Source organism: Podarcis muralis, chromosome 6 (genome assembly GCF_964188315.1).
Source record: "Podarcis muralis chromosome 6, rPodMur119.hap1.1, whole genome shotgun sequence".
In the NCBI taxonomy this organism is placed as follows: Eukaryota; Metazoa; Chordata; class Lepidosauria; order Squamata; family Lacertidae; genus Podarcis; species Podarcis muralis.
The window spans coordinates 60,410,235-60,476,105 of record NC_135660.1 but is presented as its reverse complement, the minus strand read 5'-3'; the positions used below and the strand labels follow the sequence as shown (position 1 = coordinate 60,476,105).

Sequence of the window (65,871 nt, the reverse complement as noted above, 5' to 3'; positions counted from 1 at the left end):
AAAGAAGGGTTACGATCACAGTTCAAAAGCCAGAGCTATGTATTACCACTTGGATAAGGGTGTTGAGGAGAACCAGACAGGGAAGTTTGGCCTGGGGGTGGGGAGCTAGGACAAGTCCCAAGGGCTGAATAAGGAGACCTGGAGGGCCTGAGGCTCCTCACTTCTGCTCCACCATATTAGGCAATCATGTGAATGCAATGACAGAGAACTTGCCTTCCATTAGGCGATATGTGGCACCAGTTGCTTTGCTACTGGACTACTGCAATGCGCTGTATGTGGTGCTACCTTTGAAGGTGGCCCAGAAACTACAACTAATCCAGAATGTGGCAGCTAGACTGGTGACTGGGAGCGGCCGCCGAGACTACATAACACCGGTCTTGAAAGACCTACATTGGCTCCCAATACATTTCCAAGCACAATTCAAAGTGTTGATGCTGACCTTTAAAGTCCTAAATGGCCTTGGTCCAGTATATCTGAAGAAGCATCTCCACCCCCATCATTCAGCCCGAACACTGAGGTCCAGCTCTGAGGGCCTTCTGGTGGTAATGGAATGCCCTCCCATCAGATGTCAAGGAAATACAGTGGTACCTCGGGTTAAGTACTTAATTCGTTCTGGAGGTCCGTTCTTAACCTGAAACTGTTCTTAACCTGAAGCACCACTTTAGCTAATGGGGCCTCCTGCTGCTGCTGCTGCGCTGCCAGAGCACAATTTCTGTTTTCATCCTGAAGCAAAGTTCTTATCCTGAAGCACTATTTCTGGGTTAGTGGAGTCTGTAACCGGAAGATGTATGTAACCTGAAGCGTATGTAACGAGAGGTACCACTGTAAACAACTATCTGACTTTTAGAAGACATCTGAAAGCAGCCCCATTTAGGGAAGTTTTTAATGTTTTATGTTTTGTTGTGTTTTGATGTTCTGTTGCGAGCCACCCAGAGTGGCTGGGGAGGCCCGGCCAGATGGGTGGGGTATAAATAATAAATTGCAGAACAGAATGAAGGAACCAAAGAGAGGCTTCCAAGTTGGTCTTAGCATTTGTGCTATATAAGTCAACTCGGGAGCAGCCAGTAGGAGGTGCACTGTCCCCCCAGCTTCCCAGCACTGTGGGCTGCTGCTGCTTACTGTGGAGGAGAGTGGGGTGGAGCGGGGAGCTCAGTGCAGTGTGGCACATGGTGGCAAGTGCGTCTGATTGGCTCCCTGCACCTTGCCACTCCCCCTCTCTGTAGTGACGGTGGCCAACAGCGTCGGGAGGCTGCGAGAACCATGGATCCACACTTGCCTCGCCCCACTGGCCCCTCCTGAGTAAATGTCATTCAGAAATTTTGACAGAAAGTGCATGTTAACTGTTTTCTTTTCTTTTATCAGGAAAACGACTACCTCCAGGATTGCCTGGAAGCAATTCAGCAAGATTTTGTCATTTTTAACAGAGAAAAGTAAGTTTAGGAAGATGCTTTAAGGGAATGGGGAGAGGGGCTTGTTTTCATAGGCACCTAAGTTAACTTAGGGGACGCGGGTGGCACTGTGGGTAAAAGCCTCAGCGCCTAGGGCTTGCCAATCGAAAGGTCGGCAGTTCGAATCCCCGTGGCGGGGTGCGCTCCCGTTGCTCGGTCCCAGCGCCTGCCAACCTAGCAGTTCGAAAGCACTCTCGGGTGCAAGTAGATAAATAGGGACCGCTTTATAGTGGGAAGGTAAACGGCGTTACCGTGCGCTGCGCTGGTGCTGGCTCACCAGAGCAACTTCGTCACGCTGGCCACGTGACCCGGAAGTGTCTCCGGACAGCGCTGGCCCCCGGCCCCTTAAGTGAGATGGGCGCACAACCCTAGAGTCTGTCAAGACTGGCCCGTACGGGCAGGGGTACCTTTACCTTTTAAGTTAACTTAAGGAAGCTCATGGGAGAAAAGCTTCCCGTCTCTTCCTTCCAGCAGCAGAGCCCTATCACCCTCCAAAAGGGTGCCCCTCCAAGTCATGACCTCCCCCCAGGAGGCTTTTCTCGGGACACTGGGAAGTATTGAGAGGGCGCAAAGGGGAGAAGACTTTCCTTCAATGAATTTCCTTAGGCTAGCTTACCATAGCACCCAAGCCGCTAAGCAGGATTTGAATTGGGTGCAGAGTTAACCTCCTTATGCCAGCCAACTGATGTCCTCTAGATGTTTTGTACTACAACTCCCATCATCCCTGACCATTGGTCATGCTGGCTCGAGCTGATGGGAATTGTAGTCTAAAACATGTACTGTAGTGAGAATCTGGCTAGGGAAGGCTGCTTTGTGCTATAGATGCCCCCTGGTGGTGAAGAGGGAGAAGGGGATACTGTTATTACTAGCAGACCTACTCCATATTTTGAATCAGTTAGCTATCATGGCACTAATGACTGTTCACATACAAAAATTGCACGTTCATCGCGCAAGTATCATTTTTAACCAAAGTGACAGTGCAATGTGAATTGTGGTGTTTTATTTTTTAAAGTATTCCACAAGGATGTTCTAATTAGGAGGAGGTGGCATACGGCACAAACAGCCTGAGGTCAGCTAGTTTACAATTCCCTACAACTTTGAAGCAATCAAAATGTCAGAAACTTGAACAAAGAATGTATCATACATAATTCAAAAAAGAGATTTGTGCAAAATGACAGAAATGCAGGAAGAATACCGGACAGCTTGGCCTGAGATGAAGTTCCTTTAAAAAAAAAAAAAAAGTGTGTTAGACCCAAGTTGTGCTGGCATGATTTAAATCATTCAAACAGGGAAGGGAGTCATTTCACAGAAATAACCTGCTGTGTCGATTCTCTGCCCTCTCCATGGTTGCATTTCAAGAAGCAACACGATGGGAGGTGATGTGAAAGGAGTTTCTAAGCTGATTAAATTAATTAAAAGTGATCAGCATTCTCTGAGTAAACCCTCAAAATGTCCTCAGGAATGCCCTTTTTACAAGCCCTGGCCCCAGAGGCCACAATCAGCTAAAAGGGAGGGCTTGAAACTCATACCAAATCTCCCTAAAGTGCACATTTTAAATCCCCATTTTAAAAACCACATGCTTCATCTCAAAGCACCACTTTCGTAACCTCGTTTTCACACTGGCATGATAGCCTTCCTTCTCTCTCGCTCTCTCTTGTGCAGGTTGAAGAGGAGCCAAGATCAAATGAACGAGTCCATTTCTCCTCCTGAAACCACCGACGAAGCGGAGACTGAAACAGAATCTGAAAACTCCAACCTGAATATGTGTAGCTCAGTATGTTCTTCCACCGGCAGCAGCTAGGACTACGGAGAGGAGGCAAAGGGGCCGGGAGCTTGCGCACCTCTTGAATAAATCATTCTCAGGTTGCACTGACAAGCCGATGACAGGACACTGAGTACCTTGGTTGAAGAAAAGAAGAGGAGTCACACAAAACAACACTGTAGAGCCGCAGCAGAGGCACATAGTTCTTACAGAACTCATGGATTTTTTTTCCCCCTTCAGAAAGGGATCGCCTCTTTTACCCAATACTTTGCTATGCAACACTTTGGTGAAAACCTTTCCATTTCTTCCTTTGCTCTTTTCTTTTCGCAGGGACAGACAGTGGGGTCTGCAGGATATTGGCAAGGCGATAAGGGTTCCGGACCCAGTTCCAGAGTAGGTCCAAGAGAATGCAGATTGAAAGCATGCATAGTGGTCCCAGAGGACTAGGAAAGGGGGCAAAAGCCACTGGAAGCTCACTTTTATGGGACCGTCCTTAATATGCCAGCTAAGGCTCATGCATGCAAGATTGTCTCTTGGTATTTTCAGAGCATTAGAGAGTTCTTACGGACCGTGGCAGTTGCAAAAGACTTGTATGTTCAGCTGGGACAATACAATGACAACTTGGCCATACATGATTTTCAGAGGGCCCAATCTCAGCATTAATGGATCCTTTCCAGTGGTCCTGTCCAGGGCCAAATATGCTGGGTTTTTGCAGCATGGAATTTTAAAATGGTTTTGCTGCAAGGTAGAGCGTTTTCCTAAACATGCCGAATTGTTTCACAAAGCTATCCTTACTTAACAAGGAGCTGTTTAAGCTACAAGCATATTAATAGAGGTTAGTGTTTTCTTCACTCATCATGAAGGAGCAGGGCACTAGTTTGGCTGGATGTAGGTGAGATAGCTATAAAGCAATGCCCTAGTTATGCAGGAAGTGATGCGTTGATGCGCGCTTTTTTTTTGTCTGCGTCATTCTAAGTGTATTTTAATGTATTGCATAGGATGTCTGTCTCAACTTTCTTGCGAGGACAGGAGAGGTCCGATGATTTCCTCCAGCTGTGGATATTGCCTTTTTAAATGTTTCAGAAGCCCTTTTCTTCCCTATCCTACAATCCTGTTCACACTTACCTGGGAATCAGCTTCATTGAACTCAATGGGACATAGTTCTGAGTAGACTTGCATAGGATTGCACTGCCAGTGGGCTTTAGGTTACTCTGATAAAAGCGCTTAGAACCCCTGGTTCTAGGACAGTAAATATATGTGTTGTACATAAATATCGTAAGTGTTTTAATGCAAAGCTGTTTGTTACCAGCTGTCTATGAGATTGCCATGTTTGCATTCCAGTTGTGTTTTCCTGTAGGAACGTGAACTTAGCATGCTTTTACTTTCAAGACATTTCTCCCCCGCCCTGCTGTTTTATTGAGGTGCCTGCTACAGGCCAATATGCCAGGGTTGGAACCAAGGTCCTACGAACACAGGAACCAATTTACAGCCTTACTTACGAAGCTACAACTACCTCTGTAGCAGTGCTGTAACAAGTTCCTTTATATTCCATCACTGCTAAGGAACAGGGATTTGCATGGAATTCACACCGACTCCCTTAGCGTGGGGTTTCCACGAATATTTTTGGTCTCGATGGTTTGCTTTCCATTTTAATTTCCACAAACGCAGCACACGGCATAACCGGTGCGGAGCAATTTTGTACAGACAACAACCAAAACGTAGTTGCCTTTTCCACAGTTTTATGTGGAGTTTGGTTAGGAAATGAGCATTGTGCACAACCAAAATTTCACGAAGAACAAAATTCAAGTTTGCTGGTGGAGTACAATGTAGGGGTATTCAAAGAAGCCAAAGCTTTTCCTATCAGTTCCTCTCCCTAGCCCAAACCAAGGGAATGGCAGTGCCCCCCCCCCACTCTACAATGAAACTGCACTCACTTTTGGAAGGGGTAGCACAGTCTCACAATACCTGGTGCTACGCTGGTATTGCAGGAATATCACACTGCAGGCGTTGCCATCTATGCCAGCAGAAGTGTTTAGAGTCAAAGCGCCAACTCGGTTAGTCAACTGATTCGGCTGCATTAGCACAAGAGACTTCGCGGCACACATACTCCAGCTTGAATCCCACACTTAAGTGTGGGTTGGCAATTGCATGCTCTGTTACTCTGCTGTGATGAATTCATCAATCGCAGATTTAACGTTTGAATTATTCATCCTTTCCTCCAAGTGGACTCTTGGAAGGAGTGTGTGCTGTGCACCTACCATTGTGTCAAAGATTCTGCCATTATTTTCTTAAAACAACAACAACAATCCTGATACCATCTAAAAACATTATCTTCATTCAATAGATATAATAGATATTCTTCTCCTTCTCCTTATTGGCTACTTGATTCATGGAAAAGCGGCATCTGCTCTGTCCTTTTAAATTGGTGCCGTGCTGCTTTAAGCAAAGAATCCTGGGAGGTGTAGTTTGTTAAGGGTGCTGAGAGTTGTTAGGAGATCCCCCTTGTGGAGTTGCAATCTCCAGGGTGATTTAGCAGGGCGATTTCCTTCTTCCCAGGAAAGCTGCACTTCCTCCCTGTCCTTGAGTCATTTATTCTGCCAGTACTGTACTGCATTCCTGATACACAATATAGCACACTGACTTTGAGGAATCGAGGGTTTGATTGAGGCACAATCTTTTAGACGAGGAATTTATGTATTTTTAAAGCCTGTTCCTATGTACTTTACTAAAGCGATGTACTTTTCCTTTTCACTATAATACCTGATACGTGTGGGGTGCAATCACAGGGACCTGTGGTTTCTAAGAAATAACTCTAAAATAAATGCTTATATTGAGCACAATGGTTATTGGTATCAATCGTCAGTCAGCAAGCGAAGAACTGGCTTGTTTCAGCAGTTAGAATTTGTTATGTATTTACAAGCAGGTAATCGAATCCGCTTTGGTGTGGACCGTGGCTATTGTAAAACATTCCAATGGGGATGGGCACTAAGGTCCAAAAACCAGCCCGTGCCCTGATCATTTGTCTGTAAATTTTGCATACCAGTAAATATGTGAGTTAATGCCTCTCACTCTTGTTGATGGTGAATCACTATAAATGCTGAAAGGGACCAAGACTTGGACAGAAGCATTCTTGTTGATGGAAGCAGGAATGATGCCATACAATAAAAACATGAGACAAGCCCTGCTGCATCAGGCTGACGTTCCATCTAGTCCAGCGTCCTCTTCCCAAAGTGGCCAGGTGCCTGTGAGAAGCCCACAATCAGAACCTTGGTCAAATGTATACCACTTGGTCAACCACATGGAAAGGCCTATTGCAAAGAAAGCCCACACAGTACAATCTAGATGTCATTTGATTACAACTTCCCATCAGTTCTAGCCAGACTGGCAAATGGGAGCTGAAATCCCACAATATCTTGAAGACACCAGACTGGCTGCTCTGGTACAGTGGACCAAGTGTTGACTGGTAGGGTCCAATGCCAACTTGGCTGTGGGGCTAATCAGCCAGTCCCTATGTCTCAGCCCAACTGACCTCACAGGCTTTCTGTGAGAATAAAATGGGACCGGTTGCATGTATGCCGCCCTCAGTTTCTTTGGTGGAAGGCTGCAAGCCAACCACAGTTTTTTTAAAAATAATAATAATAATACGGTGGAGTGTTAGCCTGGGAGGTAAAATAGTAGCAGAGCTTCTAGTGTTGCAGGTGAGCTGGCAACTTCACATTCAGGTTATCTTGATGTGATTTTGGCCCTCACATCTGAACATTTCACCGTTATGGTAAGATATAAACACACACACACAGAGAGAGAGAGAGAGAGAGAGAGAGAGAGAGAGAAAGAGAGAGATAACCATATATCATATGGTGTTTAATGAACACAATAGATGGGGCTTGCAGATCTCTGAATTAGGAGCTCACTTGGTACAACCTGAGCTACAGTAAGCCGCTTCTCGAGTTTATCAGCAGGAGCCCTCATTGTACATGCAAACAATTCATGGGGATAAACCTCAGAGAAGTACTATTTAAAAACAAATGCAAAACACCTGTGTTGGCAATAGAAAGCTAAGGTGCCGATGGGATCTTGATGGATCGAGGGTGACTATTCTTTTGTCGGTTTATTACAGTGCAATTTTACTTTGTAAAATATCTTTGTAAACAAGGTTCGTTCATTTCTGTAAGTTTTACTGCATGAAAAGGAACAGTCTGTTCTATGAGGACATTTCAGTTACAGCAATATGTTTGTGGGATTGTTTTTATTTTGGCAGGTATCTGCAGAAAAGTCATTGCATTTGTGGAGTAATAAATGTGTTTTGGTTTTTTTAAAAAAACAGAACTGAACGTTAACATTTATTTATAGGATTTTAAAAACAACAACACAGCAGCAACCTGCAATGGTGTGGCAAGTAGAAAGTGGTCACTGAAAAGTCCTTTTTGGCAAAGGTTGCAGGGCAGAAGCAGAGTAACATCTGGATGAGATGCATGCCTACTGAACGGTAATCCTACTGGACAAGTCAGACCAATATCAGTAGCCTCCACCCATGCTGAGTGTGCCTGACAAGTCAGAAATCATGCAGCTCCATGCTGCTGACCAGAATGCTCCTCTGCCTCTGATCCCAAGGACACATGAATCTGCTGTATCCTGAGTAAGACCATCTAGCTCAGACAGGTCCCTCCCAGTCCTTCCTGGAGATGCTGGGGATTGAACCTCCATTCAACACATGTTCTCTGCCTGCATTTCCCACCAGTAATGGTATGGAGCTTCTCTCCTCTAGAACAGTGTTTTGCTGTGAGCTTCCACAGCTGTTCATTAGATGGTAATGAGCTTTTGTTAGATTATTCATAGAGATTTCTTCTCTGATCCAGCCAGAGGTACTTTGTGCACAGGTGCAGACCAAATTCCTAGCCAGATAGACAATGATGCATGAGAACAGATGCTGTGAGCAGGATTCATCAACCCAATCCAACAGCCAGGGCATGTAGACCCATCAAATAATGTACAATAGCACCAATCAGCTGTTTGGGGGAGGAGAGGGAGCCGTACTTTTTCTGCCCATCATTGATTATGTGACAGGGCTATGGATATACAGCCAATCTGCTTTGTGTGCACGCTGTGTTAAAGGCCAAGTGTGTGTGAATGGTGTTATAGGCCAAGCATGGGGAGCGGGTGGTGCTGTGGTCTAAACCACTGAGCCTCTTGGGCTTGCCGATCGGAAGGTTGGCAGTTCGAATCCACATGACAGGGTGAGCTCTCATTGCTCTGTCCCACCTCCTGCCAACCTAGCAGTTTGAAAGCACACCAGTGCAAGTAGATAAATAGGTACTGCTGCAGTGAGCCAGTGTGGTGTAGTGGTTAAGAGCGGTAGTCACGTAATCTGGGTAACCGGGTTCGCGTCTCCGCTCCTCCACATGCAGCTGCTGGGTGACCTTGGGCCAGTCACACTTCTTTGAAGTCTCTCAGCCCCACTCACCTCACAGAGTGTTTGTTGTGGGGGAGGAAGGGAAAGGAGATTGTTAGCCGCTTTGAGACTCCTGAAGGGGAGTGAAAGGCGGGATATCAAATCCAAACTCTTCTTCTTCTTCTTCTAAATGCCGTTCCCGTGCACTCTGGCTTCTGTCACGGTGTCCTGTTGCATCAGAAGTGGTTTAGTCATGGTGGCCACATGACCCAGAAAGCTGTCTGTGGAGAAATGTTGGCTCCCTTGGCCTGAAAGCAAGATGAGCGCCGCAATCCCATAATGGCCTTTTGACTATACTTAACCGTCAAGGGGTCCTTTACCTTTTATCTTTTATAGATCAAGCAGAAATATTATATGTTCGAGAGGAGTAAACAAATGATTCCCCCCCCCCTACACAAACTCCAACTGATCTCCCAAATTGCTTCTTGGTGCATCACAGTATATTGAAGTACAGTGGTACCTCTGGTTATGTACTTAATTCGTTCTAGAGGTCTGTTCTTAACCTGAAACTGTTCTTAACCTGAAGCACCACTTTAGCTAATGGGGCCTCCTGCTGCTGCTGTGTTGCCGGAGCACGATTTCTGTTCTCATCCTGAAGCAAAGTTCTTTTTTTTTTTTTTTTGGGTTTTAGAGCTTTAATTTTTTTTTTTATAATATTTTTTTTATTGCTTTGTTTTCCAAGGTCAAAGTAAATCATCAATACATCGTCAATAACACAACAAAAGCTGTTCTACAAAAGGAAAGAAGAAATTAAACAACAGAAAATTCATTTTTCCAAATCTTTTTTTTCATCGTCAATTGGACTTCCCCACATCCTCCATCCCTGCATTCCTTACAATAAAAGTAAACAGCAAATTAATACCTTGTTTCATGTGTTTTTGTATTTTCATCTAATTATTTACTCTAAAAATTGAACTTTTCTCGGTCATAACTTAGTTTCAATCATTTCCGAATCTCAATACTGAAGCATGTTTTTCTCAAAACTTAGCAAATTCTCAACATTCATATAGCTTATAATGTTTTTGTAAATAGTCCTTGAATTTTTTCCAGTCCTCTTCCACTGCCTCTTCTCCCAGGTCTCGGATTCTGCCTGTCATTTCAGCCAGTTCCATGTAGTCCATCAGTTGCGTGTGCCACTCTTCCAGTGTGGGTAGCTTCTGTGCCTTCCAGTATTTGGCTATAAGGATTCTTGCTGCTGTAGTTGCATATAGAAAGAAAGTTCTATCTTTCTTTGGCACTCTCTGGCCTACAATGCCTAGGAGGAAGGCCTCTGGTTTCTTATGAAAGGTATACTTAAATACCTTTTTCAACTCGTTATAAATCATTTCCCAAAAAGCCTTCACCCTCGGGCATGTCCACCAAAGGTGAAAGAATGTTCCTTCAGCCTCCTTACATTTCCAACATTTATTGTCAGACAAATGATATATCTTTGCAAGTTTGACTGGGGTCATGTACCACCTGTACATCATTTTCATAATGTTTTCTTTTAAGGCACTACATGCCGTAAATTTCATACCGGTGGTCCATAACCTTTCCCAGTCTTCAAACATAATGTTGTACCCAATATCTTGTGCCCATTTTATCATGGCTGATTTAACTGTCTCGTCTTGAGTATTCCATTTAAGCAACAAGTTATACATTCTTGAAAGCACTTTCGTCTTAGGTTCAAGTAGTTCTGACTCTAATTTTGATTTTTCCACCCTGAAGCAAAGTTCTTAACCCGAGGTACTATTTCTGGGTTAGCAGAGTCTGTAACCTGAAGCATATGTAACCTGGAGCGTATGTAACCTGAAGCATATGTAACCCGAGGTACCACTGTATTGGGGGGGGGGGGAAGCACACCACAAGACCTGTACAAATTTATCTCTTTGAACACAAGAAGAGCCTGCTGGATCAGGCCAATGGCCCATCTAGTCCAGCATCCTGTTCTCACAGTGGCCAACCGTATACCTGTGGGAAACCTGCAAGGAGGACCTGAGCACAAGCACACTCTCCCCTCCTGTGGCTTCCAGCAACTGGTACTCAGAAGGTTAACTGCGTCCAACCATGAAGGCAGAGCATCATGGCTAGTAGCCTTTGATAGCCTTATCCTCCACAAATATGTCCCATCCTCATTTAAGGTAATCCAGGTTGGTGGCCATCACTGTCTCTCATGGGAGTGAATTTTTCCATAGTTCAACTGGGTGAAGAAGTGCCCTTTTTAATCTGTCCTGAATCTACCAATGTTCAGCTTCAGTGCATGTCCCTCTCTTTAGATGACCATTATTGCATGAGTTGGGTTATTTCCTTACATTTATATGCCACCTTTCTTCCATCATGGAGCACCAGGTGGTCTCCCATCCAGGCATTGGCCAGAGCAAGACCTGCTTAGCTTCAGCAAGGTATTGGTGTCATATGCTGGGACGAAGGAGCTGCACTTGCCCGTTCTCATGTTATACTGGAGCAATGTAAATAAGAAAGTCCCTGTGGATGCTCTTTGGTCTAGTCAGAACAAGTTCATTCCTGTAGCATCTCCACTTGTTAATAAAAGTGTTGTATTCTAACTCTATTTAAATTCAAATAGTGGGCAAGTTGCTGCAGAATGAATGGCAAAAGTTTGGTTCATTCACAAGGGATACATTGGTCTCTCTCCCCACTAGAGGGTGTTTAGAGGCCACATTTAGGATGAGTGCCCCACCCCCACCCCTTATTTAAAAAAGAAATGTCCAAACTAATTGCTTCACCAGTTATGTAGAGCCAATTTTCCTTTTTGTAGAGAACTGGACTTCCAGAAAGATAAATGACGAAAATATGGGGGCATCAAAATAAAAAGAGACCACCTGGACTGTAAGTCTTGGAAGACCTGCTCCCTGCCTTGCAGGCCTTTTCCCACCTGGCCTGGGAGGGTGGGGCCCTGAATGATTCCAGTTGCAAAAGCTGAGGCTGCTGAAGAGGCCAGAGATCATCTTGCCTGTCTCTTAGTCCAGACTCTGGTCATTGAGCCGGAGCTTCCACAGCCGCTGCCCACCATGAACCACCATTGGCGAGACAGCAACAACAGCAGATAAGTTCTAGTATACATCTCTATTCGTCAATGATTTCCAGATAGTTTACAAAGATTAAAACAAGTAAACAAACAGTAAATGCATATAGGAAAGTCTTCTAGAAGTGTTTCTGTTTTTTAATTGACATTTAATGACCTCTCTCACAAAGACCTTAGGATCAGTCACACTGTGATTCCTAGGAATATCACAGTGTCTGTTGATGAAGCCTTTCCTTTTCTGAAAGCTTTATGAAACCTGACGGCATTTTCTCTTGCAGTTCAGACTGCCCATACTAATTTGGCACTCTTGAGCTGATGGGTGGTGGAGCAAGCTTAGATTCATCTTTAGGTGTCTCTGTGTAATACAGAGGCCTGTTTTGCATGCAATATGCTAAGCCAAATCATGGCGAAGAGGCAAACAGGCTGGCAAATAGTGAGAAAACTGCTACTGCTGTGCTCCTTTCCTGATGTTGACATGGCACCGGGAGCTTAGCCACGGGTGCGAACCTGGTCTTGTGGTCTGTTTCATTCCAAACTAACCATGTGCACAAACCAAGGTTTGCTCCTGGCTTACAGTTTGTGGGAGATAAACCATGAGCCTGAACTCACATGTAATGCTAAGCTGAACCAAAAACAGTACATGAATGAAGCAATTCAAAGTAGTGCAAACTGGAAAGGAGATGCAAAATGGTGCATATAAGACAGAGAGCTTCCCGCTTCCCCGTCACTTCCCACTCTGTGGAGTCAAAACATACCACATCATGTAAAAGACAAAAATCCCATGACTGCAATCACAGATCAGGAATTCTAATACAATTAAGTGGTTTCCCCAGCTATGCAGGCACTGTTCAGTAAACAGTAAGAGGTGGGAAGAAGGTAAATTGAGATCTACCACTAGATCTCTTGAGTGATTACTAAAAAATGGCAGCAACAAAGAGACTCTCCTTCAAAATTATATGGCTGAAATGAAGAAACCCTGGGGGTAACCAACAATAGATTTTTGTGCAGAAGGACTGTGGACTCTGTTCGGTTCTGATGCTCTAAAGTAATTCTCAGGCTTGGAAATCTTTAATTCTAAATGTCTGTGATTTGTACTCAGCTCTGGGAGATAGATCTCAAGGTTTTAGTTAAAACCAAAGTGGATTCTACACTCTTTCAAGTCTGCCCACCCCTTTTCTGTGAGCTTGGGGAATATCAAAAGGGAACCTGGCAGTAGCCCTAAGGGAAAAGTCTGGGATTTCTTACCCCCTGAATAAGCTTTTTAGAATGAGAAAATGCTCCTCATTTTTATAATTGTCTTGGCAGATTCCCTGACAGCTAGTTAAATTTCTAAAAAAATCAAACCAAGTGCAACAAACAGTACTCTAACAGTGCAACCTTGTATATGTCTACTCAGAAGTAAACCCCACTGAGTTCAATGGGACTTGCTTCCAGGTGTACATGCATAAGATTGCAGTATGACTCTCTCATTCTAGGTGGCGTTTAGGAATTTAGCGAAAAGAGGGAGAAACAAACAGAGAAAGAAGATTGCAGGCCCCGCCCGCCCCTAACCACACCAGCAATTCATGGAATTTTTCTGGAGTTAATTCAAGGATGGGTCCCTCTCAGTTCCTTGGTCCTCTTCTGCCGGGATTTTCATGGATCGTTGCTCTTTCCACTTGACCTTTATGACAAGCATAAAATATAACCACCTCGTGGCTTCTAGGCAGGGGAAGCTATCATTTCTCATTACCGTTTTCAACAAGATAGGTAGGTGGGCTGTGAGTTTCAGTGCAGTGGGATATACTGTATGCTTGGAGACCTAGTGTTTTAATGGGGAACACAGACTGCAAGTAAGATAAGTGGAGAAGGCAGTAGCTTTTCTGGGGCTTGTGGCTTACTGTTATTATTTTTGGAAGAGTATAGAGTTGGAAGGGATCCCAAGGGTCATCTAGTCCAACCCCCTGCAATGCAGGAATCACAGCTAAAGCACCCAGGACAGATGGCCATCCAGCCTCTGCTTAAAAACCTCCAAGAAGGGAGTACACTGGGGTAACTGCTCAGCCTCTGGAATTAAAAAAAATAAAGAAATAAGAATTCCTTTTAACAATAAGAAAGAAACATGGAGTGCCTTAATGAATAATTTTATTATGGCATAAACTTTCATGGACTAAAGTATACTTCACCAGATGCAGGAAATGAAATCTTCCATTGACATAAAAATGTCTGCCTATTACCTACGTTCTTGAACAAATACTTGTTCCCCAATGTTATTGCCCACAGTGAGATCTAACACAACACTGGTCAATGGCATTTTGGGCCAATGTTGGTGGCTTTTCAAGCAGTTATGGGAAACTTTTTAATGTGAAATATTTTATGTTTTTATATATGTTGGAAGCTGCCCAGAGTGGCTGGGGCAACCCAGTGAGGTGGGCAGGGTACAAATAATAAAATTATTATTATTAACTATTATATACGTTTAATAATTTTTTAGGTCAGTGGGATGGTGCAAGGGAGGTAAGTAGGAAACATTAAATAGGACACCAAAAGAGAAAGCAGCAGAGAGGGAAGAAGCAATTTCCCCCTGGCTTGGAGAAGAATCTGAGCTAGAGAAGAACTCACAGGCCATTCCATATTTTTAGGGCCTCTCTCACCAAGCTTTACCATGCCTTCTCCCCACCCTCGAGACTGTGAATAGGTTTGACATGTGGGAGAGGCCCCCCCACCTGTCACTCATCTGACATCACAGTGATGTTACCTGACCCATTTTAGCATAGCAGTGTATCCGCAGCATCGCAAGCCCTGATGATTAGCTGGTTAATCTAGTCAGAAAGAGCATAGAAGGATTAAGCATGAAGCTGAGAAAACAGTACGCTGGAAAACTATTTTATTTCCCTGGGATGTATGGGGTGTTAGGAGAAGAGTACCTCTAATGTGGGACACATTATACTTCTTCTATAATGTCTTGTCCACCTTTGGTCCTCACCCTGTCCTCATCTCTCACCTGTGGCTCCTAGAAGCTGTCAGCATGTGACAACAGCCACATCCCGGGAACAGCTTTGACTGGCAAGCAAAACCAGGTGAAGGCAGGTGATGGCTTTCCCCTGCATGCCAAGACAGGCTACAGAGGATTGAGGAGAGAAGACCAATAGTGGATCCAATGGTCAAGAAGGCGGCGTCTGCATGTGAGGTAGAGGGAAGTGAGGGGCAGGTGGGGCTTGTGGGGAGGTAGCCCATCCAGAAGGAAAACTCTGATCCTAAACCTCTGCTGTCTTGTGAGATATCTTCAGGAGAAGAAAAGGCTGAGGGCTAAACCTTACACAAGTCTGGAATGGAGTCCCTGAATGTTGCCTTGTACACCTCCTTTCAGCAACTCCTGCAGCCAAGCTGGTGCCAAACATAGTGCTCTTTGGACCACATCAGTGAGGCCAAGATGAGGGTCTTGTTGTCTGGGCAGCCCAGGACTTCCGTACACACTGCCCAGGCTTGCACCCCGGGGAAGTCACTTCAGTGCTGCTAATGCAGCAGTTTGACTTTATCCCTGGAGGCACACTCCATTGTCTCTTGAGAAAGCCAGATGGCATAATAATAATAATAATAATAATAATAATAATAATAATAATAATAATTTATTATTTATACTCCGCCCATCTGGCTGGATTTCCCCAGCCACTCTGGGTGGCTTCCAACTAAATATTAAAACAATACAGCGTCAGTTGTCTTTTAAAAGAAAAATAGTTGTTTATTGCCTTGACATCTCCTGGGAGGGCGTTCCACAGGGCAGGTGCCACTACCGAGAAGGCCCTCTGCCTGGTTCCCTGTAACCTCACTTCTCACAGCAAGGGAACCGCCAGAAGGCCCTCGGTGCTGAACCTCAGTGTCCGGGCTGGATGATGGGGGTGGAGACGCTCTTTCAGATATACAGGACCAAGGCTGTATACTTCCCTGCACCAACGTTATACTGTTCAGCATATATAGGAAGGGCAGCCTTGGCCAACCTTGTGCTCTCCAGCTGTTTTGGACTACAACTCCCATCAGCCCCAGAAGAGCCAAACAACTGGAGGGCAGCAGGTTGACAAAGGCTGATGGAAGGTGATAAAATACCTTAAGCTGGGCCTGATTAGAAATCAGCACAGCGACTTGCTTTAGTTCACAGGGAATATGCAAATACAAGAAGGCAAAACTTTCATCTCTGCTGATTAATTCTTCCGCAGTGTGAAGAGTCCGTTTAAGGCATCTTATCTTTTGATCTACAATCCAGAATCTATCTTGCCAGGAGCCTGCAAAGTGTGTGTGTGTGTGTAGCAGGTGGAGGAGGGATCTGTCAAAACAAATTAGGGGCAAAGCAGTATTTGCTCCTTTCGTTCCTCCATTGCATGCAGGCACACTGCAGGTAGCCTTTTATCCTGGAGGCAGCGAGTGCCTTTACAAACAAGCCAGTATGATGAGACAGATTTCCTGTTAATATTTCATTATTAGACCAGGAGGCCTGTAGGAAGGCTTATAAACATGGTATCGTTGGGTAGCACAAAAGAAACAGCCATATGCCCCACTATGTATTAACTGGCATCAATCTGCATTGACTGATTTGCATGACACCACCCCAGTCCTCTGAATGAAAACGGGATTACCTTATAGTGCAAACTTACATGTGTTAACTCAGAAATAAGTTCCACTTATGTCATTAATTCCAGTGGGTCTACTCTGAATAAAACTTAGTTGAATGCCACTCATTGAGTTCAGGCAGGGGGCTTACTCCCAGATAATCTGTCTGGGTGAATCTGTCAATTTGGCTTCTCTGAGTTTCTCAGTTTTTCCAGTCTTAAATTCAGTTCTCCACATCTCCACATTGGTCTGCAAATTTATTTATTTTAAAAAGTCCTCATGAGCATTTATCAGCATGGATTGTGAACTTTTCCTAATTTGCACAGGTTTCTATGCCATTTTGCCTAATATGCTAATTTCTGTAAAGCAATTTTTCATACTTTTTTAATGCATGCATTTCTGTACATGACACTTGACTGGAGAGCTTCCCTGCAAAATTTATAAAAGCACCTATTTTGAATGATGACTGCGTTCTGGTTGCGTATTTTGAGAAGTGCGAATTAAGTTGGTTTCAAAATGTGAAGTGAATCAAATGTCCTCTCCATCCCTACTCCCAGAAAAGTAAGTACAGTGGTACCTCAGGTTAAATACACTTCAGGTTACAGACGCTTCAGGTTACAGAAACCACTAACCCAGAAATAGTACCTTGGGTTAAGAACTTTGCTTCAGGATGAGAACAGAAATCAAGCAGCGGCAGCAGGAGGCCCCATTAGCTAAAGTGGTGCTTCAGGTTAAGAACAGTTTCAGGTTAAGAACGGACCTCCGGAACGAATTAAGTTCTTAACTAGAGGTACCACTGTACAGGATTGCAGCCTCACATATTCAAAGACAGCTTTGAAATGAGAATAATGCCCAAGGCTTCTCTGCAGAAGTCAGCTGCTCTCCTAAGAGAGGAGTCTATTCTTCCTGATTAGCAAATGCAGGCAGGTAAAAGTGAGTGAAGGAAAAGGAAAATGCTTTTTACCCACAACTTCAACAAAAAACAAACAAACACTACCTTGAGCAGCTGTCAAGGTTTGCTTAGTGCTAAGGTCACTTGTCCGTCAGAGGATCTGGTTAGAGGAGCAGATACAATTCAAAAAGAATGCTAACTGCTCATGTCCATTTTGTAAAGCTACATCCATCCCCTCTCCCCAAGCCACACTACTTCACCCTTTTGTCTTGTTACCTTCCTGGAATGTAACTTTGAACTCTGATATTTCTTCCTTCTTCCCTGTTTGGAGGATAGAGAGAGCCCTGTGACTGTGAGCAGAACCTGTGCGAAGGTAAAAAATTCCATTTGTTGCTTCCCCTACTTTCTCCCTCGTCCCTCCCTCACCACTGGCATGTGGGACCTGAAAGTTTGTGAGAGGAAATTCCATTGCTCAGGAAACGTTCCCCCACTCCTGGTGTAGAGTATCAAATGGGAAAGGCATCTGCAACTTGAAGGCACCTGAAATGGACAGCAGGTAAAGCCTGAAATTAATTTTAGAGGCAGCTACATTCCCTCCAGTGAAGATTTCTATCTAAAGTTGCTGAGGTGTTTTTTTTGGGGGGGGGGGGGACACATTCAGACAAGACAACCTGCCACTCTCTCTTAGTGTTGAGTCCCACATGGAAGTCTAGCTTGGTGTGACAGTCTATCTGTTTGCTCTCTCAGACAGCAATGATGACCTCGTTTCTCAGAAGTTTAATTTTGCCCAGACTCTTCTCTTGCTAGCATTCAGACTTGTCATCAGATGTAGGGGTGCAATGTGCAGTTTGATTAAATTGGCTGAATTTTCCAACGGTGACAATTTATTTATTTATTGTGCCTTCAATTAATCAGGCATGTTAATGGCTAATGCAAGTGCTTATAATTGCCAATAGCTAGCACTGAAAAGCCATTCCCCTTTTTTTCCTTTTGAGCACTAGGCACCAGCAAATATGAAAAATGCGGAATATTACGAGGACAATGTTTTCCTTAAGCTTTGGAGGCCTGTTCTTCGAAACTTCCAAGATTAACAGCACAAACCAATGCATGCTTTCTCAAAAGTATGCTCCATTGATCTCAATGAGGCTTAACTCCTGAGCAAGTGTACGGTATATGGGATTGCAGCCTAAAATGCAAAAAAACAAAACAAAAAAACAACAACCCCACACTCAAACCCAGTGCAATTAAGAACATACCTTGTGGTTTACTTTGTTTTCGTCAATAAGCAATGCATCAATGCAAGTGAAAAAGTCAGAGTCAGACATTTTAAAAAGCTTATAGGTCGGTGCCTTTGACTTATGCACTTAGTATATATACCCATTTAAAATATTTATCATCATTGTTACTTGGGGCTTGCAAAGCGAGTTGATCAGAAATAAAGGCGTTCCTGTAGTTGCAAGTGATCTGAAATAGTGCGAATGTGGGGGAAATGCCTCCTCTATCTTTCACTTCGTTGTTGTTGTTGTTTAGTCGTTTAGTCGTTTAGTCGTGTCCCGCAATTTGGTCAAACTCATGCTGGTAGCTTTGAGAACACTATCAAACCATCTCTACCTCTGTCGTCCCCTTCTCCTTGTGCCCTCCATCTTTTCCAACATCAGGGTCTTTTCCAGGGAGTCTTCTCTTCTCATGAGGTGGCCAAAGTATTGGAGCCTCAGCTTCTGGATCTGTCCTTCCAGTGAGCACTCAGGGCTGATTTCCTTCAGAATGGAGAGGTTTGTTCTTCTTGCAGTCCATAGGATTCTCAAGAGTCTCCTCCAGCACCATAATTCAAAAGCATCAATTCTTCGGCAATCAGCCTTCTTTATGGTCCAGCTCTCACTTCCATACATCACTACTGGGAAAACCATGGCTTTAACTATACGGACCTTTGTTGGCAAGGTGATGTCTCTACTTTTTAAGATGCTGTCTAGGTTTGTCATTGCTTTTCTCCCAAGAAGCAGGCGTCTTTTAATTTCGTGGCTGCTGTCACCATCTGCAGTGATCATGGAGCCCAAGAAAGTAAAATCTCTCACTGCCTCCATTTCTTCACCTTCTATTTGCCAGGAGGTGATGGCCATGATCTTTAATTAATTACCGTATTTTTCGCACTATAGGACGCACTTTTTCCCCTCCAAAAATGAAGGGGAAATGTGTGTGCGTCCTATGGTGCGAATGCAGGCTTTTGCTGAAGCCTGGAGAGCGAGAGGGGTCCGTGCGCACCGACCCCTCTCGCTCTCCAGGCTTCAGGAAGCTATCCCAAGTCTTGCAAGCCCGGCGGGATGTCCCGCGGGCTCGCAAGGCTTGCGGGCAGCAGCCTGCACCCAAAAGCTGGGGACAGCGGGGAGGCGCAGAGCCGCCACCCCGCTATTCCCCGACCTGATCTGGAGGCTGGCGGGGGGAGAAGCAAGCCTGCTTCTCCCCCCCCCAGCCCCACAAGCTCGGGGGATAGGGGGATGGCGAAGCGCCGCCATCCCGCTATTCCCCGACCTGATCTGGAGGCTGGGGGTGGGAGGAGCAAGCCTGCTTCTCCCCCCCCCCAGCCCCACAACCTCCAGATCAGGTTGGGGAAAAGCGGGATGGCGGCGCTCCGCCATCCCGCTATTCCCCGACCTGATCTGGAGGCTGGGGGTGGGAGAAGCAAGCCTGCTTCTCCCCCCCACCAGCCCCACAACCTCCAGGCTTCAGGAGAGCCCCACCGCCAGCCCCACAAGCTCGGGGGACAGCGGGAGAGGCGCAGCGCGCCCTTCCCGCTGTCCCCCGACTTGGCTAGAAGGCTGGCGGGGGGAGAAGCCTGCTCCTCCCCGTTGCCAGCCCCACAAACTCGGGGGACAGCGGGAGAGGCGCAGCGCGCCTTTCCCGCTGTCCCCCGACTTGTCTAGAAGGCTGGCGGGGGGAGAAGCCTGCTCCTCCCCGTCGCCAGCCCCGCAAACTCGGGAGACAGCGGCAGGGGCGCAGCGCGCCCTTCCCGCTGTCCCCCGACTTGGTTAGAAGGCTGGCCCAGCCCCGCAAACTCGGGGGACAGCGGGAGAGGCGCAGCGCGCCATCCCGCTGTCTCCCGACATGGTTTGGAGGCTGGCGGAAGGCTTCCTCCTCCCCCAGCCCCGCAAGCTCCCAGAGCGATGCCAAAGCTCTTTATTTCCCCCCCCCCCAAATCTAGGTGCGTCCTATGGACCGGTGCGTCCAATAGTCCGAAAAATACGGTAATTAATGTTCAACTGTTATTGGATTTAATACAAAAATAGGCAATTGGAAATAGTGGGATGAGCCAAACAAGCGAGCCAAACAAGCCTTTCCTACAGCTCTCTTAGGGGGACGCGGGTGGCGCTGTGGGTAAAAGCCTCAGCGCCTAGGGCTTGCCGATCGAAAGGTCGCGGTTCGAATCCCTGCGGCGGGGTGCGCTCCCGTTGCTCGGTCCCAGCGCCTGCCAACCTAGCAGTTCGAAAGCACCCCCGGGTGCAAGTAGATAAATAGGGACCGCTTACTGGCGGGAAGGTAAACGGCGTTTCCGTGTGCTGTGCTGGCTCGCCAGATGCAGCTTCGTCACGCTGGCCACGTAACCCGGAAGTGTCTCCGGACAGCTCTGGCCCTCTTGAGTGAGATGGGCGCACAACCCTAGAATCTGTCAAGACTGGCCCGTACGGGCAGGGGTACCTTTACCTTTACCTTACAGCTCTCTTGTGAGTAGAAGTGGCATTTCTCCCAGCCCAAAAGCACTGACGAGCCTGTTTGGTACAGTGGTTAGTGTGTTGGACTAGCACCTTGGTAGACCAGGGTTCAAATCCCTGCTCTTCCATGAAGCTCGTGGGGTGACCATGGCCGGCCACTGTCTTTCAGGGATACATGAGGGGTGTGTGTGTGTGTGTGTGTGTGTCTGTCTATCTATCTATCTATCATCTATCTATCTGTTCTAAACTTATAGATGCTTCCATTACCTTACTTTATGGAAGTTAGTTGTTTGCATCCAGCTCATGTAAGCATCTGATGCAGAACTTCGCATCTCTTGTCATAAATGTACAATCTGAAATGTCTGATATTATGAAATAGGTATATCAAGGGGAGAGATGCCACCACTGGAAGCAGAATAGTTAAATAACTTGAGATTGTCCCTTTTTTTGTATTTCATGCTTGAGATTTTAGCACAGCATCCTGCTGCAGATTTAGTTCTGGTGGTCTCAAAATGCTTTCCATATGAATGAGTACATCTTCTGCTTCGTTTAATTTTCACAAAGCCTTCGACCATTTAGGCACAGCACTTGAATCCCAATTGCAGGACATGCTGGTACATAACGCATAACAGCAAACATGTTCAGCATGTCAAAGAACACTGTGCGTCATTTGGGTTTATTTGGAATTGCAGAGATCTGAGAGAGAGAACACCATTTAAAGAGAAAGGGTTGTCTCCAACCAAATTATACTTGGAGTAAAGGTAAAGGGACCCCTGACCATTAGGTCCAGTTGTGGCCGACTCTGGGGTTGCGGCGCTCATCTCGTTTTATTGGCCACGGGAGCCGGCGTACAGCTTCCGGGTCATGTGGCCAGCATGACTAAGCTGCTTCTGGCGAACCAGAGCAGCGCACGGAAACACCGTTTACCTTCCCGTCGGAGCGGTACCTATTTATCTACTTGCACTTTGACGTGCTTTCGAACTGCTAGGTTGGCAGGAGCAAGGACCGAGCAAAGGGAGCTCACCCCGTTGAGGGGATTCAAACCGCCGACCTTCTGATCGGCAAGTCCTAGGCTCTGTGGTTTAACCCACAGCACCACCCATGTCCCACATACTTGGAGTAGATCCATTGAAATTAATGGACTCAGTCATGCCTGTTATTTTTTAGTGGTATACCATGAGGGCATATAATATTGTTTACTATCCAAAACGTTCCAGCTGCGCGCATATATATATATATATATATATATATATATATATGCAAGGACCTATTTCAGGTAGAATGTTTTCACTAACAGCAGATTTGAAAGGGCCCCACACCACTCCGAAAAGCGATGCTAGTTGGCACTCGCTAGATAAATTTGAACCATTTTGTACTTTATCATCCTGAGATTTCTACTGGGATCAGCTCAAAACTGATTCCTCCAGGCCTGCTCTCCTCTTTACTTACCACTCCAGGGGGATGGTTCATTTCAGGCTGTTTGCTTTCTCCTCGATCTGAATGTTGCCTTTGCAGAATTCAGCAGGAAGGAGAATGAGGACAAAAGTATAGTTGGCTGGTTCTGGCTCCATCTACTGTTGACCTCCCTGCCTTTTTGCCAATAGGCACCAGCCACCAATGGTGCGTTTTCCTTAAAAAACAAACGAATGAATCGGGAACCTCAGTTTACCGTATTTTTCGCCCTATAGGACGCACTTTTTCCCCTCCAAAAATGAAGGGGAAATGTGTGTGCGTCCTATGGGGCGAATGCAGGCTTTTGCTGAAGCCTGGAGAGCGAGAGGGGTCGGTGCGCATGGCTTCCGGAGAGTTGCCTGCATGCTGAAGCCTGGGCATGCTGAGCTCAGCACGCCCAGACTTCGTGCAGCTCTCTGCAAGGCGCGGGAGCCCGGCGCTGGGCTCCCGCAGCTTGCGGAGAGTTGCCTGTTCTGGGGGCTGGGGTCAGGGGAAGCTCAGGCTTCCCCCGCCCCAGCCCCGTGCCTGGGGGGAAATAAATCCCCCCCTTTATTTCCCCCCCAAAAAACTAGGTGTGCCTTATGGGACGGTGCGTCCTATAGGGCGAAAAATACGGTAATTAAACTGTGTTCCGGCAGGTGAATGGACATATGGATTTGTTTAAAATGATAGGAGTTCTGTACCAACGACTGAAAATATTTTGAGAGGTTAACATCAGAATTTGGAAACTGGCGTAATAGAGAAGAAAGCAGGAAAAAAAATGTGTGAGATAATTGCTCTCGACATCCAGAACATGGGAAGTTCTTCCCTGAAATTTTAATTTGGAATGTAATTTGGCTTTATGTTTGTATTGTGATTTAATTTGATTGAATTTGTCATTAACTGGGATGTTTTTAATTGAAAATTAATAAAAATTATTTACAAAAAAGAAGAAGAATGAATCTGGAGCCTCTCTGATCAGCAATTTGGCAGACAAGGAAATGCCAGGGAGACTGAAATTAGTCTTCCAGCTTTCCCTCCTGAACATCTGATTGTCAGGTTTTGTCTTTTTTAAATGGCTACATGTCTGCTATCCTGGCTAATGGGCAGGGCTGAGGAACTGCATGTAGACCTCCAGCTACCGTTGCAGGATACATTCCTATCTGCACATGACTGACATGGCAAAATGGTGTTTCCTTTTCTCAGTCTGGATGTCACGCCTTTCTGGTATACATAGTGTGGCACCAATTTTTCACAAGTGCTTCTTCAGCTGCAAAACGAATGCTGCCCTTTTGCCTTACTTCCCTCGCTCTCTGCTATTTGCAGCCTTGGTCAGTAGCTGACTTAGTGCATTTTTAAAGTGCTTTTTCCTTCTTGATGAGGAGCCCAGCCAATCAGGAATAATATGGTCAACATGATGGTAGTGGTATTATTATTTTTTTGTATTGTTGCACTGCCCCCAAAAGCACTTGGCTATGTAATGACATCATGAAGCCAATTCAAAATGGGGGCGGATAACAGTTGTTCTCATTCCGAAGGGATGAATACTTTTGCCTGTGTTTCCTGGGTGCTTCCAGGAAAAACTGGTCTAAGGACACTTTTTATAGCTTGATAAATCTTCTGCAGAAAACCATCCCCTCCCCCCTTTTTGCACAGCTGATTTGTGCGGTCAGGGACAGACTCTATACCACTCTTCTTTCTATCATGCCAAGACAGTAATGGGGAAACCTGATTTTTCTTTACCTCATTGTCACAAATTAAAACATTTCAGAGGAAAACCCCAAAGCAGTACCAAATATAAATAAAAGAGACCAGCAATCGAGGACCCATCAAATTGGTCCACCCCTAATTTCAACGGGTGTTGAATCATACTAATTATGCAGAGGTTACCTTAAATCCAATCAATATGAAGACGAAGAGAGGTCAGAATCATTCATCTGGCTTATCATTTAGCTGATTTCGAAGAAACTTTATTGAATGTAAATAACAAAACTGAACAAAAACAAGTCGTTTTGTGTAAACGAGTCACAAGCATAGTTTTATGGAATGATATGGAATATAGAAGATCACTTTCGCTGTACATAGCTTTAAATATAATAAACCTGTTATAAGTTTTATAAAAAGTTCACGGTGTGCTGCTGACCTCCAGATACACCTATTTTCTGATTTAGAAGGTCTACACTTGGTACTTGGAAAAAAACACCTGTATAAATAATTTGTTTTTAAAAAATCCAAGACTAACAAAAGACTAAAAACGCACTGGCACTTACACAATTGTGTCCAGGTTCCAGAAATTCAGCTATCTTATTATTATTATTTCAAAGTCTAGATGCATGTTTTATACCAGTTCTAAAGTGACACTATGACACCTAATTTCATGAACAATCAGACCACACTTGTATTTCTTATATCCATGCTGCCACAACGATACTGAGTGACAATGGTTCCTAAAATTATGTTCAAGGATCTACCAATGAGATCTTATAGACATTTTCAATCAATGTCAGTCATAAGCCATTTGTGGCTCGAACTATGGTTACTGGTGAAATTGCAGCTATAAAATTTAGAGCAGTGGTTTCCATATGGAAATCTACCAGATGAAGGAGTCCTATGGGTCAGGAAGATGTTGGCAGTGAGTTTGAGGCTCACAAGGGCCCATGCAGACATAACACCTAACTATGGTTTGTTGCCTTAATTCTGGTTAAGATCCCACAGTGAACCTGTGACTCAGTGAGCTAAGGGGAAGTATAGAGAGAGATCAGTGAAACCTGCTTGTCTACCTTGCAAGCAGAGGTGTTGTAAAGATGGGAAGATGCTCTCAACCATGGTTTGTTTGACATGGGAATGATCACACAACTGCGATTGATTCAAACCAAGGTTTAAAAAACCCATGTCAAATTTTGCTTTTACTTCCTAGTTTGTGGCCAGTCCTTAACCTATGGCTTAACACTTAAGCATGGTCAAAACAAATCCAGCTTAAGCAATATGTCTGCACAGGAGCAAGGTAGGGGAGTATTCCATGTTGTCAGTATAAAAGAAAAAGGAAAGGAAATAAAGCTGCTTGTGTTAAAATAGCACAAGGATTCCTTCCCAGTAAAAACTATTTTTGTAGAAAGAGCAGAGATTATTGATAGAAAGCCTCAAAATTGAAACAAGTATTCAGGTATGCCTTGGTTGTAACTTAGCGCACAACTAGCAGTTCAGCTGAACAGAATTTAAAAGTACTTCTCTAGAAGGTCACATGCATGTCTCTGGAGATTTGCTGAAAATTGGAGGATATATTTAAAACAGTTGACAAAATCTATACACTGGGGAGGGGTGCACTCATTTTCCACTGAAAGAAGAAACGGTGGGGAATTTTATCCTGAGTAAGAAGGCAAATCGTTTTCATATTCCTGGGATGTGCACTCCCATCCAAGCCCTTTAATTTGACAGTGTTAAATATCCACATGGTCACTTTTAAAAAGGTTCTTCTTAAGGATCACGGATTCAGTGATCGCCGTTTGTAATGCAAGAGGTGCTTGGAGAGTGTAGGCAAGGCAGAGTCTTTTAACGATACAGTAATTTTAAAGGAATGTTAAACGCACTTCTACAAACTATCTGCCCCAGCGGGGGGGGAAAGAGGGCAAGTGCCACTGATTTCAGTAGGCTATGATTCAAGCAATGGGACTTAAAAGTGTTTGACAGTGCACTCCTACACACATCGACTCCAAAGTAACTCTCATCAAGTTCAATGGGGCTTACACTCAAGTAAATGGGTGTAGGATTGCAGCCTGAATGTGCCTGATCATGCCCAGTCAGATCTAATCACAGTTATGTCTGCATATGGATCAAATATTGAATCATTATGACAGAGATGTAATATTGGAGCGTCCACCCGGGGGAGCAATAATTTTCTGTGCAGTACGTCTTGCAACATGGTCATCGGCTTGAGATCCTAAAAGAAAAATGGCACACAATGGAATGCTTACAAATAAGTAAATCAAGAAATGCGTTCATTAATACAACACAGCCTTATTACGAGCATCACGTGATTGTTAAAAGAGTATCTCTATGGAGATTTGTTCATGCTGACACAAGAAATGGAATGTGTACATGTAAATCAAGTATAATATATTAATTACAGTGGTACCTCGGGTTACATACGCTTCAGGTTACAAACTTCACTAACCCAGAAATAGTACCTCAGGTTAAGAACTTTGCTTCAGGATGAGAACAGAAACCGTGCTCCAGCGGTGCAGTGGCAGCAGGAGGTCCCATTAGCTAAAGTGGTGCTTCAGCTTAAGAACAGTTTCAGGTTAAGAACGGACCTCCGGAATGAATTAAGTACTTAACCCGAGGTACCACTGTATATTATATTAATTATATTATAAATTATACAGTCATACCTCGGGATAAATACGCTTCAGGTTGAGCGCTTTCGGGTTGTGCTCCGTGGCGACCAAGAAGTAATGGAGCACGTTACTTCCGGGTTTCGCCGTTCACGCATGCGCAGACGGTCAAAATGATGTCACGCGCATGCGCAGAAGCAGCGAAACATGACCCGTGCAGACACACTGTCAGTCTTATGTTCTGTTCAGGATGCGAATGGGGCTCCGGAACGGATCCTGTTCGCATCCTGAGGTACCACTGTATTATGTTTTATTTTATTTTACATTTATTACTGCACAATCATTTATCATGAAAAGTAGCATGGAGAATTTTGCCATGTATCCTTGGAATCATGCCATTTGAAAACTGAACCATAATATGCTAATTCCTAAAGATAGGAAATCTTATACTCCTTTATAAGAACATAAGGAAATGAAGGGGGCAGACGCTAAGCACTTCTAAAGGCACGTTAATTTCAGCGGATGAGATTTATGTTTGCGCTTCAGTTCCCCCATTGAAATTAATAAGGTCTGAAAGTACTTAACTGTCTGGACCATGTCCAAAGGTATTTTCGAACAGCTCTTAATAGCTAAGCATTTAGGATTAAGAGAAGATTAAACACTTCTAGAGTTTCACACTTGGATCGAGTTAAAATAAAATGTGATCCAAAATAATTACAGCATGCTGGAATGAATAATGACATCATTGATCAAAGGAAATATATTATTACTGTTTATGACTTATGAAGCACCCAAAATGCTCTAAGCAGCACACAGAGGTTAAAAGGTAAGACACTTTCTAAAATCTAGGCAGTGATAGAGGTTGCCACTGAAGGTCCTCTTTTGTCCAAATCACAGGCTTTTAATCTTCAAGATGAACAAGTGCTACTTAAGCCAGAGGGCAGGGAACCTCAAGTCTAGGGGCCAAATGCAGCCCCCATCCTCCCCACTTGGCCCTTAGGAATCTCCCCAGACCACATTCTCTACTAACCCTGCTTTGCTCCCTCCTTGAGTACTTTTGCCCGCCAATAACGTATCCCTGACAATGCCTCTCATTTTCCCAGAGGATAGAGAGGGATGTGTAAGTGTGTGGAGAAACTAAGCTATTGTACAAAATTTAAATTTACATTCATTACTCTACCCACTTCTGCCTCCAGCCCTGCCCCATCCAACTCTGGTGTGTGGACCCCAGAGGGTGTGGGCCTGGGCTGAAAAAACTTCCTCACCCCACATATCCGGCTGCTTCCATATCACAAATGTACATTCAAGGACCCCTTCCTTGTCCCAAGCCCAAGAGTGATAGGTGATCTCCAAGTGTGGAACATGCAATGGGCAGCCCCACCCTGTTCCCTCCCTCTCTTAGTGCTAAGTGATGCCCTTCTGGAGGAGACACTGACTTCTCCTACCCTCTCATGGTTGTCATACAACCATGGCAACGGAGTGCTGCATCCAGTGCTTCATTTGTACCACCCCTTGCGCGCCAAGGGTGGTACATTCCGAGTAAGCTAGTAAGCAAGCCCAATTGGAAAGGGGGCTTAAACCAGGGGTTGGCAACCTAAGGCCCATTGGCCAGAAGTGGCCCATGGGGGTTGTTTAACTGGCCCATAGACCCCCACCGCCCACTCGGGGACCCCTGGTGCCCGCTCGGTCAGCTCCCATGCTAAACTGGCATGGAGCAGAGCGGGGACCGCCTTCCGTGACACTAACCGGCTTCCCATTGGCTGCAGGAAGCTCCTGCAGCCAGCCAATGGGAAGCTGCGCGTGCCTCCTCTGCACTGGAAGGAGCACCAGAAATAGCATTTGTGCATGTGTGCATGCGTGTGCACACACTCCGGCCCACCGCGGCGTCTGCCGGACCATGAACCGGCCCAAGCCACAAAAACTTTGCCGACCCCTGTCTTAAACATTCTCCAAGCAGGCATGAAGCTCCCATTCAATGAATGCTATTTTTGGCAACAGCAGCACAGCACCTGAGTCAATGAGGTGCAAAGGAAAACCTTTGAACAAGGTAAAGGTAAAAGTAAAGGTAAAAGTAAATTAGGTCCATTCGTGGCTGACTCTGGGGTTGCAGTGCTCATCTCGCTTTATTGGCCGAGGGAGCCGGCGTACAGCTTCCGGGTCATGTGGCCAGCATGACTAAGCCACTTCTGGCAAACCAGAGCAGCGCACGGAAACACCGTTTACCTTCCCGCCGGAGCGGTACCTATTTATCTACTTGCACTTTGACGTGCTTTCAAACTGCTAGGTTGGCAGGAGCAGGGACCGAGCAATGGGAGCTCACCCTGTCATGGGGATTCGAACCACCGACCTTCTGATCAGCAAGTCCTAGGCTCTGTGGTTTAACCCACAGTGCCAACCGCGTCCCGTTGAACAAGGCACTTGCCTTCAAAAATTGAATTTTGCAAAGTGAGTAACGGTCCACAAACTGGAGTGTCATGTTACTAGGGCCCAACAACCTGGCAGGAGCCACAGGATGCAAGTCCATACCCAAGTGACAGTACTAGGCCACAGACTGACCATGCAACCCACTGATGTGACTGGACCTTGACGCATGCCCACGAAAAGGCACTGCTAGGCCCCCACCGTAGTACAGAGAATGCAGATAAGCTTGCAGCAGATAAAGTGCTTGTGCACCATTGCAGGTGCCCTTAGTCTTGGGTACCAAAGTGTGAGATTAATAAAAACAGCAACAGGCCACCTTAAAAGGCCACATAGCCATGCCAAATGAAGCGCTTAAGATGCAGTCACATCAGTTCAGTCACTAATTCAAATCTTATTTCATGCCTAGCATGTAGCAACAGCAAAAAACATAACCCCTAAATTCTAGTACAGATACCAGTACTATAAATCTGGTATGGGCTTCAGGTTGTGACCCAGATCTGGGCTTCAGGTTAATGTGTCAACAAAACGGGAGCTTCCCTTTAAGTCAGCATTCTCTTTATCCAAGTGAATTTGCTGTTTATTTTGTACCACCCCCTTAAAAAAAAGAAATCAACTTACCAGACAGGCTGAAGCCTGATTGATGTAGGTTACGGATGGGAGGAACCTGTATTTTGCCTGAACAGGTAGCTATTCTTGAGGTAGGAGTTGGGGCCACAGCTTTAGCAGTTACTATGACATCGTGAACTGGTCCGTCATAAAGCCCACGAGGAACACCATGAATTTCTGCAAGCTATAAAAAAGTAAGAGGGAGAATAACAGTTGACATGTTTGCTGGTTTTCGTTGGGGTATATTCATGACCAAATGTTTGATGGTTGTCACTAAAACAATGTTAGTGGTATTATTATTTTCTCCTGACCAGGTGTTCTCAGTACAGCTGTCTCCCCCTTTCTCCTTGTAATGGGACAGAACTCAACGGAGCAAGACAAAACATTATTACAAGAAGTTAGCTAGAGCTACTCTTCCTCTGAGGAGTATCATTCACACATGCTAGAAGTTAGCTAGAAGTAAGTAATGGTTTGGCCTTGGGCATAGGCACAGAAATGCTGTCACAAGAGACCTTTTAAAGAGGAAGCGTTTTGCATTTTGAAGAAGAATTTATGCTTCGTTGTTTACATTGCAGATGGTTATATACCCAGACTGACACAAACATAGACATATTTTATAGTGCTGCCGATGATAATGCGCAGTTAAGCTATAAAATTCATCACAAGAAGTGGCAAGGGCCGCGAACTTCTCTTTAAAAGGAGGTTAGACACATTCATGGAGGCTCTCCATAGCTACGAGTCATGATGGCAATATGCTGCCAGTTGCTGGGGAACAACTACGAAGGGGTCATTGTACTCGTGTCCCACTTTTGGGCTTCCCACAGGCATCTTGAACAACAGGATGCCGGACTAGATTATCCAGCAGGGCTCTTCTGATACTCTTCCGTTCTGTGTTAATGCTTGCTTTCCAGGAAGTTATTGTTAGACAGGAGGGCAAGGAGGGGAATGTAGACAATCGGAATAAGCGCCTTGAGTATCAAAGGCAACTGCCCAAATGAATTACCATCACGAGCAATCACTGAATGCCCTATTTGGAGCCCAATTACGGGTGAGTTTGCAAACCTCCAGCTCAGCCTAAATGGAAGTGTATGTTTTGTTGAGAACTTCATTCCTGGGATAATTAAAAATGACAGAGGGCGCTGCATCTTTCACGTACAACGCAAACACAGTTTGATTGGTAGCCTACAGGACTTGTAAGTGTTTCCGGCTAGAATCTGACAGAGTTATGAGTGGTTCGTCCTCCCCCCCCCACCCCATTTCACTCCTTCCAAATGTGTGTAAAAAGTAAGAAAAGGGTTGACGAGGCAGGTAAAGCTAGGACTCAATATATAGCTCCCTATGGATTAAAAAATGGTAGCTACTTTCCAGGCAACCCAGCAAGTAAGTAGGTAATGTGCATAAATCTTAGCATTTATTTACTGAAGGTTAAGGGTATCATCCAGGGCCCTGAAGCAACTTCTTTCCACTCCATACACTGAAGGTTCCTACCACCAACCAACTTGCTCTCTTGCAGGCAACCTTCCCACAGACCCAGAGGTAGGTGTGTGCTGGAAGATTGTGAGCACCCAACTGTGCATGTAAAGGGAGCTAAGGACCAGGTGGGGCATTGCTACTCACTCATGCAGGCCACTAAAAGGTCTTCTCCAAGGCAGCATTGCACACAGAAGAAGCTGCGTTCAAATGCTCCTTAAAGATAAAGGTAAAGGACCCCTGACCCCTGACAGTTAAGTCCAGTCACAGATGACTCTGGGGTTGCGGCGCTCATCTCGCTTTACAGGCTGAGGGAGCTGGCGTTTGTCCGCAGATGGTTTTTCTGGGTCATGTGGCCAGCATGACTAAGCCGCTTCTGGCACAACACCAAAACTAGAGCAGCGCACAGAAACACTGTTTACCTTCCTGCCGGAGTGGTACCTATTTATCTCCTTACCATATGCCACGTACATGCAACAGTTTGCTATAACGTCAACTACGACAACTCTGACAATAAGTAACGTTTAAATGAATCATAGAATTGTAGAGTTTGAAGGGACCACAAGGGTCAACTAATCCATGCAGAAGTCCTGATCAATATTGGATGGGGGGGGGGCAAGTTGCAATATCCAAACTGGGCCTGAGATGACCTGTCTGCTCCATTCATAACACTGCAGCTCCTAACAGTGAATTCAGGGGTTTGGGTGCCCATGAGGCTGCAGCCAAAATGAGGTCACTGAAAAACAGGAGGGAGGTATCAGTATGCTCAGGGAACCCCAGATTTGCCACAGAACAAACTTTTTTTTTTATAAAGCCCTCCTGGGGGGGCAAAGTTTCTCCACAAAATAGCACAATGAGGACTAATCCTGCTCAGTAGCCACAGCTTATAGAGTGAAAATGGAAAAAAATAGATTAAAAGAGCAGAGGCTGGAGGAGCAGAATGTTCTGCTTGAGGGGGGAATGGTTGCCAGGACTAATCCTGCACCACAGCACTGTTTTTTAGGAGGGAGGATACCCTGCACCATTCTGTTGGAGGCCACACTTGTTCATGCTTATTATGATGCTTGAAATTTCAGTAGTAATGCAACTACTGACATTGTATGCTCAATATAATTCCTGACCACATGGCCCTCATGCTGGGGACAGAGTGAAAGAGTCCTACAAAGAGTGGTAGCAGGCAACTTGGTTAGTTGCCCTTAAAGGCATTCCTGGGCCACAGTCCCATTCTGCAGGAGTACGTTTTGTCCACCTCTGTCCATAAGAAGTACCATTTGACAAACCATGATTGGTCACCGCAGGAATGAGCCTTGTGCCTGCAAACTCCCTCATCTACTGATGCATTTCACTTCAGTTACTGAATGCTACCATTACGTCTAAATGGGCAAACTATGGTCTGCACTTTCCTTTCCAACCAGGATTGCAAACCATAGTTTGAAGGTAGTTTGCAAAACTGGTTTAGAGGACAAAATGGCCCAAACACAACCATGAGCTATGGTTTCTACAAAAGAGAAAGTAAGCAACTGAGCGGCTGAGGGCAGGAGAGGAGAAAGGACTCCTGGCTCCTGTCCCATGCCGGGTGCAAAGGGAGAGGAGGAAGTGTGCAAGAACACAGCTTGGTGAGGATCAACAGGCAGGAAACATTTGTGGAGGGTACCACAAGGTTTACCTAGTTCTCATCTATGCTACCTCAAGGGATAATGATTGTTAGAATTTTGAAGGATTAGACTCCTGAAAGGAAGCGGAAGAGGATGAGAACTTGCTACAAGATACAATCATTCTACAGTGATTTTTTTTTTTTAAAGTATAGGTATTTCTCATGGAACTGAGGATTCATTGACTGTCATGAAGTTCCTACTTGAGGATGCAGATTATCCTAGATCAGTCTGTACATATCTAGGGCAGTTTATGACCCATTGGCTGAACACTGACTGAACTTTTTTTGACATGCCCAGCCTCCGGCCAAATGTCTGCCTAGCTGTGCCAATTCTGTCTCTGAGATTTATCAGTTGTCTTAACTATTCAAAACCCTCTTATATATGAGATTCCAGGTCACAGCTGCAATCCACTTATGGCCCTGCAAGTCCGGCATGAGGGTGAAAGCAGCAATAAGGTGAGAGGGAATCATTTAGGAAATCCAACTCTCATACCTAGTTTTCACTTTCAGCCATCAGCTAAGCTTAACACCCAATACGAAAACCATCAAAATCCGCTACTAAATATGCCAGTTTTCATTCTCAAGCCTTAACAGCTACATTCCAGAAAGACCTGCTTAAATATTGCACAGTAGATCTGATCATACTGAACAGCTCTTTCCAGATCCTGCGATCAGCAGTTTTTGCAACTGCATCCAAGAGACAAGGAAGCATTTCATCAGCAGTGGGAAGGAAGGAGTTTCATGTACAGAAATGTTCTCACCCTGTTTCTTGCTTTTATCCTTTTGTAAACAAAATCAGGGAATGTCTTTCGAGGGATGAAACGGCCGACGCCCTGGGTGACAAAGAGGTTCCCATCTTCCAGCACAACCTTCCCTTGGCTTATCACCACCGTAGGGACACCGTGACATTCTGTTCCTTCGAATATGTTGTACTCTACATTCTGGCAAAACCAACAAGAGATTCTTGATCAGCTTCAAGATAAATTATATCAAAAGGTAAGTGTCAGAGGGTCACCATGGTAGGTTGGATGTGGAATGTTCATAAATGCTAACTGAAAATGTGCACACAAACAGGAAGTGGTACCCACGGCCTGGTCAATGTGCATAATCTCCAGGTGGCTTTGAATGATCATGCACAGCTTCCAAGGCATACATAGGGCACTTACTGAAACTTACATGCAAGCAAACACAAATAGGATCTGGCTGCATAGCACATTACTAACTCTACTGAAATTTGTGAAATTTAATGTTCAATCTTTGATGGATCTAAGGGTGTCAGCTGACTAGGGAAAAAATGCTCTACCTCACCTGCTTGCAAGCATTAATAATAGTTTGAACTGCAGCATTTTGTAAGTGACACTTTTCATCACTTGGGAGATAAACATGAGCACCTGCTAATGCCTGCAGATCAAACCACAGTTAAAGGCAAAGCTGGAAAACAAGCTGGCAACCTTAGCTGGATTACATTTTATCACAGCTAATTATTAGATCAACATTATAAATGATGAAACTTCTAATGTGCTGAAGAAAAGTAAAAGCAGCAAGTTCTTCTTTTACCAAGTTGTGAGTTTTTGCAGAGATGATCTTTGTAGCTTTTGGGTTCCAAATCACCAAGTCAGCATCGGAACCCACAGCAACCCGTCCCTTCCTGGGGTAGAAGTTGAAAATCTTTGCTGGATTTGTACTGGTCACTGCTACAAATTCATTTTCGTCCATCTTCCCCGTTGCCTGGAAATGGGGGGAAAGAGGGAAAGAAGGGAGAGAGGGATTTCAGAAAGAGAGATCTGAAAACCATAGACCACTGGGGTGTGGAAAGCATGCTCATTTGACAAGTATTGAATTCAGGCAAACAGATTACAGTCTCTGGCCTTAATCTGTCATCTCATCCCAGATCTATCCCCCTTGCTGAGCTTCTTTGTAACTCATACTGCAGCTTGTATGAGAAGAAGAAAAAAACTACTTATCTTTGAAGTACTGAAGATACTGGGAACAAGTGAAAAAGGAGGGCTGCCTACTGTCATGTCCTGCTTGTAAGCATCTCAGAAAAATCCAACTGGCCAATGATGGAAAAAGGATGCTAAACCAGGTGGATCAAGGTGGTTCAATCCAACACAGCTATTCTTACTGTGACATAGACAGTAGGCATGGTACATGCCTATTGATGGCATTAGGAGGTGACTGCTCATAAAACTCAGCACTGAACTCTGTCCCAGAGGTGGAGAAGCTGCAGACCTCCAGAAGCTGTTTCCCATCAGCCCTACTTGGCATAGTCAATGGTCAGGGATGAAGAGTGTTGTAGTCCAACAATATCTGGAAGGCCACAGGTCCCTCTAGTCCAGCGGTTCTCAACCTGTGAGTCCCCAGATGTTGATGGATTACAACTCCCATCATCCCTGAGCTCTGGCCTTGCTAGCTAGGGGTGATGGGAGTTGTAGTCCAACAACATCTGGGGACTCACGGGTTGAGAAAGGCTGCTCTAGTCCATATCACTTAAAATGATAGATTCTTTCGTTACGATAGCAAAGCAATGGCCACTTATTTAGGGATGGGCAAATCTTTCCATTTCGTTTCTCTCACGTTTCTCATTGTTTTCAATCTTAAATTCCACAATTCTGCACAATTCTGCATCTGTTTGTTTGTTTGTTAAAGTCCCCGTGAAGATTTATCAGCATTGAAGTGTGAATTTCTCATTGTATATTTATTTCATTTTATAACTTTTATATATTGCTTGATTGTAAAGAACAAACACTCAAAGCAATTTATATGCATTTTTGCCTAACGTGCACATTTTTGCAAAGCAATGCTCCCTAATATAGTGCATTTTCTTGGTTATTTTCACTAAGATGTGCATTTATTTGCACACTTTAGAGTATGCATGTTTGTACACATTACTCAGCTGAAGAACTGCATTGCAAAGTTCAGAGAAGTGTGAATTTTGAAGGGCAGCTGGGTTTTTGTTTGTGTTTCTGTAGTGCAAATTAGGTACACTGCAAACTGCTGGTTTAGCCAATACAATGCAGTGAGATATCTAACACTTTCAAGCCATGTCAGCATTCTTTGCTTTTCAGAGCACACTGGATTCTGCTGAACTGACTCACCACACACTTTTCCCAAATGACCGACATTCGTTCTTCAATGCCATTTGTTCCTTCTGGGATGAGGGTGAAGTTATCCTTTCCGACGGCCTTCTGCGCTGTGGTGAAGGTGCAGTGAGCACTGCCAACCACTTGAAGATCCCCACTAATTAAAACAAATGGCAAGCAAAGAGTGAAATGGAGGGGGGGCTCTTTGCTGGTTGCATAAGCCAATTTATCCAATATTTTCCTACCGAGTCTGAAAATCTGGGGTGATTTTGATTTGTTGCAAGTTGAAAAGAAACAAACAGCTAACAAAACTTTAAAGAATTGGTGGATTTTCAAAATCACTCCTTAGAGGTTACAATAGAGGTGAATAGAGGCAGTAGAGGAAATAAGACTGTCAACTTTATATTCATAATCAACCTTGACTCTGCCATATTTTTTACTGTACTGACTTCAACAGTACAAAGTGACAAGATGAATGTCACAGTGACTTAAATTATAAACAAAAAATGGAGGGGGGTGGGAGAAGCTGTGTTTTGGCCTCCATGCGAAGAGGGGAGATGCCAATCTATTCAGTGACTCCTAACCTCAGCCACGTTGCAAAAGGTAGAAAAAGTTGCCAGGAATGCAGGACTAGCAGCCGCGGTATGGGGGGAAAGAAACATATAAAGCCACACTGCTTTTTTTAAATAAACAGTATGAGTAGTACATATATATTTCACTTTTCTTATCAAGAGCTCAAGTGGCTCCCCCTCCCCATTGAATCCTCACAACAACCCTGTAAGGTAGGGTAGCTTCAAGGGCAGCGACTGGCCCAGTGTTATCCAGGGAGCTTCATGGGTGATCGGGGGCACGAACCCTGGCCTCCCAGGTCCCACTCAAAGGCTCCAGTTTATTCCATTTTCACAACTTTCCCCTAACTGTTAATTTCCACTTGAGTTATATATGACACAAAAGCCACTTCTGGAACCGTAGTGGGATATTGCGCCAGTTTAGTGCTCATTCCCAGGTTATTTGCTTCCAGAAAAAATTCCATCTGCAAATGATATGGAAATGAGAGGAACACATTCTCTGTCAGGGACGAACCAGAGGTCTCATGTTCCCCAGAGGGAGGGGGGCCTGGGAGCGGAAGATGTGGACGAGGTGCCTGAGGGGGAGGGAGGCAATGAGGAGAGGGCAGTTGGAATAAGCCCAGAAAGGGCTGGGGAGATGGAAAGTTCACCGGGAATGCAGGGGTTAAGCTCAGGCTCAGAATCAGGGGGGAAATTTATGACTACCCTCCAGAAGGCCTGTGGTAAAGAGAAGGGCAGAACTATGGGACGGGAGACTTCACCGTTTTATGAGCTGTTGGAGGGGCAAAAGCAGGCCTCAGCAGAGATCTGAACTGAGTGACTCTGATGGATGAACGATGTGCTAATGCCCCATTGTAAATACTGTAAATAAAGACTATAAAAACTTCCAAGAGGCTCGTGGCATCTGTGGTGAGGAGAGACGCCCGCAGCTCTGACATTCTCCACCATGGTTGCAATCCAGATGGAGAAAGGAATATTGGCATAGTGGGAACCTCCAAATAAGGAGGTTTCCGGACTCTTATCCCAGGAGAGCCGCTAGCTCTTCTCATGCTAACCATCACCTTTGAGCTGCAGTCTGTTATTTGGTGTTTCCAGAGAAAGGTCATTCTGTCCTTGAGGACTTACCATGCTAAGAGGGAAGTGAGATGATCAGGCGTTGTAGGATCTGGGCTAATGGGAGGAGATGTCACAAAGGCAGCAGCCTTGGCCCAGTTCTTGCTCCAATAATGAGAGCCATCTGTAGCAAGACTGGCTGTAATTGGCTCTCCATACACAACTGTGCCTGAACAAACAATCAACAGTCACCACCACTGCAGTATCCATATTGCTGCCATCAAAAGCAGCTGCCCCACATCTCCCCCCAGCAGGAACATGCTATGGTACAAAAATGTGTGATATGCACACCCCTTTGGAAGCAGAAAAATGTATATGAAACAAACAAGCATGCTGTATCTGCACATATATTCAAATGTTAGAAATTTGGCTTCCCTGGTCTTAACTTGAGAATCCCTTGAGATGAGACTGGTGTTTAGATATGCGTGTGTGTGTGTGTGTGTGTGTGTGTGTGTGTGTACACAGCTCCCAATCGAAAATATGGGGGCAAAATGTTGAAAAAAAATCTTGTGCTAGTAAATTCCAGTGTCTGTGGTTGAATGTCAGGTATACAGTTTAGATACTGTGAAAGAGAACAGAGTACTGGGGATAAACCTGTCTCAAGAGCAATTTTCAAGATAAGACCGTGCAAAAGACCTTTCACAGAAGATGACATTTCTTAACCTTAAGGCTTCTGAATGCAACCAAAGATTTTCTGACAGCAGGACAGGACGTTGTCTGCAACACTTTCAGAGGTTTGTCACCTCCAAGGATACTCAAACGACATGAAAGAATGTCAAGTTTATGCCTGAAAGATATTCTGAAGCGGTCCTTGCTTGATCTCCTGGAGAAAAATGTCTGCTACGTGCCATCATTTTAAATGTCTGGGCATTTAAATTTCCCTGTTCAAACACTGCTGACTTGACAGGAAGTCCTCATCAGTATGGAAGCGTGAAACAGGACTTACCTTTTCTCTTGGCTTGAGCGATGACATCTGCAGCCCCCTTGCTCATGACTTTTGTGACATATAAGGGGCAATTGGCTTGTTTCGCTATTGTAATGGCACGGAACACGGCCTCCGTTTCAACCTTTGGAAGCATGAAGACAGTCAGATACTTACTTCACAATGTCTGCTTCATCTGAAGCAGCTTGCCTAGAGCTTAAACAACAGCTAGGACTGCTAGGATTCAGTTATGATGGATTGTTCTACTTGTTCTTCATAAGTCTACCCCACTCACAACTGCACTTACAGGGAAACTGCAGTTACAGGGAAATGTGGGGAAGGTAGCATTATGTCTCCTCTGATATTGACTGATTTCAAATACATGAATAATTCAATCAGGCAATAATTATTACTGGAAGAGACTCAAATGTGGTTTTTAAAATAAATAAATACATAAATGAAAGAGTATGCATGTTTATTCAGAAGCAACTCCTGGTGGGTTGAAGGGGGTTTACTGCCTAACAAGCAACCTAAGAGTGCCATCCAGAACAATAAAACTCAGCAGAAGTGGTGTTGTTTATATAATGACACGCAGACCATCCTTTTAGTCTCATTACAGATTGCAAAAGCACCAAGTGTCAAAATCTATAAGCTACACCAGGATCGTCGTCATGGTGTCCTCCAGATGTTGTGGAGTATCATCCCTTATAACTAAGTCTGCGACCATTAAGTTGTGCTAGCTGAGACTGATAGGAATTGTAGTCCAACAACATCTGGAGCAAAACCTATAATCCACCCCTGAAAGATACAGTTTCATTAAACTTATCTATGTTGATACTAATTTCACTGCAGCAAAACACTTACTGGTTTTTATTCAAAAACGGTGTAGCTCTACAATGATTTGTAGTGCATGATGCTCTTGCATGTGACATTCAGTGCTTAAGCATGGGCATCCCTCTCTTATCAAAAGGGGACTTTGGAAGGCTTTGTGAAGTCTGAACGTGGCTCGGCAGGCAAAAGAGATTTCACGTGTGAATTTAACCCTCAATGGTATTTCCCAATTTTATTTTACTGAGTAGAGTTGACAGTAATTCTATGGGGACCTACTTAATATTACCTCTTCTGGATGACTGAGAACGTGACCCTCTGGACCAGTAATCCCCAGCTCCAAAAGTCTTTTTTGTTCCTAAATAAATGAAGAAATATGGGAGAAGCAATAAATGAAAGGTGCAGAAATCTAATTTGAAACTTTAGAATGCTATCTTTTTAAAAACACCACCACAACCATTTATTATCCGTGACAATTAGAGCGGTTAACTTCCTCATTTATATGTGCAACTCAGCAGCATAACCACTTGCCTTCTGCAATTCTTTGTTTGGTACTTTACAAGGCAAGCCTAAACATAGATCCTACTGTTATCCTGTCTTAGGGCGATGGCAGGGAGAGGGGTGTTCCTGAAACCATTCTTTAAAAAAGGCAAGTGAAATATATCAAGGTTGCCAAAAGAGGAAGAATTTTTAAAAATAGAATTCTGATACATAATTCTAGCTGATTAAATATGTATAATAAGTACCCATCTTTCTAACATCCTTGTTCCATCTCAATGATCCACATTAAAAACAACAACAAAACGAAGTGTGTTGATGCAGTCCAAGAAAAATTCTCCAAGGATTTGGGCTCATGGAAAGCAAATTTATGTTTCTATTTGACCAACCAAGCCCAAAAAGCATTGCCAGGAGGAATTATCTCTCCGCACCTCCCTCCATGCACTGTTCTAGGAGTTCTCCTGACCAGATTTGGGGAGGTTTGGGAAATGCACGGTGGCAGTGAAAGAGGAGAGGAGAGAAGTCCTGTTGTGCTATTGAGACACATGCTGGCTTCTGCTAGTACAACAAACAAGTTGAACCCATGCATTATGTCCATAGCTTTTACGCTATGTATATTTTTTTTAAAAATAAAATAAAATAGGGTCCTGAAAAAAAATACACATCTCAGGAATCAACGGCCAGGGTAAAGATAAGCATCTTCAGTGTTTTCTGAAAGCTGTATTATGAAGTTTGTTTATACAGAAAAACTAAGAGGACCCCCTCTGCTGACCTTAATACCCAAGGAGGTCTGTGGGAAAGAAGGTGGTATTTCAGGTATTTGGGACCTGAGTTGGCTTTTCAGACTAACATGAGCACCTTAAATTGGGCGTGCAAACAAATGCAGCTGTTTGAAAATAGGTGTTATATTTGATCTAAGTGGGACCGTATCCAGTAATCTGGCCACTGCATTTTAGACCAGCTGAAGTTTCCAAGTAACTTCTAGAGCTGCTCCTTGTAGTGAACATTGTGATAATCCGATCTGGCAGCTACCAGAGCCTGCAGTACAATGGCCAAGTCAAGGTTAGGCTTGGATTTAATTTATTGTTATTGAGGTATTTTAGTGATTACAAATCACTTTCTCAGAAGACTGTTGTGCAAAGCGGTAAGTAAGCCTTCTGAATAACTAGTTATATTCTGACAGGCAGTAAATCTCTACATTTAATTTCAAGAGCATTTAATCTTTTGCAATCCAGGGTAAATGTTTTCTGTCCTTGAAGTGCTCTGGAGACATTTATTTCCATGCTTTTGTTCTTTGCCTGCAAATACATTTGAAGGTCACCCTCCGGTTTTTTAATAACTATGTTAAAAACCCTAAAAACAACCACACGCCCTGGTGATACCTATCTACCTTGGATCAAAGTATGATTGTCGGATGTGAACAAAAATTCTCTAATCCCAAGCAGATCAGTATCTTCAGAAGGGCTTCCAGCTTTTCAACTGATGATAATTTAAGAATGCCCTGGGGGTGAATATTAAGGATCTCTGTAAAACCGAACAAGGAAGATACACAAACCCAACCCCTCCCTGACTGTATGTGTGTATGTATATATAGGTGTGGGACACACACACACACACACACACACACACACACACACACACACCCCTCTCCCTCTCTCTGAGGTTTCAGGAGCCTGACATTTAAATACACAAGGTTGAGACACAAGCATCAGCAACCACACACAAACTACTTTAAACCTGTTTACCATAGAAGATCCTTAATAGTTTTCACGTACTTATATGCCACTTTTCCATGGTGAACTACGTTCAATAATTCTCACAGCAAACACATGGAAAGGACAACACACACACGTTCCCATGGTATGAGGATACTCTAGCCTGCTGTGGTGCTCATCTTTTAGTTGGATAGGGTTGGGTTCATCCTCTTTATCATCTTGCAGTATGAACACTTGTAGCAAATAAAGTTGCATTACTCTTTTCTTGCTGTTTTAAACTTTTGTATTTGTATGGGTTTTTTTTAACAATTGTAACTTCAAGACATATGTAGTTAGTGACAAACAGATGTTATCAAATGCCTAGCTGGCATATAGATGCTATCATTTTCCGCAGTGCCATGAAAAAAGTGCCCAAAGATTGGAGGGTACATTGTTCTGAATCCATATGGCTGTTCCTATGCACTGCCATATGCTACTTTTGTTGGTCCCATTTCTCTCTCTCTCCCTCTCACACACACAGCCTGATCCAGAATCAAGATATGATAAAGTACAAACTTGTACTGTAGGCCATTATCCTCAACATATTACAGATGGATTGGATACCTTTTAGGATACCTAAAACATCATCTCGCTCCTTATACACCCAACCAAACAATGGACTCTGCAGATGAGGGCCTTCTGCGGATACCATCTCATCAGGAAGTTCATTCCACATGATGTAGGAATAGGGCCTTTAGTGTGGTGGCACCTGCCCCTTGGAACTTGTGCCCATTACAGATCAGACAGGCACTGTCTTTACAGTCTTTTCAGCACCTATTGAAGACATTTCTTTTCCAACCACCCTTCTAACTGCATTGGATTTGAAATTGTTTTCATTGCTGACTTTTTAATTGCTAAATGCTTTGGGGTGCTTCATGGCCAGTGATTCATAAGTGAAATGAAATAAATAAATACTCTACCTCATCAATGATGTCTCCGTTTTCAGCATGTACTTGGGCAATGGCGCCCAGATCCCGAATAATACTGAATATCTCATACATCTGCCAGGAAAGAAAGAAAAATGGTGGAGTCTGATAATGCTTATGTTTTTCAACCAAAGCACAGTTGAACAATAGTTTGCATCTTGTATGTATATTACCTGAGCATCAGTGCACTGGAGTTTGTCTTTATAAGCCATGAAGACAAGAAAGGAGTTCACACCTTAATGAAAGCAAAAGAGAATTAGTGATTGCTACTGAAAAATGATCATCAGTTACCAAGCCGCATAGCGTGGCCAGCTTAGATACAAAACTAATCAAGGCTTAGAATCTGAATTGAAAAATGTTGAATAACATCTATGCTGTGAGCCATGAGCTTGCTTATTCAGAAGAAAATGCTATCGAATCCTAAGTGTCTGATTTAACATTCTCAGCAGTCAAGTCAAATACACTGATATGACTCTGAATTACTCATCTATGCTAAGTGAACAGTTGTCATTAATGCATTTTCTTTCCAATGTCAAAAGTGCAATTAGTTAGGAACCACAGTGTGCAGATACATACCACTCAGGTATATACCACAAGGCTCTGAAGCTATCAAATTCCTTTTTAGGCAATCTGGAGCAATAGGCTGTGTTCATGCATTAAGCTGCGCTATGTTAATTTCTCTGTATGACTTCTTAGGTTGTAGAATTGAACCAAAATCCCCGACAGTTTCCAATTATATTATTAGAATTTATTGCAATGTTTAAATAAACATGAGAAATCTGACACTGGATTGGATAACCCAATTCCATGTATTGGTTAACTTAAAATCTTAACGTTGAGTTTTGTAGGAACATACACAGCTGCCTTAAACAGAGTGAGACCATCAGTATCCTCTACACTGAGTGGCAGTGGTTTGCCATGGTTTCAAGCAGAAGTCTTTCCTACCCTCTGAGAATGTCAGGCAGTGAACCCAACCTTTTTCATGCAAACATATGTTCTGCCACTGAGCTATAGCTCTTGTGTTTCACTATCAGTTTCTTTGAAAGATGGTGCGCTGTGTCCCCGGAAATGATTTTCCTGCAAGGTTTCCCAATCACTTCCTGATAATGCTTGGTATTTTCCTTCCACTTTCTTCTGGGGCTACTCAGCGTGAACTCCTCCAGCGGCATGGCCTATAGCAAGCGGTGCAATCCCATGATGCAAGGCATGTGTTTGATGAGTGGGACTATGTGGGTCTTGTGGCACATGATTTTGTGAACAGTGAATAATAGTGAGTATAGTCATACTAATGGAAATAACCATATGGCCAGTGATGGATCATGTGGCCAGCTGTGCTCATTCTACAGGCACAATGCAATCGTGAATAGGAATAATTGTTAGTTCTCTTTACTAACAGTAAAGCAATACTAGAGAACAATTATGAATAGCAGGAAATAGTGTGGCCGTGCAGACGCTCCTGGTCGTATGGATCTAGTGCCAATTCCTTGGGAAACACAAGAGTGTTGCCCCATTCACACTGTCACCCAGTTCTCTCTCACACACACATGCATAGTTTAGAACTAAACCACATGGAGGTGGCTTCCACACCACAAGGAGCCTGTTGCAATGAGCAATGTGTGGAACTTTCCACTGGGATGCCTGGGCAGGTTCTGACCAAGTAGCTCTTGGGTGAAATTTCTGACTCCCTGAGTGGGAAACCACATCAGAGCCATAGCATAGCCTTATCCTAGCTTCACAACATATTTAATCTGGAAGGATTCAGCTGGCTTCCCAGAAGGTCCTCTGTGTGGGGAAAAACCCAAGATGAAGTTTGGAACCCAAAGGGGGTGAGATGCCTGCAGGATCCTTCTTTCTCCCACTGTCATTGCCACAGTGGAATGATTTTATGCAGATTTGATTCAATAGTAATTCAAAAGCGGCAGGAAAGACAGAAGCATTCAAGTAGCTGCCTAGATGTTCACCTGGTGGACCTTCTCAGAAGCAACCTGAATGTAACACCCAGAATGGGTGTTTTTATTTGTTTTGTTTTGGTCCACTTGGGCAGCCCAGTAGCATGGGATACCCAAAGCCCTCTCAAGTATTCCACATCCAAGTCATAGCCAGCACCTTGATCAACTATTGGAATTGGGAGTGGGGGATTCTAGTTATAACAATGTCTACCTAAGGGTCAAATCATATTAAGGTGGGATGGTATTGAATGCTACTCCACAACACTGCATATTGTCATGCTTAAGAAAGAAAGCTTGGTTTTTTTACTGATGGTTAACTAATTTTCATTGTCCTATGTATGTGTATGGGACGCGGGTGGTGCTGTGGGTTAAACTACAGAGCCTAGGACTTGCCGATCAGAAGGTCGGCAGTTTGAATCCCCGTGACGGGGTGAGCTCCCATTGCTCAGTCCCTGCTCCTGCCAACCTAGCAGTTCGAAAGCACCTCAAAGTGCAAGTAGATAAATAGGTACCGCTCCGGCGGGAAGGTAAACGGCGTTTCTGTGTGCTGCTCTGGTTTGCCAGAAGTGGCTTAGTCATGCTGGCCACATGATGTACGCTGGCTCCCACGGCCAATAAAGCGAGATGAGCGCCGCAACCCCAGAGTCGGTCACGACTGGACCTAATGGTCAGGGGTCCCTTTACCTTTATGTGTGTGTAAATATGTGTGTGTGTGTATGCATGTGTGTACAGACACACACAATAAAAAGAACATTTAAAATACTTATACTTCCCAAATATTGCATTAGAGGACAAATGATCTCCAATAATCAAAGAACACAAAAACTGAGATTTCCAATGGTGGAAAAATACTGCATGTTAGGACATCATATTCATAAAATGATAAACACATCGTGTCAAGAAGGATAAGCTTCCCTCATCTATTAAACATCATTTGCTCTCAAGCTAAAACACTCTTTTGCATAATCTAGCAGTTTATATGTGGCGGGATCTTTGCCTTCCAGTGTTGCAATATTCATGTATTTTTGCAACTAGGAAGCTATGACAGTCGTAAATCTCCATCCACTTGTTACTTTCTATGAAGCGTATCTTTGCACTTACCTTTGTCTTTGACGAGAGCCTCCAGCTCTTCTTTGATGCTCTCATGCCAGCGTGTGATGTCAATATGCAGAGAATAATCACAACATGCTTTACTGTCAGCACACTCCCTCCACTGGTCATAGGCGGTCAGAAGGTTTGACCCAGATTCAGGGAACACATGGTCAACTGGAGAAACAAATGCATTCATTGGATGATGAGGGTTCAATTGCCTAATATGAGTGGGGCATCTGCAGCCCTTCAAGATGCTGTTCAACTCCAACTCCCATCAGCCTCAACCAGCGTGACCAGATGCCACGTGTTGTTGGACTCTAGTTTCCATCATCCCTGGCATCTGGTCATGCTGGTTTTCAGTGACCGATTTTCCTGCTCTAACAACAAAAGGAATGCAGTCCACAGTAAGGGCGTTACGTACGAATCATGGTGGTCCCTCCTGCCAGAGCTGCTTTTGTTCCTTGATAGAAGTCATCAGCAGAGGTCATTCCCAACACTGGCATCTGCAATCTAGTGTGGACATCTATCCCACCTGGCATAACTAGCTGGCCGTAAGCGTCAACCATTTTCACACCTCCAGGAACAACTAGGTTTTCCCCAATTTGTCTGAAAATGACATTAAAAGAGATTGCTTGTAAGTTTCAATCTAGGAGGACAACAGCATACAGATATCCAACATATTGGGTCAGATCCAGACTAATTTCATTGAACTAAGATCCCAGTAATTAAATTATGACTTAAATCCCATTGATTTAAATGGCAATCGAAAACTGGTAACGAGATCTGGGGTAGTGAAGATACTGTGGATGACACCTCCCATCAACACCAGCCAACATGGCCAATGATCAAGATAAAGAGAGTTATGGTCCAAAAGGGGACCACACTGACTACCCCTGAACTAGATCAACTCACTGTGTTCCTGACGCTCATAACACTGCTTTTGGAAATGTGTTTTCTTACCAGACTCTCCTTGCTGAAATGCTTTCTACATTCACAGTTAAATGCTCTAGCACTCAACAGGGAGCAAAAGAAAGTGCCACCTAGGGACAGCCTTAGGATTAAGCTATAGGTATATTTCTTTTGCAACCTCCCAACAGTTTGACTTAGCCCCCCAAAGGTGCACTACTCAATTGTCTCCCGAGACAGATGGATGCCAATCATACTTCTTTGGGGGCATTCCCTGTGATCCTCAGATGAAGAGCAATATAGAAAACAAATAAATAATAACAATCTTGATCCATAGGTCCCTGTGAGCAAAAGGTGCTGTGTACCGTAGTACTGAATGTGTTACTTTCATGTAGTTGTGTAACAACAACTATACTCTGTCTCCTCTATGTTTTGGTTACATTGTAATTAATGTGTCAGAGAGCAATGGAAGTAGATGAAATTGTACACAAATATCTGGAATAAATAAAACTGTACTCCAAAATATTTTTCAGCAACTTACTTAATCAAGCCATCTTCCACATAGATATCTGCATAGAATGACTGATCATCGTTGACAATCTTTCCTCCTTTGATGAGCAGCCGGTCACTCTGATTTAAAAGCAAACAAACAATGATTTCCAAGCTGACCAGACATTTTATTAAAGGTGACTTTAGGTATACATTCAGAAGCAGACTATGGAGAAATATGTGGTGCAAGCTGAGTGTTGTTCTCAAATCACACCTGAGATTCAGACTTTGTCTAAGACATGCAAAGCAGCTGATGTTATTTTGTCTAGAAATGCAAAAGAATGTAAGACAAACAACAAAGGCAGCAAAAACTGTTGGCATCTCTGGGCTATCTGACCAACTGGTAGGAATTATGTGTTATAGAATTTAGAAAATACACTCATCAGCCTTGCCTGACTTATTTTTTTGTCAAATGTTATTGTAAAACACAGTGCCAGCTAGGCAGCTCTTAATTAAGATGGCTAGAATCCCACATTTTTCAGCTCTCAAAACAAGGAGCCAAGGGTTTCTGGTGCAAAGCCTTTGTTGATTTCCCCTCTCGGCGCTGTCTCCAAGGATATTACAAGGAATCAGGCCTATAATTTGCTGAAAGGTGACTCATTTTGAGTTGACCTCTGTTAGCAATTCCAGGGAATCTGCCAGCTGCTGGAGAATGGTAAGGACTCAGAATCACATTATCAGAATAAATGCAGAATAAGTCACACAGCAAAGGAAAGTAAGTGTACAGAGAAAGACAGTATCCCATCCTAACGACAACAAAAATTTAATGTTTTGCAACTGAAACAGAATTTTTAACAAAGAAAAGGAATTTCTGAAGGCATGTGGAATTGGCTTCCTTGTTACATAGCCTGGGGCTTATACCCTTAACTGTAGGCCTTTATAAATGCAACAGTATTAACAAGAAAAGTATCAAGGAGTTGGCTACTTTGGTTTACAACACCCTTTCAAGGACCTCTTATAACAGGATTTAGAGTACCCAGGTGGCCTTCTTCCAAGTTCAAGTTAGCCCATACCAGTTTCATTTCATAGACCAGGGGTCGGCAAGGTTTTTCTTGCCTGGGCTGGATCAGTCCCGCGGCGATCCCTCTGTGGGCCGGATCACGCGCCCACCTGTGATTTTCTGCGCATGCACAGATGTGATTTCCAGTGCCGCAGAAGCAAGTCCCCGCGCCACACTGGTTTAGTGCAGCGCACAAGCAGCTCAGTTCGGGGGCAGCTCGAGGACTGGTCAAATGACCTCTGCAGGCCGCTTCTGCCCATGGGCCTTAGGTTGGTGACCCCTGTCATAGACAGAACAATGGATGTCTTCACAACAATTCCTGGGTGTTTACACCTTGATACAGGAATATAGGGTCAATAATGAGGATGTGGGTAAGACATGTTGTGCTACCAATCAAAGTGAATAATGTATAGAAAGCATAAGAGGTTTGTTTCATCAGGATACCTCAGTGAACAGCTTCGCTGACCCACTGCAAGTCTTCCTCCCCATGAAGGGGGGACAGTATTGGATGAGCAATGCTGTAACTATTCCTAGGCTGCAGCCCTTCTCCATAACAACCAGAGCACGGGCCAGATGCGGTAAGCCAGCCTTTATTCAAACAGCTTCTTTTCAGTCGCTGCTTCAAGGGCTGGCCTACTCTGGCTCGCTCACAGCCAAACAATGAAGAATAGAGCCCTCACATGTCAGGCATTGGGGGGAGCCATTCCGCTCAAAGCCCACCTCGAAAGAAAACCCCTTCTACAGAAGTGACATCACAGCTGCTCATTTTGATGGGAGAAATAGAGTACACTGAGAAAGGAAGGGAGCTGTGAGGCCTGTCTAAACCAAGATAGATGGTCCATTGGCCTGATGCAGCAGGCTCTTCAAACCATCTAACATGACAGGATGCAAGGAATGGGAAAGTGTCACCTACCTCTCCTACTAATGCATTTGAGAGTTCACAGGCTAGGCCATCAGGTCAAGAGGCTCACAACCAAGAATTACTTGGCAGGTAATGAGTTCTGACGTTGCTTACTTTAAAAGTCAACCCTAAAGGGCTTAAGCAGGCATCAGAGCTTCCTCAGTCATCATGGCCAGGATCCAAGGAGACACTTAGGTTCACACAAGGGACTTGCACTAGCTCAGCAGAATATTCACAGGGTCTCTCCCCCTTGACTCTTCATGCAGTTCCACAAGCTGTTTTTTTCAATCCTCTTCGATTTCAGCTTGCCACACAGCCTTGGGAACTGCTGCCTGAACATGAGCACTAGTTTCACAATTCTTTAGATCCTAATGAATGTGGTGTGCTTTATTCCACAGTTTATTTTAGTGGGGAGTTGGTCAGAAATTTCCACAGTTGAATTCACAAGCATAATCTGCTGTATTAGATGCAACCCTAATAGTGCATGTGTCTATATGTGCAATGTACAACCCCCCCCCCGCCCCCGATAAAGGGCAGGATAAGGAGGGGATGCAAATGGGTAGCATGACAAAATAATAATAATGATTTAGTGGATCAAACCTGGGAAGATATCAAAAGTATGTCAAGAAAAGAACAATTTGTGTTTTGGAGAATGCTAATGTTAAGATAGCCACAAACTATGATTGCCTTTGATAAGTAGAAACATGCAGAGATTCACATTGATGTGGGCTATATGCAAGCGATCCTAACACCTTTAGTTGTGGTAAATGCCTGACAATTTGCTGTGTGTTATTTCTTCCAGTGATGGGGAAGACAGACACACACACACACACACACACACAGAGAGAGAGAGAGAGAGAGAGAGAGGGAGAGAGAGAGAGAGAGAGAGAGAGAGAGAGAGAGAGAGGAAAATATTGCTACTCTTATAGTGCAATCCCATGAATGTATTCTCGGAAGCAGATCCCATTAAATTCAATGAGACTTACGACAAAGAAATATATATAGGATTGCAGTCTCAAGTGTGTATAGGTTGATGTAATGGAGATCCAGAAGGCATTTGAAATAACTACCTTTGCATAAAGATGGGTCTGATACATGGACGTATTTCAAACAGCAGAGCTTAGCTTACAGAGAATATGAATGTGCACTGTATTTGAAAAGCATTTAACAGGTAACTAGAAGCTTGTTGCATTGTTACCATGAAGCACATCCAGCTGAGGATAAAACACTGTTTAAATCCTTGGGGTTCAAGTTGAGTTACATTTAACAAAAGAGCACACTAATTCTCTGCACAGGGAGCTTTCAGTGGCAAATGTCTTAAATAGCAGCCCTCAGTCAGAAGACTTCCAAATTGTGTATTAGAAGTTACTACATCCCACAGTCACTGAAGAAATCCTTATAGGAAATGCCCACATTTCAGTGTTTATCTGTTCAACTTGTATCTGAAGAACCTGTATTGATTGCCTTTCACATGCCTGATACTGAGAAATACTCTGGACACCAAGCTAAATTAAGCTCTTTGTGCTTAAAAACAAAATCTTCCAAAAAGATATTAATCCCCTCTGTTAGAGGTGGAAAATACGGATATAGATTTGTCCATGGGAGGCAAATGGGGCTCCCCTGCCCCTCGAGAAAGAGGCTTGGACTGCACACCTGCTTCTGGAAATGCACATTTTAACATTCTGAAGAGGGTCGAATGGAGGATGGTGTCGTAGGAGGTCACCCACTCAAAGGGAGTTAGAAATCCTCGAATGAGCAATCAGATCGAGGGCGGGGGTGGGCTGCAAGCGGATAAACAACAGAAGAAGGCGACACCAGCCACTTAGCGAAGAAGAAGAAAGGCGCGCCACGAAGGATGTTGTTTTGCATTCCCTTATAAGTTGATTCGGGGTGCGGATTCCTCAAGGTCTTTCGCTGCGCTTTATAACCCTGGGAGACTTCCAGAATAACACAGCGCTCTGTTTTGTTTTTCTCCTTGGAAAGCCGGTGGGTGGGGGCCCCCATTGGCTCGCTTCTGCGCGAAGAAGGCAGCAGCGCGCACCTACAGGCTGAACGTTACATGGGGAGAAAGAGCGCGCTGTGGACAAGGAGAGGTTGTTCGAGGAGTCCCCAGGCGGACGGTCACCACCAGCCATGGCCGGCGGAGGCACAAACGCCGAATGCCCTCGCTCGGATCCCGCCCCCTCCCCCTGAAGCCCACCGGGACCGCGCAGCTCCACCTACCCCTCCCTCCCCGTTGCAACCCAAACCTCCCCTCGCCTTCCCGTTACGAAAATCCTAACCAGGGGCTTCAGCTCGGCGGCCCACCCGGGTGGGATCCTCACCAGAAGCCTCGGGAAAGGCGGGGGGGGGGGCTGGGGGCTCCGCAAAAGCCCGGGAAGCGCAGATCGGACCCTCGGAGAGCAATGCCAGCCCAGGGCCCTGCGGCTCACCGTGATCCGCGGGATGTTCTTCTTGCCTTGGTACGACATCTTCCCCCGCAGGCCTTGCCGAGTGCGGGACGGGGAAGTGGGAAGGGGTCACGGGCGGCGGCGGCGACGAGGGGCCTTTGTGGGTCCGGAACGCGGCCGGCCGAGGGAGCAGCGGCGGGCGCCGGCGGATGGCTCTGTGCTGAGTGGCGCCGCGTGTGCGTGCGCGCCTCTCCGCCCGGCGGATTGTTCTGGCAAGGAGGGAGGGAGGGCGGGCAAGCGAGAGCGAGCGAGCGAGCGAGAGCAGCTCGGTGGCTCCCCCTGCGCCGGCCGCCCGGCAGCCTTGCCGAGTGAGCAGCTGCCTGATTAGCATTCCACGCCCGTGCGCCAGGCAGCGGCAGACAGGGCCCCAGACGCGCAGGCAGACAGCTCCGCCGGGGCCTCTCCTGCGAGCTCGGCCCGCCGCAGCAGCCACGGCCCTGTCCAACAAAAGCCTGCGCCTCCCCACGCCGGCCAACAAAGGCCACGTGGCCGAGCCCTCTCTCTCCAGGGGCCAGGCCCTCGTCAGCAAGGGGGCGGCTGGCTGGAGACGCAGCCCAGGGGGCTTTTGTGTTTCCCGGTTGGCGCTTGGGGGTGTGTGTGTGTGCATCCTTCTGGGAGCTGGTATAGTCATCAGGACGCAGCCGGCTCCCCGGGGCTGATTTGGGAGCGGGAAGTTAGATCACTTGCCCCCCATCCACCCCGCTTCAGATCTAGATTTCAAACCTTGCGTTGGATTGGGGACTTACTCACCCCGAGTTTAACTTGAAAGCCAATATCCTTGATGTCGGTGGAACCGGCTTCCGAGTGACTAGGACCACACGCGGCAGAGCAGCAGGGGTGCCAACTTGAATAAAATTTGGGGGGGCCCAGGTAAGCCCTCTCCCGCATAATCGATCACAAGACGCGGCACATACACCCCATTTGAATGCCCATCAACTTTGGGGGTCACCGGCCCCCTCAAATATTTTATGGGGCGGGGGGCGAAGTCCCTAGGAGTTGACTCCTATGCAGAGCAATGTTGCTGTGTAGCCCCAAACAGGCATGTGCTTCCCTACAGCGCTGTCATCTGTCCGTCCATTCAAAAGGAAGCCCCGTTTTGTTTAACTTTTCCAAGTGTATTTCAGGTTTAAGTGACCCTCTGTTTTAATATAGCATTAGATCCTCGGGGCAACCAGCTCAGCCCTGGTCAGAATTTTCCTTCATAAGCACCACCGGGTGTTGAAGACAGAGATCTGGTTAGGATCGAATATTAAGGGGATCCTCTGCGGAATCAGATGCACTTGGCGAGGTGCTGTTTCAAATGACGCGCAATTCACTAAGGAATTCTCTGCCGCACGATTTAATTGGTGGCCAGTAGCTTAGTATGCTGGTTTTGTTTCTAAGGATGGGATAAATTCATGCAGAGGATATGTCTGCTCTGTTCTAAGGGGTCCTGGCCACGGGCGATGGGTCGTCCATATTCCAAGGAAATAATGAATAATGGGAGGCCTTGGAGGCAAACAAAAGGAGCGGGCTCCTGCCTTTGTGCTAAGCCTGTAGGCTTCCTGAAAGCATCAGTCTGGCCACTCCTATGGAAAAGCAAGTTCCAGGTTAGCTGGAGTCTGGATGTGATCCTGGATGGCTCTGGTGTAGGAGACTGAGGTTGTAACATTAAAGATGTGTTGCCTGAGTTTTGTTCGTTTGCCTCTTCCCTCCACACACCCCTTTCCTTTTGTGTCCTATCTTTTAAAGACTTTAAATGGGCGTTTTGCTGGGCTAGATAACAGGGTATAAGTGTTTTGCAGGAATAAGTAAAATGTGTCACTCATTTCAGAGAACAAAGAGAAAATATGCATGCCTGTTCAGAAGCAGAGTTCAAGGGAACTTACACCAAGGTAAGTATTCTTTATTTTTATTTAGAATTACAGCCTTAATCAATAACTTGCGGGGCAGCCAAGTGGCATTTAGACTGGCAAACGAAACCTCAGTTCTTAAAGCTTTGTGCTCAAATTACCAGGAAAAAGAGATTGTCACAAGAGACTCCCTCCCTCCCTCTCCACTGCACCACGTGGGAAGTAGTTTATTAAAAACCATTTATCAGCATTAAAGTGGAAGAGAAGAGGGGCATTCCGCCTTGCTGCAATTCCCTCTCAGATGTAGGAGGGGTGTGTGTGGTGGTGTGTGTGTGTGTGTGTGTGTGTGTGTGTGTGTGTGTGTGTAAAAGGAGCCTGCTGGATCAGGCCAATGGCCTATCTATTCCATCACACTGGTAGCCAACCAGATGTCTATGGCAAGCCCCCAGGCAGGATCAGAGCGCTGCAGCCACTCTCTCCTCCTGCTGCTTCCAGCAACTAGCATTCAGAAGTATACTGCCTCCACAGTGGAGGTAAGGATATAGCCACCAAGACTAGCATTCTGGGTTAATATAATCTCCACAAACTCCGCATGGCTCCTGCTACTGGGAAGAAACACCCGGTCCTATCTTTTTAGAAGGCATTTTGAGTTGCTATTCTATGCCAATTTCCCCCAAAGTATGCCTCATTGAAATTCCTATACCTATCTACTCAGAAGTAAGTCCCTTTGAGTTAACCCAGACCTACCCTACAGTAAATGTGCAAAGCATTTCAGCCTTCCCATCCAATTCTTTTATTCATATTAAAATCAATAAAATGACTCCCATTGGCTGTAACATAAGACCGGGTCTGTTGAATCTCCCAGCAGCAGAGGAGATTTCTACGGACCATGCACGCTGACTCCGATGTGCACTCTGCCTTGGAAAGAGACAAAAGCCAGGTCCCTGGTGACGCTCATTTGCGTTGCAAAATAAGAGGACACAGTGCTCCTGCTCTACCTGTGGGGTATACATTGCTGCCTCGCCACATTTAAAGAGGGCGCTGGAGAAAGCCAGCCAGCCGTCTAAACGGGCTGCAGCCGATTGGGAAATCAATGGCCACCTGGCGTCCCGATCAGTCCTCTTCGGAGGGCGGGAGGGGGGCGATTGTGACAGGTTTCGTGACCTCGGATGCGATGGCTCCACTGTGAATTCCAAACCACATTCCAGTTCAGGAAATGCAGCTGGCTCTGTCGCTTGCTCGGAGCAGCTCTCGCGCCTCTGAAATCGAGGACGGACGCCGAGCCGCTCACGGGTTTGCCGGGTCCTCGTCTCACGAGCTGAACCTGCGCGCATGAGCCAAGTCACTTCGAGCGCCGCCTACTTGGCTGGAAGAGACCCAGACGCTAGACGCTTTCTACCTGTTCCCGGGCCGTTTGGCTGATTCCGCTAAGGGACCGGCCTTTCTGCACCGGATTTGCTCATTACCTTCCTCAGGTCGTTAAATACATCCCTGAAACATTTCTATGGGGGACAGACAGACAGAGCGCTGGTTCAGCTTTATCCCGCACCCTCAAAAGTTTAGCCCCATAGCTCATATCCTCCAATGACCGTCCCCAGCGCCTTCCTTCCCCCGTTACCTGATGGCAGCCATTGGATAATTCCTCCGCTACTCCAACTGACGGCGGCCCCGCGGGTGTGAGGACCGGGGTACTTTGGCTGCCGCTGCTGGCTTCGCTCTGCCCCTCCGACCCGCTGGAGAGCTGGCTGAGGTCCCCTCGGCTGAGCTTCTGATTGCTGCCCCCTCGCCTCCCTCCGCCGAGCGATTCGAAGTCCAGCGTCTTGTTTTCGAAGGCGCCCTCCACGTTGCAAAACATCCCTCCGTACTTCTGCCGGGGCTTGGGGCTGCAGGTGCCGAGGGCCGCGAAGTAATCGGGCACTTCCTCCTCTTTCTTCTCCGGCGGCTGGAGCTGCTCCCTCGGCTCTGCCATGGCTGCTAGGGAGGGAGGCCGCCTGCCTGGGACTGCCGGAGAGTGGAGCGAAGTGTTGCCCTCGGGGAGGGCTGGGGAACTAGCGCCGTGTGGGGATGGGGGTGTCACGGCAACGCAGGGGCTCAATCCGATTTCACTTGTCAGATGTAAACTCCTAGCCAGCTCCGCGCTGCGTTAGGCAGGTAACGCCATTGGTCTTCGCCACGAGCCTGGCTGGCTGGCTGGGAGCTGTCCACGCTCTGTGGTGCTGAAGCAGCCGCGCCGGAGGAGTTCATTAGGAGGACATCCCAGCGAGAGCCCACCTACAGGAGAATTTCCATCGCTGTCACTTAAACGCTGCTTTGCCTCTCGCGGGGGGTTGGCTCAACTCACCATGCATGAGTCGAGGTGGTCCCAGCAGAAGAATAAACACAATGGAAGTTTACTGACAGCCTTTATTGAATCAATTATTCCCTTACCAACGGAGACAGACACAAGAGATAACGTGCTTGCTTTTGCTCCATTAACAGTTTATTAAGGGATAGCCAAAGGCGTTTTGAACAAAAGCGACGCACTTTTGTATGTAGGGCTATAGAACATTAGTAGCCCAGTGCTTACACTTAAGTCTGTAAACCCTTGCCAACTACAATTCTGTAGATGAAATTTGAAGACTTATTTGAATGGAATGCATGTATTATGAAGCACATGATACACTGGCATACATTGCATTTTCTCTTCTCCATTCCTTTAATTTTGTTCCAGATATGTGCAAAAAAGTAGAATAAGAATTGTTACATTTTCACCACAACTGCAGTGTGGTGTCTGACAAACAATTTGATTATACTATTTGTGGAAATATTTCAATGCTACCTGGTGCGATTTATTTATTTTTTACTAATCGTTTCATTTTGCTGATGGTAATTTAGGTCAGAATTCATATAAAAAGTAGGTTCCTCCACAGATTATATAAATTTTGAGTTTCATTATGAATGAGATAGCAGTACTCCAGTATACGATTTCTGCTTGCAACTGATGTCAGCCTTTGGGCAACAGACTGTTCTGTTTCACATACTTTATTCCCTTGTTGTTTTAGCTGATACAGGATTATAGCTCTAGAAACGAGTTACTAAACAGAATTAGGTCATTGCACTGCAATGCTAGCAGAAAGCTTGGCTCAAAGTTCTTTTTTTTAAAGCAAGCAGAAAGGAGAGACCCCTATTTATCCACGAACATGAAGTGATTTCTTACAGTCAAGACCCGTAAAATCTAATGAACCTACATCTCTAATGTACCTAATGTAAGAACTAGTTCCAGAATTATTAATCCAGTTGCTATGTGCAACTGCTCACACAAAGTGGTCTCCTATGGCCAGTGTGACACTCCCCAAATTCTCTTGGAAGATTTTGGAGGCTACTTCCATGAGCAGGAAACCAGAACCACCATTTACAGAAATTGTGCTATATTCCCTTCCAATGGGCCACCATAATAGGAAACTTTAGAAAGGAGGAAGTGGGCTTCAGGTCACAGACCAGTCAATTACTTCTTTCTTCTCAGCATAACCTACATAACCTTGGTATTTCCAAACTGTCAGCACATTGTCTTCACACCTCCTCAGCATATAGACTTATATAGACCTTTTTGTACGCTAGGCATGCATGTGGTAAAATAGGATAAAGATATGGAAATTGAATGTTTCTTGGCAGGATACAGCTATTTAATCAAGTCATAAGACATTTAAAGAGATGTGCTGGGAGCTGGGTTGTCTATGGTTGGCTGTAATTGTTGGTATAATAAATGGAAATATTCTCTACAACAATCTGGAACATAGTTTTTCTATGCGTGCTGATCAATGTGTAAACTTACTCAGATTACTCCATTGGTATAGTTCAAAAGCAACTACTGCTGTTTACATGGTGGCTTCAACACTTTTCTTTTTGTGCTGCATGGAGAAAATCCATGTCTAGTCATTCATACGTTTAAAAGACTTTTTTAATTAAAAGTTTACAATAATTTATGTACTTTACAAATGAATAGAAAGTCTCTGATATATATAGCATATGAATCACAATACAAAAATATGTGTAAAACTTTGTACATATAAGCCTATTTTAGGCTCATCAATTATCTCTTTAGCACAGAACCAAACATTAAGTATTTAGGATATGATTATTATGAGATTACATTAGAAAACACAAGTAAACCATGGCATATTTTATCATGGAAGAAAACTATTGTATATGCTTTCAGTTTTTACAGACATTTACAGCAGCTGCTTAAATAAACTGTACACTAAATATGCGGGTGTACTGTACATATTCACAATACGATTTCCTGAGTCTAAACTAAATCCATTACTGTTCAGAAACACACTCTGCACTGTAAGGGTTTAATGGTGTCATTAAAGATACAGGTTAATTTGGCACCTGTCCACCACAAATAACTTTCAGGTGCATTGGTTTTCTCCATGATGACAGGTATTTATGTTAACAAGCTGTGTAAGGCACTCTGGGATATACTGAAGACTACAGATATTAATCGAGCTGAATACTTTCAAATAACAGCCACAGTCCTTCAACAGCTTGAACCACAGGCATAAGTCTGGTATACATAACACACAGTCACTGACAAATTAAGCAGCAATTCAAATGGATTATAGTTTAGACATGATGGCAAAACAATTACCCAGAATATACATGTTCTCTAACTGATGAGCGCAAGTCATATGCCAAAGTAGTTGTGAACATGGTATATGATTATATTATTAAGGCTTTCTTGGAACTCTGGTGTTACAATTCAATGTAGTTACACATATCTTCTTTCCATATCGGCTATTATCGTATATCAGTAATTAAACTAAAAATGTAAGTGTGTGCTGGTACATATATGGTCCCAGCTATTACTACATGGGGTGAGATGGGAGTGTGAGCATCCTTGGGTTTGTGCATCCTTTGGCACAAGAACCTTTACTGTCAAACAGCACTTACATGGATATTTCCCTCTCCAGATAAGTTCAGTGTACGGGATGCCTTCCCTGTTTACTTGAATGTCAGCCAACTTCCATTAGGGCCACGTACTATTCAAACAGGAAAATTGGTATTGTCTGCTCACTGGAATCCATGCTTTCCTTTGCTAGCTTCCCAAGAATTACATATGGCGTGTGAAAGAATGGCAGTGCTTAAAACATGCAGCTGATGGGTTGGATGAATCTTTGCATTGGTGAAACATCACAAAACAAGATATGATGACAGTGGTGCATAATACTATTCTAGCATGACAGGCAAGTACTAGCTCTACTCTTTAGAACTGGCTTCCTATTAAACTGTGTAATTCTATGCATGCTTATTTGGAAGTAAGTTGCAGTGTGTTCGACGTGTTTACTCCCTAGTCAGTGTGTACGATTGCAGCCTAAATTGCCTTCATATAGAATATGTTCTAGGAGGTTTGCTGTGCATACAGCTCCTCCCAAGTGATGGCTTCACTATTAATTTAAAGGGAGCATATCTTTTTGTGCATGCAAGAGACCAATGTGCACATCAAGAGCACACTTGGTACTCTAGATTGGGCAACTGTAAATTCATGGTAGGCACCCCATCTCATTGGAGACAACTCTAGCAAAATTATATACAAATCTGTTTTTACTACTTTTAATCTCACAATAAACATAGCAGACCCATATAAATGCTAGAGAATTACATTGGAGAAATGGAGCATATTATTCCTTATTAGTGCATTACCAAAAGAACAATGAATTTAAGACATAATCCTAGGTACAGCTCCTTAGAAGTTTGTTCCAATGAAATCCATGGGATCTCCTTTCACCTTATGGACAGATACAAAAACATGAACACAAGAGCAGCTTCAAGAGCAGCATGGGAAGCTGGGGTTAGAAAATGAAATGTGTAATACACCAGGTACCGTAGTTTATGGAAGTACTTTCAGTGTACTCTACTCCGCTCCTTGGATTCTGGTCATTTACTCTAATCCCAAATTCCATGTTGATCTGCAGGACTGGAGATAAAACATGCAGCAGAGATGACCAAGGAAGCAATTCTGAAAGAGGCAAATGAGCACTATGACATTGTCTTGTGTGAGTCTCTTTGGGGAAACTTGCTTGTTCCTTCAGTTCCTTCAATGATTACCATTACTGAAGGAGGTGGCAGGCTAGTGCAGCAAAATATACTCCCAGCCCTGGGTCACTCTCTGAGGAACAAAGTGGCTACAGAGGTTGCAGAATTCAGCTTTACCTGTATTTGAGATGTCTTAGATTTAGTGGAGAGGCCATTTCCTGTATCCTACATATAGCTAATGGAGACTAGAGACAGGGCCTTTTCTATGGCCGCAGCTACATTTTCTGAGCATCAGGGAAGGTTCTTCTGTGCAGGCAGCCTTTTGCTACACTGGCTTAGATAAGGGTCTGTGCTGAGCACAGTTGTTGTTTCAAAAAAGCATGGCTTTTTTGCGTATTTGTGTTGTATTTCTTTGATATATTTCATTGTGATTTTAATTCATATAAGCCGTCTTGAGTGGGATGAAAGCCTCAGAAATGTGGGGTAGAAATCTTAGCAATGAATGACTCAAGTGGATGGGGTGCAGTTTAATGTTCTATACAGCTTACTGTGGTGATGACTATCATTTTGGCATGTATGCCACAAGTCAAGTTCAAAGGAAGGGATGGTGACATTCTTTAATGGCATCATGCTTCTGGAAGCTAATGCTATGTCACTATAACCCATTCGAAGCACTCTGCTGCTCGTACAGCATGCCTTAGGATGGAGTAACTAGCTTGATAAGATGCATATTTACTCAGAAGTAGGTTCTGAAGATTTAGCAGGGTTTATTCCTAGTTAAATTGTAGAGAATTTCAATCTAAATGGCATGGCAAGCAATGTCTGAGTTTCATTTTGCTTCCCTTATTAAGGAAGTTCAGCTCAACATTTGCATGCATCATCATACAGACACTGGAGTTTTCCAGAATTTTATGTTATCACCATCAGCAATGTGAGTAAAGTGCTACTCATCATCAAGACTAAATTATTATGCTTAGAGTCAGTGAAAGAAAACCTCTTCTCTCTCTCTCTCTCTCTCTCTCTCTCTCTCTCTCTCTCGTGTGTGTGTGTGTGTGAATGCAATGCAATACATCTGAGTAACAGAAATCTAAATCACATTCATTGTTTGTACAAAATATCTGTTTCCATATAAACAATAGCATATTTATACACCATCACTTATTTACACGCTTCTCTGTCCTGTACAGATAAACTTGTGTTCATAAGGAAGAAGAAAGAGAGAATGAAAGTGGAAATTGGCAATTCTAGGGCCATGAAATGGATATATAAACATATACATATAATGCAGAAACACGGCTGAAAAAGAAATGTATTCCAGCCAGTTTCCAAATACACTTGTCTTTACATTCTCAAATCTTATCAAGTTCATCCTGTATATCCAGGCCACTAGCAGCATCTTAATCCCTAAGTACAGCCAGGCATTTAATTTAAGGCATTTTGAAAGATGCCTGCATTGCACATTCTGTCACACTTCCATATGATTTCATAGAATCATAGAATCATAGAGTTGGAATAGACCACAAGGGCCATCGAGTCCAACCCCCTGCCAAGCAGGAAACACCATCAGAGCACTCCTGACATATGGTTGTCAAACCTCTGCTTAAAGACCTCCAAAGAAGGAGACTCCACCACACTCCTTGGCAGCAAAATCCACTGTCGAACAGCTCTTACTGTCAGGAAGTTCTTCCTAATGTTTAGGTAGAACCTTCTTTCTTGTAGTTTGGATCCATTGCTCTGTGTCCGCTTCTCTGGAGCAGCAGAAAACAACCTTTCTCCCTCCTCTATATGACATCCTTTTATATATTTGAACATGGCTATCATATCACCCCTTAACCTCCTCTTCTCCAGGCTAAACATGCCCAGCTCCCTTAGCCGTTCCTCATAAGGCATCGTTTCCAGGCCTTTGACCATTTTGGTTGCCCTCCTCTGGACACGTTCCAGTTTGTCAGTGTCCTTCTTGAACTGTGGTGCCCAGAACTGGAAACAGTACTCCAGGTGAGGTCTGACCAGAGCAGAATACAGTGGCACTATTACTTCCCTTGATCTAGATGCTATACTCCTATTGATGAAGCCCAGAATTGCATTGGCTTTTTTAGCTGCAGTGTCACACTGTTGGCTCATGTCAAGTTTGTGGTCAACCAAGACTCCTAGATCCTTTTCACATGTACTGCTCCCAAGCCAGGTGTCCCCCATCTTGTATTTGTGCCTCTCATTTTTTTTTGCCCTAGTGCAATACTTTACATTTCTCCCTGTTAAAGTTCATCTTGTTTGTTTTGATTTGATCAATGCCCACTCTTGCCTCTAACCGAGATGGTAAAGAAGATGCATATGGGGCTGCCCCAGAAGCAGGGGTCTCCCATTCACTTAAAGATAAGGAGAACACTCAGTTAAGGTAACACACATGAAGTTCCTTTGCCTTTGAAGAAAACAAAAAACCCAAATGTGCACATGGAGCTGTGTGCCTGCATTTGAAGCTTTTCCTTGTTGCAAGAGTAGCTGGATCAGGGCAAATGTTTGTAATCCAGTAGAATGAATACTGCATGCACAAAGCAGTCAGTGCACATGGATTGGTTTAAATCCACATTATTATATATATATTTTTAAGCACCTTATCTGAAGGTAGACGTGTGGGCCCTGCTGGAATTAGCAGAAAAGTAGTTAGTTGTTATGGAGAAAAAACTGAGTGTAGCTCAGGGATAGCAGCAAATGAGTAAATCAACAGTCAACCATGGGCATAACCCATGCCAATGTATTTTGATGGGAGAGTTAGGCATGACATTGGCCTGAATATAAGCCTCTCTTTCCCCCCAAATTCTGACCATGAAAAGTTAAAGCGCGGATTAAATTCACGACCTTACAAAAATTGGCTTTTACGATATCGCTGCTGAAGCAGACATACGGTAAAATGGAACGGGTGTGAGTGCCTGCAGAATTTTAAGGGAGCAGCTTATATTCGGGTATTGTCTTTTTCTCTCTCCTCCCCTCCCCGAATTTTAAAGATGTGGCTTGTATTCGGGTATGGCTTATATTCGGGCCAATACGGTAAATATCTCACTCAATGAAAAGAAATGGTTGTTAAGGCTGCAGGCCTATGCACACTTCCTACTAGAGCATACATCCTACTAAGTTAAGCACTTACATCACTAGGCAGAAGTATTTAACTCAATGGGACTTCACACTCTCCTAGGTGTGCTTAGGAGGACTGTAGCCTTAAGTGTCATCTCTGAGTAAACATGCTTAGGCTCATGCTGCATAGGTGCTTAACTTCAGAAGGATCATGTGCTGTTCAGGAGCAAAAAGGTATTATGAGTATGAAAACACTAACTTCCTTTATATTTGTTTTGAGCAAAATTTGCTGTTTGGGCACTGCTTTTTTCATAAAGATCTAGAGTATCTTCTAATGACCAGATGGTGGTACCAATATGTCCATTGAATAGGCTATATATTTTCCCCCAAATGTTTCTTCTGTTTTTCTTCTCCCATTAATTCAATAATTTTCAGTGTAGTCTCCAAGATCAGTAGTGGATCACATACTGGATAAATGTCAATTTCTGGAGCAGTTGTTTTGAACAAAAACTGAAGCTAAATTTGTTAACAGCAGCACACATTTTGGAAGTGTTCAGGGGCTACCAAAACTGACAGCTTGTGGCCAGAATTTACTTTAAAGGTGGGGGGGAATCTTTAATTGGTGTTTCTGGGGATTTTGCATACTATATTTGGTGAATCTCATTTGGGACCATGTTTTGCAGCATCACATCCTGGTCTGAATCTGAAAGAAAGTGCACACACACACACCAGAAAGGAAAAGGGAAAAAGAAGAAGACAGTAACTACAAAATGCTCATAGTATAATTTTGTCCTGCATGAATTGTGATGCACCAAGCCAAACACAGTCAGCCTGCCATTTATGGAAGCCTATCAAGGGCTTGATAAATGCCTGCTTTTTGCTATTTTTTGGGACTCAAAAAAGAGGAGGATTGGCAGTCATAATATGTGTCTGGTGAACTATGTTGGACTTAGTGGACACTGATGTTTTGTTATGAAATTAACAAAGAAAATGATGGAAACAAAGAGGAAATGCAACCACTGGCTAACATCTCTAATCTTACTACATCATAAAAGAAGTTCTAAGGATGGACAAGTCAAAGGATGAGCCACTATCCTTCATTGTACTAGTGCAATGTGAGAAACCATAGTTGCTGATTGTCCATATGACCTGATTAAACAGAAATCATAAGCCTTCCCCTCAGTATCTATGTTATGATGTAACTGAGTTTATGAACAAGGAGAGTGCAGGGAATGATGCAGTTTTATATTAACAAGGCTGCACCACAACTGAGAAGCCAATCTTTTTTGTATCCATTAATCAAAAGATTTATAAATCTGAGAGGAAACCACAGTATGTGTCAATCAAATGGGGAAGGAAAGATGTAAGGCAACATCAAAACAGTGTTAGGTTCAGAAGTGACCAACCATAGGATGGAACCAAAGGGATGTTTAACAAGCCCAAGACATTTTGGTTTGCACATATGGTACCCAATTTCCACATATTTCCCCCTCCAGCTGCAACACCTCCACCACTTCCCATTCTGTTCCTAAGGGTCCCCAACCATCAGGAGCTGCTTTTGAAAAGCACAGTTGAGTGCAATGGAAAAGAGGGGATGGGGGACCTCTGTTCCACAAGGGAAAATCCACTTGAGGTGAGATCATCTCACTTATGATCAGCACCCAACAAACATATAAAAACATGAGAAAAATAAAAGAAAAAAATCAGTAAAAGAAAATCAGATGGGCCCACTGCCCACCTTCAGTTTAGTTATCAACCCAGAGGTCATCCTGCATGAACAGTAGAGTAGTGGCGAATTCAGAAGTGCAGGGTCCCTTCATGATAGTCATAGCCATGCCCCATCTCTGCCACACACATCTCACAACCATGCCTCCTCACAGACACACTGCCTTCTAAGGTTCTACAATAATCCTACAATTATACAACAATAATAATTAGGGATGCATTGCAACAATCAATTGTTGCAAGAGTTGCCTTTCAGCTAAAACTACTATTTTCTGTGTGCATACATGGGCCAATGATTTGGAGTGCACCGATACCTTCTTCTGGAGTGATTTAATGGTCCATCAGACTTCTTTGATGGTCCATTGTATGTAGAAGAACTTGCCCACCACCCTCTTGAAACAGAAGCACCATGTGTATTCACTGTTGCTAAATGCTTAGCTTTGGAGCATACAGAACAATGCCTCCTCAACCATCTTCTTATGCACCTTTTCTAGAGTGATGCTACAAGCCAGTCCTCAGTGACTTGTCTCCAACCAGTGCAAAGGGTGAGAAGACTTCTCAGTAGCTAAAGAGCTTAAAAAAAGGTAGCTAAAAATCTACTAAGAGATGGGGAGCCTTCTGCAGAAATAATAATAGGTTCTTTGACCTCCTATGATCCCAGACCACTACACCTTTGTGCATGTGTCTCACTGACTGCCTTTAACTGTGTTCCAGGGAGCCTTGGAAAACAGCTCTATAAAAGACCTCAGGATTCTCAACATTTTACAGTAACTAGGATCCTTTGGGGAATAGTAAAACTGATATTAAACCATTGAACTAGTGGTGATATACCCTGACATTTCTCCCATTTTTGCCTTACCCCACGGAGAGGGAAATTGATGAATATTCTGCAGCTGGCTTGGGGATCCCTAATGCATGCAACAACAGACATTCCTCTTTCTCTCTAGGGACAATGGTCAACCAACTGCCTCCTTCCATGCTATCCTTGTTGGAAATAGCACAGAGCATATGGAAAAGCATAAAGAAAAGGAATCAACCCTCTCTTGCACACATAATTTAGAAACAGATTACAACAGAACACATTCCTTTTCTTATCTTAGGAACGACAACACCCAGTACAAGGTGCAGAAATCACTTGGCAAATGATGTACCCAGAATTTATACATATAGGCTTCTATATGTGGATTTCTGGCTACATCAAAGCTTCTGTCAGTGACAATCAGTGTGGCTGTAAGGATGGAAGAAACTTGTCATCTGACTACAGCCAGGCAGCACTACTGATGGTAATATAGAAGTCACATTTCAAGTTGCAAGCTTGAGCTATTGGGGCTCACTTCCAAGGTTCTCAGAGATGCTGGTTTGAAGCAGTATCACTGAGGACATGAAGTTCCTATATAATCTTCTCCTTTCATTTACATGAAATGAATGGAAAATCCAGGCTTACACATATATGCCTCAGCTTGCATGAGGACATAAATACTTTAGTTCTATCAATCAGCAGAGACCTTTTTTTGTATTTTAAAATACCCGACATTTTTTGCCCTCAGCCTTCCATAGTTTAAAATAAAAACTCTCTTTTTCAGAGTCAAACAAGCAGGAAAGTTTAAACTAAGAGCTGATTTATTTATTTTTTAAAGTAAGCACTGAAGTTAAAACTCAAATGGGTATGGAAAATGTAAGCTGGTAAGTAATGTTTTAAAGAGTTGGTGTGATTATTGACAGACAAGTTAATATTATAAAGATAAATGCTAAAATAAGCAGTCAAATCAATCTATGATAGATAGATGATGATAGATAGATAGATAGATAGATAGATAGATAGATAGATGATAGATAGATAGATAGATAGATAGATAGATAGATAGATGATAGATAGATAGATAGATAGATAGATAGATAGATAGATAGATATGATGGCA

At 44.3% G+C, this 65,871-nt stretch overlaps 2 protein-coding genes and 1 long non-coding RNA gene across 7 annotated transcripts in view; 2 read left to right on the top strand and 1 right to left on the bottom strand.

The window, feature by feature from the left end:
• STK32C (serine/threonine kinase 32C) overlaps positions 1-6,278 on the top strand; it is a 165,470-nt gene extending 159,192 nt beyond the window's left edge. For all 4 annotated transcript variants that reach the window (XM_028729875.2, XM_077930398.1, XM_077930401.1 and 1 more), the window contains 2 exons: positions 1,363-1,430; positions 3,111-6,278. In XM_028729875.2, the coding sequence (XP_028585708.2) occupies positions 1,363-1,430; positions 3,111-3,249 (207 nt within the window). In that variant the 3' untranslated portion in view covers positions 3,250-6,278. The remainder of the gene's footprint in view (positions 1-1,362; positions 1,431-3,110) is intronic.
• Positions 6,279-24,246: 17,968 nt separating this feature from the next.
• Positions 24,247-55,257, bottom strand: DPYSL4 (dihydropyrimidinase like 4). Of its 2 annotated transcripts, none has more exons than XM_028729894.2 (14): positions 54,765-55,257; positions 46,956-47,044; positions 45,930-46,114; positions 45,518-45,682; positions 42,641-42,702; positions 42,462-42,542; positions 39,579-39,647; positions 38,486-38,606; positions 37,552-37,708; positions 35,873-36,014; positions 34,332-34,502; positions 33,536-33,715; positions 29,663-29,834; positions 24,247-26,229 (listed from the first exon to the last, which is right to left on the bottom strand). In XM_028729894.2, exons 1-14 carry the CDS (start codon positions 55,113-55,115, stop codon positions 26,138-26,140), a joined length of 2,037 nt encoding a protein of 678 aa, XP_028585727.2. In that variant the 5' UTR covers positions 55,116-55,257; the 3' UTR covers positions 24,247-26,137. The 2 variants fall into 2 exon arrangements, with proteins under 2 accessions (XP_028585727.2, XP_028585728.2); XM_028729895.2 differs by lacking the exon at positions 54,765-55,257 and adding an exon at positions 51,297-51,471.
• On the top strand, positions 51,635-63,402 carry LOC114597365 (uncharacterized). The gene is made up of 3 exons (XR_013393228.1): positions 51,635-52,184; positions 53,128-53,188; positions 54,012-63,402. It is a non-coding gene; the product is annotated as an uncharacterized LOC114597365 (long non-coding RNA).
• The last annotated feature ends 2,469 nt before the right edge of the window (positions 63,403-65,871 follow it).

Coding starts and splice junctions, on each gene's coding strand:
- DPYSL4 (XM_028729894.2), bottom strand. CDS start 55,115: ATGGCAGAGCCGAGGGAGCAGCTCCAGCCGCCGGAGAAGAAAGAGGAG. Junction 34,503..35,872: donor TCATTTGGGAAAAGTGTGTG/GTGAGTCAGTTC, acceptor CCCCATTTCCAG/GCAACGGGGAAGATGGACGA. Junction 29,835..33,535: donor GGATAAAAGCAAGAAACAGG/GTGAGAACATTT, acceptor ACTTTTTTATAG/CTTGCAGAAATTCATGGTGT.